The following is a 67,655-nucleotide window of genomic DNA, read 5'->3' as shown; positions in this document are numbered from 1 at the left end:
GAAAATGGAAAAGCTTAATGGGAAGAAGATTAAAAGCCATGTCGCTGGTGCTAATGCTAGATTGAGGGGAGTCGTCACTGGGGTCCCAATATTTAGTGTATGTCCACAGACACGTTTATGATCAGAGGACGGTTTGGAGGTCGCACTTGTAATGGCGCTAATAAGTATTCTTTTTATTTCTTTTTTCCGAAATTATGCTTGGAAATGGAAATCTAACATTGGAACAGGCAAGGATAGGAAAGAGGGTCAAAGAAGTGAAATCTTATCAGTGATGCTGAGTCTTGCCGGAAATAGTACAAACAGGCTTCCTTAGTTTCAATGTTAGAGAATTTGTCCCATATGCACTGCAGTGTTTTAAATGAATGGGACATGTAGCTGCTCAGTGCAAAGGAAAGAAAAGATGTGCCGAGTGTGGAGGGCCACATGTAGAAGCAATGTGAAGGTTAAGTGCTGTAATTGTGGGGGAGAACACAGTGCAGCATTTGGTGGATGCCAGGTACAGAGAGAGGCTAGAGAGGCTCAGAGATACAGGATCAGTCATGATGTATCATATGCAGAGGCCGTAAAACAGATTGGTAGAACTACAGTGCGGACTGATGGAGCTTACATGGGTGGACCTACTGTCGTGGCTGGTGATTCTGATGGTCCTGGCATGGTTTCGAGGCTTGTTCAGAAATCTTGTGCTCATGAAGGTGCGGTGTCGAAGGACACTTTGATAATGAATAAAGTTGACTTCATAGCTTTTATTGGTAAGGTTATCAATACGACTCGGGTTGTGGAAAGCAGAAATGCCAGGTTTAAGGTTATTGTGGAGACGGCAGAAGAGATATTGGGGGTAACAGATGTTACTGTTGAAATGGTTGTTGACAATCCTAAGGGTGGTGTGTTTCAGCATGATACATATAACGTTTAATGGAGTTGGGGAGGGGGAGGGTGTGGTAGAAGTTAGGGATTTATTTAGTTTAGAATTTTATTTTCGTAGTAGTACAGAATTGGGCAGATTGATTGATCGTACATTCCAGCACAGTAGATGGCGGCATGCACTTTAATGATTATTTGCGGACCGCCATGATATCATAGAAGAAGAGAGCACACCTCATTGACAGAAAAACTTGAATTGTTGCATCTCGTTGTGTTGTTGTCCTCTGGTGGCTAGTCAGTCAGTTAGCTAAAATTGTCCCTTTCCTAAATTAGCCATGGATGGAGATCGGGACTTGGATTTGTAGTTTTACTTAATTCTCCGTACTGGCCAATGTTTATAACGGCGATTCTGAACCAACCATTAATTCATACATTTTTGTACTCCTGACCTGGGAGGATGGAAGTTCAATGTATGTAGCTAGATGTAGAATGTTTACTAGCTAAAGTTTCCCATTGATGGAAGTTAGGCTAGCAAGCAAGCATTTTAGCCAGGTAGCTTAGGACAACGAAAAATAAAAGTGTGTACTGAATAACAGAGTGATAGACCGTTTCGTCAACATGAAAGAGAGGAGGATGGTATTGGCGTTTCTCTACAAGAAGGATGAGTCAACATGTTGTTAACTTGCACGAACGCGCACAGAAATCAGAACCATGGACAGCCACATCATATTTAGCTTATGATGATTGGAATGAATTGTTTTTGGTATCTTTTAGTTGTCACTGTATTAGACTAAGCAGAGGTGATTAATGTTGAAATGCACCTGTTTTCTTTGCGACTTGCGGTAACTCTATGTGGTTATAAATCAATAGTTGTTAAGTTGTCAGAAAGTGTCGGAAACATTAACTTGCTTGACCATGCTGTAGGTCATGTAACTCTCTGTTATTGTACAAGTAATATGCTTTATGGACTTCACTGGACAGAGGTTGCTATCTGGTTTTGTGATAAAACAAAGGTTTGGTTAAATGTGTTCTTATTGTCTCGGCCCTTAGGCCTATATCACTGTCGCGAAGCATAAGAATTTACAGGCTGTAAAGCAAGCAATGCAATTATCACAACACATAGTTTGTAATACGGCTTTGAGGGGATTTACCCATGCACTGCTACTGGAAACATATACAGTACCAGTCAAAAGTTTGGACACACCTACTAATTTGAACTATTTTCAATGTAGAATAATGGTGAAGGACAGATTTCCACCAGTCTAATGTCCATTGCTCGTGTTTCTTGGCCCAGGCAAGTCTCTTCTTCTTATTGGTGTCCTTTAGTAGTGGTTTCTTGACCATGAAGGCCTGATTCACCCAGTCTCCTCTGAACAGTTGACATTGAGGAAGACCCTGGCCTGTGGATCATTATCGGAGGAATCGGACTGTAGATCATTACCTCCTTCTCGTGGGCCCGTGAAAGGTTTCCACGAATTGTGTGAGGGGTAGGAATGGGCGGATTTCTCCATCCCCTTCTCTGGCCGTTGTATTTGGCAGTTCAATGGCGAAAAACTTTATGCTATCCAGGAGCACGAGTTCATGACATCAATAAGCTGCTCTAAAACATTTTAAACTTGCATCAGGAAATATAGTCTACCATTGTTCATGTGGGATTCAGGGACATTATGAAGGGCAGCTCAGAACAGCCGAAGATGGATTTTAAAGAACTGATTTGGTCTCTGCTTGACACCAACACACACCCCATAATATCTGGCCCTGTGCCCTCCCTAAATCGTAGCATTGAATGTTTCAGCAGACGTTTAGCCCTACATAACTGGCTACCTGGCTATTGCAGCTCTGTGGGTGTAACATTTATTGACAATTTTGATACCTTCTGGAAACGAAGCTTGTTTTATAATATGGATGGGATCCACTCAAATCATTTGGTTTTCTAGATCCTTTCACGGCATTAAAAGTCTACGCTGAGAGCCTAGCTCAATTAAATCTATACCATTGTGTCTGTGAGTTGTCATGATGCTTCAGCAAATGTATATTATCCCCTGGGCATTGGTAGACACAATGTAAGTAACCAAATGTATGTCCCTCTAACTGCCCTGAATGCCTCTGCTGATCCTACAGCTATTGTATGCAGTAATCATGTGCTCATTTGTGTAAGTGGCCTGCTTGTTGAATGTCCTTCCCTATACGTGTATGGAAAGTCTGTTAATTCACTTACAGTAAAATAGCATTGTATCTGGTCAAACACAATTTTTCCCCAAAGTTTACTAAGGGTTGGATGATGATGATGGAGATGAATGCGTGGTCATCATCTGCCTCACCTAAAGCCTGTTCTTGTGGGAAGCTACTATAGTTGGTCTGTGGTGTGTAATGAGGAGCAACCAAATGCTGCACTTGACACATTTCTGAAATTGCTTATTCCAGTTACTAATAACCCTTAAGAAAATGACTGTAAAAACTATTAAATCCCAGTGGATTGATGAGGAATTGAAAATGTTTGAGAGGGATGAGGCAAAAGTAATGGCAAATAAGTCTGGCTGCACAACCGAGTGTGGAAGAGGTGAAAACAACTTGGATGGAAATTTACTGAGGATAGTATTGGACGATATTGCCACTCCTATTTGCCATATCTTCAATTGGCTGAGTGATTGATAATAAAAAGATTGGGGGGGGGGGGCTGTCCTGTTAAACTTCAGTGCAGCTTTTGACATTATTGTTCATAGTCTGCTGCTGGAAAAAACATACAGTTGAAGTCGGAAGTTTACATACACCTTAGCCAAATACATTTAAACTCCGTTTTTCACAAATCCTAACATTTAATCCTAGTAAACATTCCCTGTCTTAGGTCAGATAGTATCACCACTTTATTTTAAGAATGTGAAATGTCAGAATAATAGTAGAGAGAATATTTTACATTTATTTTCATATTCCCAGTTAGTCAGAAGTTTACACACACTCAATTAGTATTTGGTAGCATTGCTTTTAAATTGTTTAACTTGGGTCAAATGTTTTGGGTAGCCTTCCACAAGCTTCCCACAATAAGTTGGGTGAATTATGGCCCATTCCTCCTGACAGAGCTGGTGTAACTGAGTCAGGTTTGTAGGCCTCCTTGCTCGCACATGCTTTTTAAGATCTACCCACACATTTTCTATGGGATTGAGGTCAGGGCTTTGTGACGACCACTCGAATACCTTGACTTTGTTGTCCTTAAGCCATTTTGCCACAACTTTGGAAGTATGCTTGGGGTCATTGTCCATTTGGAAGACCCATTTGCGACCAAGCTTTAACTTCCTGACTGATGTCTTGAGATGTTGCTTCAATATATCCACATCATTTTCTTTCCTCATGAAGCCATCTATTTTGTGAAGTGCACCAGTCCCTCCGGCTGCAAAGCACCCCCACAACATGATGCTGCCACCCCCGTGCTTCACGGTTGGGAGGGTGTTCTTCGGCTTGCAAGCGTCCCCTTTCCCCCCCAAACATAACAATGGTCATTATGGCCAACAGTTCTATTTTTGTTTCATCAGACCAGAGGACATTTCTCCAAAAAGTACAATCTTTGTCCCCATGTGCATTTGCAAACCATAGTCTGGCTTTTTTTGGGGCGGTTTTGTAGCAGTGGCTTCTTGGCTGATTTCTTTTGATTTTCCCATGATGTCAAGCAAAGAGGCACTGAGTTTGAAGGTAGGCCTTGAAATATATCCACAAGTACACCTCCAATTGACTCAAATTATGTCAATTAGCCTATCACCTTTTAGTTTTAGAAATGTTTAGGGCTAGCTTATTCCTTGCCACCCACTCTGAAACTAACTGCAGCTCTTGAGTGTTGCAGTCATTTAATTCGCTGTAGTAGCTGACGTTTATAGTGTTGAGTCATCCACATACATAGAAACTCTGGCTTTACTCAAAGTCAGTTGCATGTCGTTAGTAAAAAATGTATTGTAATGTTTTAAAATTGTATAAACTGCCTTGATTTTGCTGCTATGGCAGCAGCTAATGGGGATCCCTAATAAATACAAATTACATGGCCATGACACAGAACCACGCCCAGACTGTTGGCACACTCACCAAGAAGGGTGTAATTGCAGAGCACAATTCAGGGGCTTTTTCTGACATTTGCATTTCTTGATGTCAAGTTACACCCACGGATGCTCGCCATTGGTCCGTGGCTGTTTCTTTCACTTCGGGACAACAGTTGTTGACAACTTTAGTATTGTAAGCCTAACCCTAAAGGCCATCTTACATACTAAACTAATGTAACATTCATGGCCACATTTTGAAGTTACTGTAACTACAAATATCTTCTTAAATAAAATCAAAGTTTAGTAGTCGTGTACACAGTTTAGCAGATGTTATAGAAGTTGCAGCAAAATGCTTGTTAAGCTATTAGCTCCTAACAGTGCGGTAAAATGTCAAACAAGTACATTGTCATTGTCACAGGCATCGAAATGAGTATACCAAGGCGCAGCGTGTATAGTGCTCATTTTTAAACTTTTAATGAAGACACTTGAACCAAAACAACAGTGCCGTAAGGTACACTCTGACAAAACGGAAAACAACTACCCACAAAACCCAAAGGAAAAACAGGCTGCCTAAGTATGGCTTCCAATCAGAGACAACGAAAGACACCTGCCTCTGATTGGAAACCATACCTGGCCAAAACATAGAAATAGAAATCTAGAAAAAACCCACATATAAACAGAAAATCCAAAACCACCCAAAACAACCACCTGTCACACCCTGACCACTCTACTATGGCAAATGACCTCTTACAAGGGTCAGGACGTGACAGTCGTGACTTGACTTTAACAATAATCTGAAGATAGTTAGATAATTAGATAAATAACAATGTTTAATTGTTACCCGATTTTAAATGAATCATGTAACAATTAACTCATTAGGATCTGGGGCACCACGGGAGCGGTTCTTTAAAGAGTTACCATCTCACGAATTGAACTCTACAAGCGAATTGAACTCTATCCAAACGGTGACGCGCGAGTGCATTTCGTGACCAAAAAATTCTAAATATTCCATTACCGTACTTAGAAGCATGTCAAACACTGTTTAAAATAAATTGTTATGCTATTTTTCTCATAAAATAGCGATAATATTCCAACCGGGCAACGTTGTATTCATTCAAATGCTGAAAGAAAAAAATTGAGAATTCTCAGTGTCACTGTCCCCAGGCTGACCACTCACAAACAGAGCTGTTGTACTTTGCCCAGAGACAGCAGACACCCCATTCCACTTTCTGGCGGCTTTAGAGAGCCAATGGGAGCCTTAGAAAGTGTCACGTTACAGCACAGATGCTGTATTTTCAATAGAGATGCAACAGAAGGACAACAAATTGTCAGACAGGGTACTTCCTGTATGGAATCTTCTCAGGTTTTGGCCTGCCATATGAGTTCTCTTATACTCACAGACACCATTCAAACAGTTTTAGAAACTTTAGAGTGTTTTCTATCCAAATCTACTAATTATATGCATATTCTAGTTTCTGGGCAGGAGTAGTAACCAGATTAAATCAGGTACGTTTTTTTATCCAGCCGTGAAAATACTGCCCCCTATCCCAAAGAAGTTAAAGAAGAGATGGAGAGGGACAGAGACACTTAATTAACATTGCCACATTCAGAAACTACTCTCACCTACAATACACGAAATGCCACCCGCTTTGAGCAAGAAATCATAAATGTATTTATGTGAAATGCCTGGGTTTGCCAGGGATCTCTCAGGGAACGGGGCAGCCTTGAAAAGGGGTTGGGCCTTTCTGATTGTCCAAAATGGTTCCAACAACTCTTTTACTGTTGTCCTTCTTCATAGTTGTCCGGTATCCGGTGACTTGTGTAATCCTGAACAGAACTACAGAGTTGATTTTCCTTCCATTCGCTCTTAAAGATGCTTCTTTGAAGACCGGCTAGCCAGCCGTATCGATGGTTCTCCAGTGGGGTAATGAAAGTAGCGTAATACGATGGTTTGAGCAGGGCAACAGGATGATCCTACTTAAATTCGCTTTCGAAGATACCAATAGGACAGCTAATCAGCCGTACCAGTGATGGTCCGGGAGGTGATTTTATTGCCTCCACCTCGTGTTGAGATTCAAAGTTCAAACAATTTTAAACGTGTAGCTGCCGCTTCACGCTTTTTTTGGTTCATTGTCTTTTTTTTCTTAACCCATCATTTATACCTTTTGCTTGAAAGGGGCGGTTCCGGCAGGCTGGCACGGTCCCTGACCTCACTCCGGGGCGGTGATTACTCACTGTGCAAAGTTATGGAAAACAATATCTCTTATAACTTCTCAAATCACATCCCTCTCTTAACAAAAACACTTGGATAAGTTTCCATATTACATGCACAAGCCATAGTATGCACACTTCATCCATGTAGTGGGTATACTTACAGTATTTCCTTTATAACATTTTTAATGACATCACAAAATAACAAACACAATGACATTAGTGTTCTATAGATCGCCTCTGATCATTCCCCACGTTCTACAATATAAATATTGTTAAAGCATTCGCTTTTGAACGTGTTAGAGTTTCAGTGGGAAAAGGTCTGTTGAGACAAAGCACATTCCTTTGGTGATTTTCGAGAGCACAGGCCTGGATCTTCTCCCTTGATTTACAACAGGATGTGAGTTGTTAATCCTTACATGTACTTCTCCCTCAACCAGGACAGAGAAACCAGACACATGCTCATTTCTCACAAGACAATGAAAAAATGTACACAACTGGTTATGAAAATAAACCAGAACTTGTTTCTCACTAGTGTAGCTGGTTGTAAATTCTGCAAACAACGTTTGCACTGCCAGAATGAGAATGGTAAATTACTGTAATTAATGCATGCATTAACAGAAATGTCTGTACCCTAATGAGGGGGATTGACGGTACATTTACTAGGCCTACTGGTGACATACAGTACCAGTCAAAAGTTTGGACACACCTACTCATTCAAGGGTTTTCTTTATTTTTACTATTTTCTACATTGTAGAATAATAGTGAAAACATCAGCACTATGAAATGACACATATGGAATCATGTAGTAACCAAAAAAGTGTTAAATAAATCAAAATATTTTTGAGATTCTTCAAAGTAGCCTCCTTTTGCCTAGATGACAGCTTTGCACACTCTTGGCATTCTCTCATTTATAAAAAAATGTATATGCTTGGGTAAAGTCACTATGGAAGCCAAGCCAAGACAGTAAAAAAGCTGTTGTGATAATTGCGTTGTTTGCGCTATAATACAGTAGTTCATACGCCACGTGATATACAATAAGACCGTGACAAAAAAAAGACAACTGTCACACAATGGCGGAATAAATTCCTCTACCCATTCGTTAATTTCATCACAAAACCGGAAAGCAACATATGTCCAGTGAAGTCCACAAAACAAGTATTGCAAACAAACACCTGCAGCTTGGTGAAGCAAGTTAGTTTTTGACAGTTTACTAAACAACTACTGATTTTGAACCATCAGAGTTACCGTCAGCACGAAGACAAGAGGAGCACTGTCTCCGCTATTCCTGCACCATTTTAAATTTAAACATCAAATCAACAAGGCTATATATGCTTAGTTTAATACTAGGAAAATAAACTTAAAGATACCAAAACAATTTAGTCCAATGAATGTTTCTAAATTTCATGTGGCCGTCCATGGTACTGGTGTGTGTGTGTGTGAGTGTGCGTGTACGCGTGTACGTGCGCAAGTAAAACAAATAATGTTGACTCACCCTACTTGTGGACTAGTTGAACACCTATGCCACCCTCTTTCATGTTGCCAGAACAGTTTATGGCTCTGTCATACAGTACACTTTGATTTTTTGTTGTCATAGGCTACCTAGCCAAAATGATTGGCTACTTCTTTTATATTTTCTTTTTATCAAGGGAGGCCAAATGCTTGCTGGTATCAATCAATATCGAGGCAACATGTTATACTCTTTTGGTCCAGACAGCATAGCTACATGGGCTACAAATACTGAGACCGAGGGGCGCTGTTTCCCTCGCTCGGATGATTTCTCCTTGCGAATTGATTATGAAAACACAGAGAAACGAAAAACAAATTATTTTATAATTGGGTATGCTTGTAATCATTAAGGACTTGGGGAGTCAAACTCTAAATAATGCTAATATAACCATTCTCCTATTTGTTTAAAATGCAGTGGTAAATATGTTTTACAGTGGCAAATATTCAAATAAAACCATCCAAATGAAACAAACACCCCCAGCTCTCTGTCATGGTTTAAACCATTTATTCTACGTGGCTGCACAAACAGTCTCCCTGTCTATGGCGATGTCCACTCAGTAGTGCTGGATTTCGGGCTTCAGTTGCGCTCCTTTAAATGCATAGATTTTCCTTTGTACTTGCTCATTTTCATCATTCGTTTGCCATGCGCCCTTCAATAAAAATAGCCTTCATTCCAATCCATTGATTTATCCTTTGATTTGTCATTGTTTTCTTTTGTCAGTCAGCTGTTTAGAGCGCTCATTGCTTTGTTTTTTTAGGTGGGTGCAGGTATTGGTGTTCTCTGTCCTGTCAGTGGCCAGAACAAGTAGGCCATTTATTTAGCTTTATTATTTTCTATCGATATTTGTTTTCTTTCTTGGATCAGCTGATGATGGTCACCAATATCACTAGACAACTAGCCTACAGCTAGACACCAATGTGCATCCAAACCATCCAACATTAATGACAGTAGAACTATAGTTGACTCTTTCGGTTAGAAGCATTCGATTTTGCAATGGCGTAGGCCTACATTATTTTGGATTTGTGTGCCCATTTTCACGGTGAAACATAATAAAATGTTACGTACATCCATGATCCAGGAATCGTACAGGGTTTAAGTTCAATGTTCTAATTCAATTGTTAAATACTTAATAATTACAAATAACACTGTCATTAATGTAAGGAAAGAAAGATCGTTTTTTCTGTCACATGATCTGTGAAGACTCCAATCATTCAACTCATGAATTATGGACAACTCATGAACTAGGGTGTAAAACATGTTTTGATTCAACTCGTGTATTATATTGAATGTAAGCTACCTGTTCTGCATGTGTTCATGTGTGTAAAATTGACTTGGCTGAGAGGGTCGGCTACCGTCAGTGACCTTTAAAATTATATAGATATATGCATTGAAAGTATAGGGAGCGTTACTTCTTTCACTACGATCGGCAGTCAGTTTACCCAGCAATTTTTTTACCACTACATCACTGGCTACCGGTAAGCCTATTTGAACTTCATGGTAATAGGCATACACATTGTAGCCTAGTCTAGTAAATTGACCATGTGTGTTTGACCATTTTTCCCGGGACAGTTTCAGACCAATTTAAGGTGTCCCAACTCAATTTGTCAGCAAGACTCATCAATTAATGTAGGCCTAATCAATGGCAATTGCAGAATGTCATCCGGCACACTTTTTGGTGTTTTGTAACAGATGTCTATTTCCATTCATGGCACAAGTGTACATGCATTGCACTGTTTGGATTATTTCTGAGTGGACAAACATGCACAGGTAGCCTACTTTTTGAACTGATTTGTTTGACAATCTGATGAGAGCATCATGACTGGTTGTGTTCATGCCTCATTAAAAGGTAATTCACCATTGAATTATGTTTTTATTATTAGGCCCACAAAATATTTGTAATTCGCACTCGGGCTACAAGGCCCTCCCCCACCTTCCCTTTGGCAAATCAGATCACGCCTCCATTTTGCTCCTCCCCTGCTATGGTACCCCTGGTAAGGACTGTTTAACGTTGGTCTGAACAATCGGAATCTATGTCTCAAGATTGTTTTGATGACGCGGACTGAGAATTGTTCCAGGCTGCCTCTGAGAATGGTATTGACGTATACACTGACTCGGTGACTGAGTTCATCAGGATGTGGGTAGAGGATGTTGTTCCCACTGTGAAGATTAGAACTTATCCAAACCAAAAACCATGGATAAATGGCAGCATTCGCGCAAAACTAAAAGCACAAACCATTGCATTTAACCACGGCAAGGCAACTGGGAACATGGGTGAATACAAACAGACCGGCAATAACGTCCGTAAGGCAATCAGCAGTAAAACAACAGTACAGGGACAAAGTGGAGATAATCAACGATTTATAAAGGGAAAGCCAGCCACATTGCGGACACCGACGCCTCACTCCTGGACAAGGTAAGCACCTTCATTTTCATATCTGAAAATTCTCCCGACCCTAAACGTGCATTTGTTAAAAATGGAATTAACAGCCCATGTGTACTTTTTTAAGTGGATAAGGCAGTCAATTGCAAATGAGTCTGACATACTTTTTCTTATCTCAGCACCACTAATGAGATGGGTGTGCTTGATGCATGTCGCATCGGAGATTCTCAAAATCAGGGGGCGTGGTCCACAGTACACACCTCATCACTCTTGTCACATCCAGCCTGTGTGACCGAATCAGCAAAATCTCTCAATTCTAAAAATATTTCCAAAACTCCACCTCAATAACCCCCAAGCCTTGGTGTGAAATAGAACATTGTCATGCTCTGATCCCATATCTCCACATAGTTTTGCGAACAGGCGTGTGTGATGTAGTTTGCAATCAAAGTTACCTGCTGCATATCTCGGAGTACTGCTCTCAGCTCTTTTGCCGCCAGTTGCTCTCGGTGTATCCATTATAGCTCAGTGAGTGTATCATACAATGTGTCTATATGGCAGAGGGAGACACATTCATAACTAGAGTGCAGAGGCCTGTCCGCCGTCCAGTGATATATGGAGCCCAATCTGTGCAAAAGCCAGCCATTCAATCCCATGGTATCTGTTTTTCGTCAAATAGCCACGCGGCACACTGAACATCCCCTGTGCTGTTTCATGCTTAGGAATCGTGAGACAGAACAATATGTCCTCGTGAATAGCATCCCCCAGCATGTTGCGAACAAAAGTCAGTTTCCTCTTGATTGCTACACTACAGTGCATTCAGAAAGTATTCAGACCCCCTTCTCCACATTTTGTTACGTTACAGTCTTACTCTAAAATGTATGATATTGTTTTTTCCCCTCATCAATCTACACACAATACCCCGTGATGACAAAGCAAAAACAGGTTTTTAGACATAATAAATAACTTAATCATTTTTTTAAAGTATTCAGACTCAGTACTTGTTGAAGCACCTTTGGCAGCGATTACAGCCTCGAGGCTTCTTGGGTATGACGGTACAAGCTTGGCACACCTGTTTTTCACATTCTTCTCTGGAGATCCTCTCAGGCTCTGTCAGGTTGTATGGGGAGCGTCCCTGCACAGCTATTTTCACGTCTCCAGAGATATTCGATCGGGTTCAAGTCGGGGCTCTGACTGGGCCACTCAAGGACATTCAGAGACTTCTCCCGAAGCCATTCTTGCATTGTCTTGGCTATGTGCTTAGGGCCGTTTTCCTATTGAAGGTGAACCTTCACCCCAGTCTGAGGTCCTGAGCGGTCGGGAGTAGGTTTTCATCAAGGGTCTTTCTGTACTTTGCTCCGTTCATCTTGCCCTCAATCCTGACTAGTTTCCCAGTCCCTGCTGCTGAAACACATCCCCACAGCATTATGCTGCCTACACCATGCTTCACCGTAGGGATGGGGACAGATTTCCTTCAGACGTGACTCTTGGCATTCAGGCCGAAGAGTTCAGTCTTGGATTCATCAGACCAGAGAATCTTGTTTCTCATGGTCTGAGAGTCCTTTAGGTGCCTTTTGGCAAACTCCAAGCGGGCTGTCATGTGCCTTTTACTGACGAGTGGCTTGTGTCTGTGCTGCAGAGATGGTTGTCCTTTTGGAATGTTCTCCCATCTCCACAGAGGAACTCTGGAGCTCTGTCAGAGTGACCATCGGGTACTTGGTCACCTCCCTGATCAAGGCCCTCCTCCCCCTATTGCTCAGTTTGGCCGGGCGGTCAGGTCTAGGAAGAGTCTTGGTGGTTCCAAACTTCTTCCATTTAAGAATGATGGAGGCAACTGTGTTCTTGGGGACCTTCAATGCTGCAGAATTGTTTTGGTACCCTTCCCCAGGCTCGACACAATCCTGTCTCGGAGCGCTACAGACAATTTTTTCGACCTCATGGCTTGGTTTTTGATCTGACATGCACCGTCAACTGTGGGACCTTATATAGACAGGTGTGTGCCTTTCCAAATCATGTCCAATCAATTGGATTTACCACAGGTGGACTCCAATCAAGTTGTAGAAACATCTAAAGGATGATCAAAGGAAACAGGATGCACTTCAGCTCAATTTCGAGTCTCATAGCAAAGGGTCTGAATACTTATGTAAATATAGTATGCCGTGGAAATTACAACCAGGGACACCTGAAGTCAATCTTAAATTAATCATAATTTTTTATTAACAGCAAGCTGGAGAGGTCACAGTCAAACTTAGATGCATAATGTACCGGGCTGAAGTGAGCTCTACCGGGGCAGTCCCGTTAGTTCTCTTATATACTGCTTACACAGACAAGTTATATTTGCATGATTTAGCTTATTCATCATTCATAATGAATTCCTCATTAACGTTTGGTTCATGCATGTGACCGACCAATACCTCATGAGGCTTCTTCTCTCCAAGCTGAGACCTTGAAACTGAGATATACCTTTTGTTCTCAAAAAAAGGTTCTGGGCATACTGTCAAATTGCAGATTCTGATAGTGAGGATTCCTCCCAGGCACGTCTCTTGCATGGACAGAGAAATTGGTAATTAGAAAAGCACAAACATAACATTTTCCATCAAAGGTATTTCTGTTTTTTATTTGTAATACATTTGCAAAAAAAATGTTTACTTGTTTTCATATTGTCATTATGGGGTATTGTATATACATTGATGAGGATTTTTTTAATCCATTGAAAATAAGGCTATAACACAACAAAATGTGGAAAAAGGGAAGGGGTCTTAATACTTTCCGAATGCACTATGTATATATAGTTGAAGTCGGAGGTTTACATACACTTACGTTGGAGTCATTAAAACTTGTTTTTCAACCGCTCCACAAATTTCTTGCTAACAAACTATAGTTTTGGCAAGTCGGTTAGGACATCTACTTTGTGCATGATACAAGTAATTTTTACAACATTTGTTTACAGACAGATTATTTCACTTATAATTCACGGTATCACAATTCCAGTGGGTCAGAAGTTTACATACACTAAGTTGACTGCCTTTAAACAGCTTGGAAAATTCCATTTGTCAATTGGAGGTGTACCTGTGGATGCATTTCAAGGCCTACCTTCAAACTCAGTGTCTCTTTGCTTGACATCATGGGAGAATCCAAAGAAATCAGCCAAGACCTCAGAAACAAATTGTAGACCTCCACAAGTCTGGTTCATCCTTGGGAGCAATTTCCAAACGCCTGAAGGTACCACGTTCATCTGTACAAACAATAGTACGCATGTATAAACACCATGAGACCACGCAGCATCATACCGCTCAGGAAGGAGACGCCTCTGTCTCCTAGAAATGAATGTACTTTGGTGCGAAAAGTGCAAATCAATCCCAGAACAACAGCAAAGGACCTTGTGAAGATGCTGGAGGAAACAGGTACAAAAGTATTTATATCCACAGTAAAACGAGTCCTATATCGAACTAACCTGAAAGGCCGCTCAGCAAGGAAGAAGCCACTGCTCCAAAACTGCCATAGAAAAGCCAGACTACGGTTTGCAACTGCACATGGGGACAAAGATCATACTTTTTGGAGAAATGTCCTCTGGTCTGATGAAACAAAAATAGAACTGTTTGGCCATAATGACCATCGTTATGTATGGTGGATAAAGGGGTAGGCTTGCAAGCCGAAGAACTCCATCCTAACCGTGAAGCACGGGGGTGGCAGCATCATGTTGTGGGGGTGCATTGCTGCAGGAGGGACTGGTGCATTTCACAAAATAGATGGCATCATGAAACATTAAAATTATGCGGATATATTGAAGCAACATCTCAACACATCAGTCAGGAAGTTAAAGCTTGGTTGCAAATGAGTCTTCCAAATGGACAATGACCCCAAGCATACTTCCAATGTTGTGGTAAAATGGCTTAAGGACAACAAAGTCAAGGTATTGGAGTGGCCATAAACCCTGACCTCAATCCTATAGAAAATTTGTGGGCAAAACTGAAAAAGCGTGTGAGAGCAAGGAGGCATACAAACCTGACTCAGTTACACCAGCTCTGTCAGGAGGAATGGGACAAAATTTACCCAACTTCTTGTGGAAGGCTACCCAAAATATTTGACCCAAGTTAAACAATTTAAAGGCAATGCTACCAAATGCTAATTGACTGTATTTAAACTTCTGACCCATTGGGAATGTGATGAAAGAAATAAAAGCTGAAATAAATCATTGTCTCTACTATTATTCTGACATTTCACATTCTTAAAATAAAGTGGTGATCCAAACTGACCAAAAACAGGGAATCTTTACTAGGACTAAATGTTAGGAATTGTGAAAAACTGAGTTTAAATGTATTTGGCTAAGGTGTATGTAAACTTCCGACTTCAACTGTATACAAAAGTATGTTGACACCCCTTCAAATTAGTGGATTCAGCTATTTCAACCACACACATTGCTGACAGGTGTATTCAATTGAGCACACCTCCATGCAATCTCCATAGACAAACATTGGCAGTAGAATGGCCTTACTGAAAAACTCAGTGACTTTCAACGTGGCACTGTCATAGGATGCCACCTTTCCAACAATGATTGCTAGTTATAGCATCAATTCTTAGTTTCACAGTGTTATCTGACGACTGTATTAATGTGAGTTTCTGTGCCTCTGCCTCCACAACACAGACACCAGAAAAGAAGTAGATACTTCTCAAATAATGACATGCCTCCTTTGTGTAATACAGTCTATTTGGTAAGCCAGCAGCAGTGCCATTTGTTGATGTATAAGTGCTGTTAGTATTTCATGAGACATTGTCGAGATGATCAACTAATGATGTTATATCTACAGCGAGATATAACAGTGAGAACATGCTGCCGACAAACAAGGCCCAGCAGATGATTATTTTGATGTTCCTCTTCATCCAGATGTAGGGTGCTCGCTGGGCAGGGACAGTCCAGGTGAAGTAGTTAAAATTCAGACAAGTAGAGATTGACATGTTCATTTGAGGAAGAATCAGCACAAGTATTCCTTTGCAATAAGAGAGACCAGACAAACTGTGTTGTAGGAAACCAAGGCTCCTTGGAGTGTATTCAAAGGCCGTTTGAGAGGTTTTCAAATGTCTCCTTACAGCACTATTGAGAATGGCTCAACTAAAACAAGAATTCTGAAAGGATCTTGTATAACTCTGAGATTTTGTTTTGTATGTCTAGGTGGGACAGTATATAGGCCTTAATATTGGTATGTAAACCTCATCACACTCTTATGAACATACAATATATAACTCTACAGTACGTTCTGCACATGTTATTTTTGTGCTCTTGAATACAAATGAATGTGAACAAATGAAAACGTATCAATACAGAATCACCTGGAATGAGTTATCCCTCTTGTTCATCTTTTTCTCTGCATAACTGACAGGTGCTCAACTGAAGAAGTTTGTCTGTCCGTATTTATTTGGACAGTGAAGCTACATTTTTGACATTTCGCTCTATACTACATAATTCTGGATTTAAGATACATTGTTTCATATGAGGTTACAGTACAGAATGTCACCTTTTATTTGAGGGTATTTTTTATACATATCTGTTTTACCGTTTGGTCCCATATTCCTAGCATGCAATGACTACTTCAAGCTTGTGGCTCTAGAAACTTGTTGGCTGCATTTGCAGTTTGTTTTGGTTGTTTGATTATGTTTTGCCCCAATATGAACTGAATGATGAATATTGTATTGTGTCATTTTGGAGTCACTTTTATTGTAAATAAGAAGAGATGTTTCTGAACACTTCTACATTGTGTATGCTACCATGATTATGGATAATCATTAATTAATTGTGAATAATGATGAGTGAGAACATTAGAGTAACTAAGATCATAACCCCCCCCCAAAACATGCTAACCTCCCCTTTTATTGGTAATTGTGAGAGGTAAGCGTGTTTTGGGGTTATGATCTTTGAGTATCTGTAACTTTCTCACTCATCGTTATTCACGATTCATTCATTATTATCTGTAATCATGGTAACAACCACATTAATGTAGAAGTGTTCAGAAACAGGGCTATTTCTAGCTTTTTTGGGCCCCTAAGCATTTCCTGGTTGCTAAAATTCTAATAGTTCACCTAATTTCAGTTTATGGGGCAAAAGAAGCAGTCATTGTGTAGAGAATCATTGTACCATCTAAACCGCTGTGAAATATATTTTCCATAACCAAAAATATTGTATATTCAGCTGTTTGAAGCTTGTGTACAAAACCAAAAGGAAAAGAAGCAAAAGCAAAACTTAAGGGGAAGCATAGAAGTAGCGCACATAGAACAGATGTACTGCTTCGTAGACTTGCTTTCAATGCGAAAGACAGATCTATAAATCACATTTCTATGTGAATTTGGTAGGCTCGCCCAAATTTTAGATAGCTGGGTAGACTACCTTACCTAAGTGGGGCCCCTAACCGGCCGCTTGTCTCTTATTCCTAGAAACGGTACTGTTCAGAAACTATTCTATTCTTATTTACAATAAAAGTGACTCCAAAATGACACAGAACATTATTTACCATTAGTTTCTATTGGGCAATACATTTAAATTTTTACCCATTAAATTACTGGGAATGTATACATATTGAGTTTGCGACTCTCTTTGTTTTACAGTTGATCGTTTATTCACCGTTAATCAGCACCTCTACACGAAATCATTTTCTCTGGGTGTGCGCCTGCTCATGCTTTTTATTACACACCATTATCTGAAACACAACCAAAACAAACTGCATAAGCATCAGACAAGATTGTAGAGCCACAAGCTTGATGCAGTCATTGTGTGTTAGGAATATGGAACCAAATACTACACTTTCGACAAAATGTAATACACTATAAGTGAATTTGTCCTAATACTTATGACACCTTCAAATTCAGGGGACCACAGATGTAGGACCTTTTGCTACAGCAGTTTGCTACAGCAGGAAAAAGTATCCTGCAGCAACAGGAATTGTGGATTATAATGAATGGACACTTTTGTAGGGGCTGATATTTTATTTGCCATAACAAAAAATCTAAGTGGAAATAAAAAACTTTAGAAGCCTTTTTTAAACTCAAATACACTACAATTTTGCATTTCCTTCTATGCAGGAAAATTCTCAGCAAAAAGTGTGATCAAATTAAGAGCATACTCTGTAGATACATGAAGGGCATTCATTTCTAAACAGTAAAACAGATATGCATAAAAATACCCTAAAATAAAAGGTGACAGTCTGTACTGTCACTTCATATGAAATATTTGATCTGAAATGCTGGAGTATAGAGCAAAATTCAACTGGATTGTACTTGTTTTTTAAACCTACACACCTGTGTCTGATATTGTTTAATAAAGGACTGAGAGCAAGGCACATATGTGTCTCACTTCTTTGTAAGTATTGGATTTGGACATATTTATTCTGAAAACAGTTGTATTATTGAAGAGTCAGGTTGAAATATTTTACCAGAAATGATCATTCTAAACGCCCTCCTGAACCAACTGTAAAAGAATGCATACACCATAGGATTAATTGTTGAATTCAAATAGCCAATCCATACAAATGTTACAAACAAAACTGGTGGGGTAGAGTAACTAATAAAAGGATCAATGCAGTTGACGACAAAAAAGGGTGTCCAGAATGATAGAAATACCCCCATAATGACAGCAAGTGTTTTGGTGGCCTTCCTCTGTGATTTGCCTACAGAGTTCTGATTGGTTGTACCCTGAATTGAGCGTGCCTGTCTCTGTGCTATTAGGAAAATCTTTAGGTAGATGCTAAGCATCCCTACTCCTGGGATGTAGAATGAGATCACCGAAGACACAGTACTCGACACTTTGTTTTGAAACAAAATACATTCTCCCTCACAGGCAACATTTTTGTAGTAAAAATCCTCAATGCCCCAAATATTGAGCTCCAGAAATATCATACAAAACCCTACTACTGCAGAAACAGTCCAGGTGACCAGCATCATAATCAAAACAACGTGAACAGTTATTTTAGTTCTATATAGGAGAGGGCGACACACTGCATAATACCGGTCAATAGAAATAAAACACAAGTTAAGAATTGATGCAGTGCACAACATGACATCAGTGCTGGTGTATATTTTACAGAATAAGTCCCCAAAATACCAGCAGCTTTCCGCTGAATATACCATGCTGGGAGGCATCACTAAAACCCCCAAGAGGAGGTCTGACACAGCCAGAGAGAGGATGAGGTAGTTGGTTGGGGTGTGGAGCTGTTTGAAGTGAATGATGGGGATGATTACAAGAAGGTTGCCACACACTGTGAGAACTGACATTGAGCCAAGTAAGAGATAAAGTAATACTCGTATTGTTGGAGGGAAGATTGATCTTTTGCAAGACCCATTCACTGATTCAAAACATAGAAGTATATTCTCAACAATATCAGCCTTGCTGAGACTGGTTCCTGGTTCCATGGTCGTGGTTGAAAGAATCTTATCTGAAATATAAAAGATACATTATTGTCACATTATTACTATAGATGAAAACATCAATTACAGAATATTAGTTGGAAATAATTACATTATGCATGGTTTAATAAAAGAAATGTAAATGCTGTATTTTTCGCCACAGTATACTGTCACTTAGTAAAATGTATTAAATTACTGTTGCTTATTCATTGGAAATATTTCACAAATACCCAAAGAGACATGCTTTTTCCATTTCAAAAGGTGTGACATTCAATGTAAATGTTTCCAATTCAGCAAGTATGATTTGTTTTCGTGGTGCTTCATCATAGCTTACCTCTCAGCCATGCAGACGATGCATCACATGTGAATCCCTTTTCTCTGGTCACAATGTGATACAAAAATCTGAACTTGAATCTCATGCTTTTGTACCTATAGTCTATTAGCATAATGACGATTACAATATCCTTTTGACCAATCAGACATTTCTACATTCAACTCTACAGGGCACTCAAACTGATGATGTCATATGGTTGTAATCACTCTCCTCAGCACCATTGTGGATAATTGTAAAATCTTGACAAGTATCATGCCATTTTATAATGGACTCAAATTCAGATTTTTAAGTCAAACATTGTTACACAAAAAGAAACAGTCAAATATAGAGAGCAGTAGAATGTGCAAAATATATTTCTTAAATGCTTCTATTCAGTTTACTGGGGGAGGTCGGGTAATGTAATTATGTGCACAAGCACAAATCACCACATCTGTCATTTTAGTCCCGTCCGAATCTGCCATGCTAGACATTTTTACATGGCAGGAGAGTAACAATACCAGACAGAATAACCTACTGTTTTTTGGGGGGCAATCCTCTGATAATACTAGTCCCGTGCAAATCGACATCCCCGTGTTTTGAGAGAAATGTCTGCAGTTTTAGCAAGAAAACATTAACTGATTCGATAAATTGAACGAAGTACTGCTCATAAGATATATGAATGGCCTACATGTATCAACTTGCACAGTGAATGCTTCTGTTTATGTTTTGTGCGTATGAATTGAATATTGACAAATGCATCAGTAAAACATATTTCCCTTATTTAATGCGACCCTTGCTGTTAATAGATTGCAAAGCAGCATACAACTGACCTAAATGTTTGAAAATGACAAGTTACATTTCTCATCCATCGTCTTAAAACGCATCTCAAGTGCACTGTTTAGCTCACATCTGAAGGCTCAGGGTGCATTTAAGACGTAGAATATGCTAACAATTATGATCACACTTCCTCAATTCAAATATTATGGCGACACTATACCAAAGCTGGTACCAAACTATCATTGTTGCCATGTTGTCGCCTAGTCCTAGACTTGTTGAAATACAGTATCTTCACGCTTAACCTGTCTGGGCTAGGGGGCAGTATTTTCACAGCCGCATGAAAAATGTACCCAATTTAAACAGGTTACTAGAATATGAATATTATTAGTAGATTTTGGATAGAAAACACTCTGAAGTTTCTAAAACTGTTTGAATGGTGTCTGTGAGTATAACAGAACTCATATGGCAGGCAAAAACCTGAGAAAAAGTCAACCAGAAAGTGTAGGATCTGAGAAATGTAGTTCTTCTTTCTAGTCCCTTTCGAAACTACAGTATCTGTGGGGTTACGTTGCACTTCCTAAGGCTTCCATTGGCTGTCAAAAGCCTTCAGAAAGTGGTTTGATCATTCTCCTGTCACTGGGCAGAGTATAGGAGCTCAGTTACTGAGTGGTCTGCCTGGCAACAAAAGGATTGGATATGCGCAGTCACACGAGAGCGCCGTTCCTTCTTTTTCTTCTTGAATGAATATGCTATTGTCCAGTTGGAATATTATCACAATTTTACGTAAAAAATACCATAAAGATTGATTTAAACAGAGTTTGACATGCTTCTAAGTACGGTAATGGAACATTTCGACTTTTCATCTTTGGTTCCGCACTCGCGCCTTATGCCTTTGGATAAGTGATCTGTACGCACGAACAAAACTGAGGTATTTGTACATAAATATGGATTATTTCAAACAAAAACAACATTTCTTGTGGAAGTAGCAGTCCTGGGAGTGCATTCTGACGAAGATCAGCAAAGGTAAGAGAATATTTCTAATACTAATTCTGAGTTTAGGTTGCGCCGAACTTGGCGGGTGTCTGTATAACTCTGTGATGGCTGAGCTATGTACTCAGAATATTGAAAAATGTGCTTTCTCCGTAAAGCTATTTTAAAATCTGACAAAGCGGTTGCACCCAGGAGTATTCTATCTATAATTCTTTAAATAATTGTTGTATATTTTGTCAACGTTTATGATGAGTTTTTTTGTAAATTGATGTGCACATTCACCGAAAGTTTTGGTGGGAATACATTTTCTGAACATCACGTGCTAATGTAAAATGCTGTTTTTGGATATAAATATGAACTTTATCGAACAAAACATACATGTATTGTGTAACATAATGTCCTAGGAGTGTCATCTGATGAAGATCGTCAAAGGTTAGTGCTTCATTTAGCTGTGTTTTGGGTTTTATTGACACATGTCCTTGCTTGGAAAATGGCTGTAAATGGCTTATTTTTGTCTATGTACTCTCCTAACATAATCTAATGTTTTGCTTTCACTGTAAAGCCTTTTTGAAATCGGACAATGTGGTTACATCATGGAGAAGTGTATCTTTAAAATGGTGTAAAATAGTTGTATGTTTGAGAAAGTTGAATTATGACATTTTGTTGTTTTTCAATTTTCCGCACCGATATTTCACTGGCTGTGTCCCGCAGGTGGGACTACTAGCGTCCCACGTAGCCCATAGAAGTTAATCTCTACACGCTCAACCCAACACCCCACGGTTTACCACACAACCTTATAGCGTCATACTGTCACAGATTATGTCGTGGTGTTGCAGGGAAGACAAAAATGCAGCGGAGTTGTGGATACTCATATTTTAATTACCAAAAAAAGAGTAAAGCATCCACTTGACAAAACAATAAATGATACCCACGGCACGAAACAGTTTTGCAGGCTCACCAACGCAGTGCAAAAACAACTACCCACAAAACCAAGTGACAAACATACTCCTACATATATGACTCCCAATCAGGAACAACGATCCCCAGCTGTTCCTGATCAGGAGTCACAAGACCAACACAGGACATTCACACACACACACACAAGACTGCCACGTCCTGACCCCAAAACTACTACAACAGCTCTATCTGCTGGTCAGGACGTGACAGTAACCCCCCTCAAGGTGCAGACCCCGGAATGCACCTAACAACAAAAAACATCAACAATTAAAATCTCCAACAATAACCCCTAAACAATAAGGGAGGGAAGGGAGGGTGGCTGCCGTCAACGACGGCACTGTGCTACACCCTCCCTCCCCAACCCACCTATCCTGGAGGTGGCTCAGCTGCAGGACGTGGACCTTGCTCCACCCTCGGCGTCGCCCACTTCGGTGGCGCCGATAGCTGCGCCAGGCAGACGGGCCACTCGGGCTGGGCCGGAGGACAGGAGGGCCCCTCGGGCTGGGCCGGAGGGCCACTCTGGCAGCTCGGGGCAGTCGGGCCACTCTGGCAGCTCGGGGCAGTCGGGCCACTCTGGCAGCTCGGGGCAGTCGGGCCACTCTGGCAGCTCTGGGCAGTCGGGCCACTCTGGCAGCTCCGGGCAGTCGGGCCACTCTGGCAGTTCCGGGCAGTCGGGCCACTCTGGCAGCTTCTGACTAGCGGGCGTCTCTGGCGGCTCCTGACTATCTGGCGGCTCCTGACTAGCGGGCGGCTCTGGCGGCTCCTGACTAGCGGGCGGCTCTGGCGGCTCCTGACTGGCGGGCGGCTCTGGCGGCTCCTGACTGGCGGGCGGCTCTGGCGGCTCCTGACTGGCGGGCGGCTCTGGCGGCTCCTGACTGGCGGGTGGCTCTGGTGATGTACGACTGGCTGGCGGCTCTGGTGACGTACGACTGGCTGGCGGGCAGCTCTGGCGACTGTTGACTGGCTGGCGGGCAGCTCTGGCGACTGTTGACTGGCTGGCGGGCAGCTCTGGCGACTGTTGACTGGCGGGCAGCTCTGGCGACTGTTGACTGGCGGGCAGCTCTGGCGACTGTTGACTGGCGGGCAGCTCTGGCGACTGTTGACTGGCGGGCAGCTCTGGCGACTGTTGACTGGCGGGCAGCTCTGGCGACTGTTGACTGGCAGGCAGCTCTGGCGACTTACGACTGGCGGGCAGCTCTGGCGACTTACGACTGGCGGGCAGCTCTGGCGACTTACGACTGGCGGGCAGCTCTGGCGACTTACGACTGGCGGGCAGCTCTGGCGACTTACGACTGGCGGGCAGCTCTGGCGACTGGCGGGCAGCTCTGGCGACTTACGACTGGCGGGCAGCTCTGGCGACTTACGACTGGCGGGCAGCTCTGGTGACTGTTGACTGGCGAGGCTGGGCTGACGCACTAGACTGCTGATGCGTGGGGCTGGTACTGGACGTGCCAGCCTGGAGACACTCACCTCCATGCTAGTGCGTCTAGCGGGAAACACCGGACCGAAAGGGCGCACTGGCGGTCTTAAGCGCAGTGGTGGCATTACCCCTTCCGGCTCTATGCCTACTTCGCCCTGGCACATGCGGGGCGCTGGTACTGTGCCTACCATCCTGAAAATCCCAGGCCTCACCACAGCCCCAACCCCAAAGCACGGGACCTGTCCAGTCTGCCCTACAAGGGTACGGGGAGCTGGCCTGGGGCTCCAATCTCGCCCCGCCAAATAGCCCTTGTGCCCCCCCCTAAAAAGTTATTGGGGCTGCCTCTCGGGTTCCGTCAATACTTCCAGCGACCAGGAATCCATCACCTCCCGAGCACGCTGCTTCCAACATTCCTCCCTCACTTGCCTCTGTCCTCTTCTCCGCTGCTTGGTCCTTTGGTGGTGGGTAGTTCTGTCACAGATTATGTCGTGGTGTTGCAGGGAAGACCAAAATGCAGCGGAGTTGTGCATACTCATATTTTAATTACCAAAAAAAGAGTAAAACATCCACTTGACAAAACAATAAATGATACCCACAAAACAGTTTTGCAGGCTCACCAACGCAATGCAAAAACAACTACCCACAAAACCAAGTGACAAACATACTCCTACATATATGACTCCCAATCAGGAACAACGATCCCCAGCTGTTCCTGATCAGGAGTCACAAGACCAACACAGAACATTCACACACACACAAGACTGCCACGTCCTGACCCCAAAACTACTACAACAGCTCCATCTGCTGGTCAGGACGTGACACATACCCAAGAAGACTCAAGACTGTAATCACTGCAAAAGGTTCTTCAACAAAGTACTGAGTAAAGGGACTGAATACTTAGGTAAATGTGATATTTCGGTTTTTTATTTGTAATAAATTTACAAAAATGTACTGCGCTGATCAAAGTTGTGAAACATAGCCCAGATGCCTATGATTCGTTCAGATTTTGTCTGGTCCGGGCCGACCAAATTAGTACTTGTTTGGGGGCGGAACTTATTAGAATAATACCCAGCATGCTTAGCATGTGTTTGTTTTTACATTTAGATTTTGGCCATTCAGCAGCCCCTGTTATCCAGAGTGACTTACTCTCACTGCATTCAACAAAGGTAGATAAACAACAACATATCACATTCATAGCAAGAAAAAAATATTTCTGTAACTGTTACTGAGAATGTTATTGTACACTAAACAAAAATATAAAAGCAACAATTTCAAAGATTACAATTTTAAAGAGTTACAGCTCATATAAAGAAACGAGTCAATTTAAATGAATTCAATAGGCCTAATCTATGAATTTCACATGTCTGGGAATACAGATATGCATCTGTCACAGGTACCTTAAAAAAAGGTATGGAAAACCAGTCAGTATCTGGTGTGACCCCCATTTGCCTCATGCAGCGTGACACATCTCCTTCGCATAGAGTTGATCGGGCTGTTGTTTGTGGCCTGTGGAATGTTGTCCCACTCCTCTTCAATGGCTATGTGAAGTTGCTGGATATTGACGGGAACTGGAACATGTTGTCATACACGTCGATTCAGAGTATCCCAAACATGCTCATTGGGTGACATGTCTGGTCAGTATGCAGGACATGGAAGAACTGGGACATTTTCAGCTTCCAGGAATTATGTACAGATCCTTGCGACATGGGACTGTGAATTATCATGCTGAAACATGAGGTGAATGGCACGACAATGGGCCTCAGGATTTTGTCACGGTATGTCTGTGCATTCAAATTTCCATCAATAAAATGCAATTGTGTTCGTTGTACCATAACCCCATCCCAATCTGTTCACAACGTTGACATCAGCAAACCGCTCACCCACACGACGCCATACACTGCCATCAGCTCGGTACAGTTGAAACTGGGATTCATCCGTGAAGAGCACACTTCTCCAGCGTGCCATTGGCCATCGAAGGTGAGCATTTTCCCACTGAAGTCGGTTAAGACACTGAACTGCAGTCAGGTCAAAACCCCTGGTGAGGACGACAAGCATGCAGATGAGCTTCCCTGAGGCGGTTTCTGACAGTTTGGCAGAAGTTCTTTGGTCGTGCAAACCCAGAGTTTCACCAGCTGTCCGGGTGGCTGGTCTCAGACAATCCTGCAGGTGAAGAAGCCAGACGTGGAGGTCCTGGGCTGGCATGGTTACACTTGGTCTGAGGTTGTGAGGCTGGTTGGATGTACTGCCAAATTCTCTAAAACAAAAAATGTACATTCATTTCTCTGGCAACAGCTCTGGTGGACATTCCTGCAGCTAGCATGCCAATTGCACATTCGCTCAAATCTTGAGACATCTGTGGCACTTTGTTGTGTGATAAAACTTCACATTTTTTTGAGTGGCCTTTTATTGCCCCCAGCACAAGGTGCACCTGTGTAATGATCATGCTGTTTAATCAGCTTCTTCATATGCTACACCTTTCTGCCAAGATAGTCCATCTACCTAAGGAGAAATGCTCACTGACAGGGATGTACACAAGTTTGTTTGCAAAAATTTTCCTGAAACATGGGACCAGAAATGTACATGTCGCTTTAATATTTTTGTTCAGTGATGTTGAAGTGGTCTGTTGGTTTATTCTGTAGGTTGGAATAGTTTTGAAGCTTTTGAAAATCCTACCTTAAGTGCACCTGACAGATGGGAGCAATAATAAATATTATATGTTGAAATCTTTCAGTTTAGCTCCTCTTTCCTATTTTAAATGGATTTAAAAGTAATTGTGATATAATGCTTACTTCATTGAGAATGTTTGAGCAGTTGCAATTTTGCCATAAAATCAATTACCAAGAAATACATTTTCCATACCTGTAAATGTATTTTCAACTTTCATTCAGAATCGAAATTCAGAAAGGATGTTTGTGAATCAATAAATTATGACACATTTTGGTTTTTTTCAATTACATTCAATTCAGCATTGAAAAAGGCACACGTTTAAGTTTGTTCCACCTGAGTGAGGGACCACAAGTCAGACCACTATGATAACACACCAAATGCATTACTTTCTCTTGAGGGGAAAGTAATTACTAAATGCATTACTTTCTCTTGAGGGGAAAGTAATCTAAAAGTAACTGAAAGTAATCAGATTACGTTACTGAGTTTGAGTAATACAAAAGTTACGTTACTGATTACAATTTTGTACAGGTAACTAGTAACTATCGGATTAGATTTAGAAAGTAACCTAGCTAACCCTGTTAAGCCATTATGTTTGCACCCCGGTAACATCGTCCCAAGGCTATTGCGCACAGTTCATGTAAACCCGGTACATCAACAATTCAAAGTTGGTCTTAGCGTGACCATAGAATTTTATGGGAGTGACCTTACTGAGTAAAGTTTTTGTCATCATTCAATTTTAGCGAATCACATGACTGCGAGGCGTGGCTCTGTGCTTGTGGTGTGCTAGCATACAGAAGGAGGGTTAGGGAGAAAGTGTTGTGGGAGATGATTGGCTGGTAGATTAAGATGATTAAGCCGATGTCTATGTGCCTGGAGTTTCTCCCGGTATTTCTGTATTGGCTAAATAAGGACAAGTTTCAGGTGTTGATCCACCATACTGTATTTGGCATAAGTGTCTGTGAATGAGATTAGCACCCCGGTGTAGCTTGAAAACATACCTCAATCTAGGGATGGAAGGTGTTGCTGTACTCTTAATTATCCCATTATCCGATGTGGAAAATTCAGAATTTTGAAATACTGCTAGTTTTTAATTAAAATGCGTTTTTCGTCAGCATGTTAGGTTAGCTAATGCTAAAGCAATTCATTGGATTCCACTACACTTCCAGTAGCTACTCACCCCAAAGCTAGTTGTTGTATTTTCATGGAATCCACTGGGCTGCTTTAGCATTAGCTAGCCTAGTATAAACAGATATGGGATACCATTAACCTGTCTGGGAACCTGGGACGCTTGCGTCCCACCCTAGTCAACAGACAGTGGAATCGCGTCGCGTGAAATACAAATACCTCATAAATGCTATAACTTCAATTTCTCAAACATATGACTATTTTACACCATTTTATAGATACACCTCTCCTGAATCGAACCACGTTGTCCGATTTCAAAAAGGCTTTACAGCAAAAGCAAAACATTAGATTATGTCAGGAGAGTACCCTGACAAAAAAAATCACACTGCCATTTTCAAAGCAACTAGCATGCATCACAAATACCCAAAACACAGCTAAATGCAGCACTAACCTTTGACAATCTTCATCAGATGACACTCCTAGAACATCATGATACACAAAACATGCATTTTTTGTTCGATAAAGTTCATATTTATATATAAAAACAGCATTTTACATCGGCACGTGACGTTCAGAAAATATTTTCCCTCAAATGCTTCTGGTGAATCAGCGCTATAATTTACAAAATTACTATTCGAAAACATTGTTAAAATGTAATATTGTCATTCAAAGATTTATAGATTAACATCTCGTGAATGCAACCGCATTGCCAGATTTAAAAATAACTTTGCTGGGAAATCACAATTTGCAATAAACGAGGTCCTATGCTCAGAAAAATAGGCTAGGCGATACAAGTTAGCGCCATCTTGGAACCATCTAAAATCAAATATACTATTGTAAATATTCCCTTACCTTTGATTATCTTCATCAGAAGGCACTTCCAGGAATCCCAGGTCCACAACAAATGTAGTTTTGTTCCAAAAAGTTAATAATTTATGTCCCAATAGCTCCTTCTTGTTAGCGCGTTCCGAAGGCTACTCATAATGTACGAGGCACACGGGACTTGTCGTCACGAATGTGCAAAAAATATATATTTACGTTCGTTCAAACATGTCAAACGTTGTATAACATAAATCTTTAGGGCCTTTTTCAATCAGAGCTTCAATAATATTCAAGGCGGACGATTGCATTGTCTTACTAAATGTTTTGGAATGAAAGGGTACCCATGGGCGCCCGCGTCATAGTAGTAATGGCCCTCCCTCTATGACCAACTTTCCAAGCCTCTCTTTCGGTCAGTTTTTACCAGAGAAGACTCAAACCACTTTGTAAAGACTGTTGACATCTAGTGGAAGCCTTAGGAAGTGCTAAATGAATCCTAACTCAGGGTGTGTTTCATAGGCAAAGTGTTGAAGGTTATTCCACAAATCAGATTTCCACTTCCTGCATGGAATCTTCTCAGGTTTTGGCCTGCCATATGAGTTCTGTTATACTCACAGACACCATTCAAACAGTTTTAGAAACTTTAGAGTCTTTTCTATCCAAATCTACTAATTATATGCATATTCTAGTTACTGGGCAGGAGTAGTAAGCAGATTAAATCGGGTACGTTTTTTATCCAGCCGTGCAAATACTGCCCCCTAGCCCCAACAAGGACATCCCCTGGTCAAAATGGTCACAACATAATTTTTGACCTGTTTAATATTCTGGCTGCTCCACAGTCAATGAAATCAGATGATTAGTCAGTGGAGACTCCTACTGTATGTTGTTCACTGTTCAGCACTACGGACTGAATCTAGCCCTTAATTCTTCAACAATCAATGGGTATACTGTCTCCTTAATAGAAATAACAATTGAGCAATAGGACATCTACAGACTGTGCATTGACATTGATTGACATACTGACTTCTGGATTAGTGACTTCTGGAAGTAATAAAATGAACCATGACAAACGTCTTTCAATGTTCAGACACAAACAATCTAAAACTGTAATACTTCCCTGTGTATTTTGTGAATGTAACTGTTAACTGTATTGATGACCAAGCATGTACTATAAATATTGGTTAAATGACTGCAGTATGTCCTAATTAGAAGATTTTACGTTATTTTACAGAGAGCTGATTTTAAAAACCACACTAGTACAGAAGAGGTAGGCCACTTTGTGTAGTGAGTCTGTGACCTCAATGGCCTGTGATTTGAGGTGCCCATGGCAACCAGTTCATGGCATCAGATGAGCATGTTGAGAGGTCTCCATAGTAAGGATTCTGTTAAAGGTGGACAAATGGAGGATCCACAGGGCTCTGTTAACACCTTTTAATGATGGTCCCATTCCCATAGGTGTCTCGCCACTCAGAAGGTGTTGATAAACAATAGGGGTGATGTCATGTTTGAGAATTTGTACTCATTTTGATTAGGCTCTCTGATCATCAGGTAATCTGGGATTCGAAAAACAGAGGTGACCTCGCCATTTGTTTTGGTTAACAGCTGAGGAATGTGGCTAGAGAAATGTAACTATTCTTCAATTCATAGACGAGCTATAAATGCAAGGACTGACCATAAATAAATAGCTGAATAAATAGATAAAAATAATATGCCTCATCTGTAAAACAGAATGTATAATTACCACATTATAGCCTACATTCTGGACAGTTTCACAGGGACAGATTAAATAAATCCAGGAGTAGATATAGTTCTGGTTCATAAAACAAGAACTAAAATGGGATATCGTGAACATGCAAAATCCCAGATGTCCCCTCTAACCTTGGATTACACACATATGGTCTATGATTACATTTTTAGATGAAGATTATTAATCCCATTTCTGGAATAATTAAACTAATAATAACTACTAATAGTTAAACTTCAATGACCTTACACAGCCTGTTGTCTTTGAGCCAAATATCAACTGCCCTTTGTCTAACAACAGACTGACTAATACCCATAACTATCACGTCCTGACCAGTAAAAGGGGTTATTTGTTATAGTAGTTTGGTCAGGGCGTGGCAGGGTGTGTTTTGTTCCATGTGTAGCTGTGTGCCTTACAGGACTGTTTCTCGTCGTTGTGTTTTGTATTAAGTGTTTATTTTGGTTTTCTTCGAAATAAGAAGATGAGTATACACATTCCCGCTGCGTTTTGGTCTACTCCATACGACGAACGTGACAATAACACAGAGTTAACAAACATGTACAGAGAACTGCACTAGAATTCCTAGATCCACAGCACATAGCGGGATTCAGCGGGTGGGCAGAGCAGGATGCAAATGTCTCCTTACAGCACCACTAAGGACACCTCAACTAAAAAAACAATTCTGAAATGATCTTGTATTACTCACAGATGATTTTTGGTGGTATACAGTATCTGGGTGGGACTGTCCCTTACAGAAAAACACATGATTTCACATGGAAAATCACATGATTTCACATGACATTTCACATGTTGCTTTACATGTTGTCACATGTTATCACATTAAATAAGATCACTTTAAAACATCCCACTGCAAGCTTGACTCTGAAGCTAAGCAGGTTTGGTCTCTGGATGGGAAACCAGATACTGCTGGAAATGAGTTGGAGTCCAGTAGGAGGTAGTCTTTCCTCTGGTCTAAAAAAAATATCCCAATGTCCCGGGGCAGTGATTGGGGACTTTGCACTGTGTAGGGGCAGACTTGTTTACGCTGTTGTGCGTTTTTGTTGCCGTTTTCACTTTGCTACCTGACGGTTTTTACTTTTTCATTACCGTATATTTTTACTTTTTCCCTCACTCAACTTTTTTTTTCATTCAACTTTCCTACCCCGGAGGTTTTATCTGGACATGGTTCGTCAGGACTTCAAACAGCCGAAGCTAAGTAACATTAACATGATGCCTTCTAATTGCAGTCGTTGTACTCATAATATACAGGAGAACGATCGCCTTACGGCAAGGATAGCTGTGCTGCAAGCCCAGCTTCAGACGCAATCGTTAGGCAAGGGTCATTTCAGTGTAGGAAAGGATGAAACAGCGTCTGTGCCACCAGCAAGTACAGATAGTAACGTTAGTATAAACCCCCTCGCACGGTCCCCGCAGCCGGACATCTTTCTCATGGCTTCTGGAGGGAAACGCTGTAGGAATGCTCAACCGGTGTCGCTTATTCAGCCGACAGAAACTTTCAACCGGTTCTCCCCGTTAAGCGAGTCGGAGTCGGAGGCCGAGACTTCTCTGGTCTCTGCTCCTCCCGCTGTGGGGTCTGAGACGCCGACGGCTCCCACCATTAGCTCTGACAAATTGAAAACCCTAGTCATTGGCGACTCCATTACCCGCAGTATTAGACTTAAAACTAATCATCCAGCGATCATACACTGTTTACCAGGGGGCAGGGCTACCGACGTTAAGGCTAATCTAAAGACGGTGCTGGCTAAAGCTAAAACTGGCGAGTGTAGAGAGTATAGAGATATTGTTATCCACGTCGGCACCAACGATGTTAGGATGAAACAGTCAGAGGTCACCAAGCGCAATATAGCTTCAGCGTGTAAATCAGCTAGAAAGATGTGTCGGCATCGAGTAATTGTCTCTGGCCCCCTCCCAGTTAGGGGGAGTGATGAGCTCTACAGCAGAGTCTCACAACTCAATCGCTGGATGAAAACTGTTTTCTGCCCCTCCCAAAAGATAGAATTTGTAGATAACTGGCCCTCTTTCTGGGATTCACCCACAAACAGGACCAAGCCTGGCCTGCTGAGGAGTGACGGACTCCATCCTAGCTGGAGGGGTGCTCTCATCTTATCTACGAACATAGACAGGGCTCTAACTCCTCTAGCTCCACAATGAAATAGGGTGCAGGCCAGGCAACAGGCTGTTAGCCAGCCTGCCAGCTTAGTGGAGTCTGCCACTAGCACAGTTAGCGTAGTCAGCTCAGCTTTCCCCATTGAGACCGTGTCTGTGCCTCGATCTTGGTTGGGCAAAGTTAAAAATGGCGGTGTTCGCTTCAGTAATCTTACTAGTATAAAGACCTCCTCCATTCCTGCCATTATTGAAAGAGATTGTGATACTTCACATCTCAAAATTGGGTTACTTAATGTTAGATCCCTCACTTCCAAGGCAGTTATAGTCAATGAACTAATCACTGATCATAATCTTGATGTGATTGGCCTGACTGAAACATGGCTTAAGCCTGATGAATTTACTGTGTTAAATGAGGCCTCACCCCCTGGTTACACTAGTGACCAAACCCCCCGTGCATCCGGCAAAGGCGGAGGTGTTGCTAACATTTACGATAGCAAATTTCAATTTACAAAAAAAAAAACAATGACGTTTTCGTCTTTTGAGCTTCTAGTCATGAAATCTATGCAGCCTACTCAATCACTTTTTATAGCTACTGTTTACAGGCCTCCTGGGCCATATGCAGTGTTCCTTACTGAGTTCCCTGAATTCCTATCGGATCTTGTAGTCATAGCAGATAATATTCTAATTTTTGGTGACTTTAATATTCACATGGAAAAGTCCACAGACCCACTCCAAAAGGCTTTCGGAGCCATCATCGACTCAGTGGGTTTTGTCCAACATGTTTCTGGACCTACTCACTGCCACAGTCATACTCTGGACCTAGTTTTGTCCCATGGAATAAATGTTGTGGATCTTAATGTTTTTCCTCATAATCCTGGATTATCGGACCACCATTTTATTGCGTTTACAATTGCAACAAATAATCTGCTCAGACCCCAACCAAGGAAGATTAAAAGTCGTGCTATAAATTCTCAGACAACCCAAAGATTCCTTGATGCCCTTCCAGACTCCCTCTGCCTACCCAAGGACGTCAGAGGACAAGAATCAGTTAACCACCTAACCGAGGAACTCAATTCAACCTTGCGCAATACCCTAGATGCAGTTGCACCCCTAAAAATTAAAAACATCTGTCATAAGAAACTAGCTCCCTGGTATACAGAAAATACACGAGCTCTGAAGCAAGCTTCTAGAAAATTGGAACGGAAATGGCGCCACACTAAACTGGAAGTCTTCCGACTAGCTTGGAAAGACAGTACCGTGCAGTATCGAAGAGCCCTCACTGCTGCACGATCATCCTATTTTTCCAACTTAATTGAGGAAAATAAGAACAATCCGAAATTTCTTTTTGACACTGTCGCAAAGCTAACTAAAAAGCAGCATTCGCAAATGGAGGATGGCTTTCACTTCAGCAGTAATACATTTATGAACTTTTTTGAGGAAAAGATCATGATCATTAGAAAGCAAATTACGGACTCCTCTTTAAATCTGGGTATTCCTCCAGGGCTTCATTGTCCAGAGTCTGCACAACTCTGCCAGGACCTTGGCTCAAGGGAGATACTAAAGTGTTTTAGTACTATATCTCTTGACACAATGATGAAAATAATCATGGCCTCCAAACCCTCAAGCTGCATACTGGACCCTATTCCAACTAAACTACTGAAAGAGCTGCTTCCTGTGCTTGGCCCTCCTATGTTGAACATAATAAACGGCTCTCTATCCACCGGATGTGTACCAAGCTCACTAAAAGTGGCAGTAATAAAGCCTCTCTTGAAAAAGCCGAATCTTGACCCAGAAATTATAAAAAACTATCGGCCTATATCGAATCTTCCATTCCTCTCAAAAATTTTAGAAAAAGTTGTTGCGCAGCAACTCACTGCCTTCCTGAAGACAAACAATGTATACGAAACGCTTCAGTCTGGTTTTAGACCCCATCATAGCACTGAGACTGCACTTGTGAAGGTGGTAAATGACCTTTTAATGACGTCAGACCGAGGCTCTGCATCTGTCCTCATGCTCCTAGATCTTAGTGCCGCTTTTGATACCATCGATCACCACATTCTTTTGGAGAGATTGGAAACCCAAATTGGTCTACATGGACAAGTTCTGGCCTGGTTTAGATCTTATCTGTCGGAAAGATATCAGTTTGTCTCTGTGAATGGTTCGTCCTCTGACAAATCAATTGTAAATTTCGGTGTTCCTCAAGGTTCCGTTCTAGGACCACTATTGTTTTCACTATATATTTTACCTCTTGGGGATGTCATTCGAAAACATAATGTTAAATTTCACTGCTATGCGGACGACACACAGCTGTACATTTCAATGAAACATGGTGAAGCCCCAAAATTGCTCTCGCTAGAAGCCTGTGTTTCAGACATAAGGAAGTGGATGGCTGCAAATTTTCTACTTTTAAACTCGGACAAAACAGAGATGCTTGTCCTAGGTCCCAAGAAACAAAGAGATCTTCTGTTGAATCTGACAATTAATCTGGATGGTTGTACAGTCGTCTCAAATAAAACTGTGAAGGACCTCGGCGTTACTCTGGACCCTGATCTCTCTTTTGAAGAACATATCAAGACTGCTTCAAGGACAGCTTTTTTCCATCTACGTAACATTGCAAAAATCAGAAAATTTCTGTCCAAAAATGACGCAGAAAAATTAATCCATGCTTTTGTTACTTCTAGGCTCGACTACTGCAATGCTCTACTTTCCGGCTACCCGGATAAAGCACTAAACAAACTTCAGTTAGTGCTAAATACGGCTGCTAGAATCCTGACTAGAACCAAAAAATTTGATCATATTACTCCAGTGCTAGCTTCCCTACACTGGCTTCCTGTTAAGGCAAGGGCTGATTTCAAGGTTTTACTGCTAACCTACAAAGCATTACATGGGCTTGCTCCTACCTATCTTTCCGATTTGGTCCTGCCGTACATACCTACACGTACGCTACGGTCACAAGACGCAGGCCTCCTAATTGTCCCTAGAATTTCTAAGCAAACGGCTGGAGGTAGGGCTTTCTCCTATAGAGCTCCATTTTTATGGAATGGTCTGCCTACCCATGTGAGAGACGCAGACTCAGTCTCAACCTTTAAGTCTTTACTGAAGACTTATCTCTTCAGTAGGTCCTATGATTAAGTATAGTCTGGCCCAGGAGTGTGAAGGTGAACGGAAAGGCTGGAGCAACGAACCGCCCTTGCTGTCTCTGCCTTGTCGGTTCCCCTCTTCCCACTGGGATTCTCTGCCTCTAACCCTTTTACAGGGGCTGAGTCACTGACTTACTGGTGTTCTTCCATGCCGTCCATGGGAGGGGTGCGTCACTTGAGTAGGTTGAGCCACTGACGTGGTCTTCCTGTCTGGGTTGGCGCCCCCCCCTTGGGTTGTGCCGTGGCGGACATCTTTGTGGGCTATACTCGGCCTTGTCTTCGGACGGTAAGTTGGTGGTTGTAGATATCCCTCTAGTGGTGTGGGGGCTGTGCTTTGGCAAAGTGGGTGGGGTTATATCCGGCCTGTTTGGCCCTGTCCGGGGGTATCATCGGATGGGGCCACAGTGTCTTCTGATCCCTCCTGTCTCAGCCTCCAGTATTTATGCTGCAGTAGTTTATGTGTCGGGGGGCTAGGGTCAGTCTGTTACATCTGGAGTATTCTCTTGTCTTATCCGGTGTCCTGTGTGAATGTAAATATGCTCTCTCTAATTCTCTTTCTTTCTTTCTTTCTCTCGGAGGACCTGAGCCCTAGGACTACCTGGCATGATGACTCCTTGCTGTCCCCAGTCCACCTGGCCATGCTGCTGCTCCAGTTTCAACTGTTCTGCCTGCGGCTACGGAACCCTGACCTGTTCACCGGACGTGCTTGTTGCACCCTCGACAATTACTATGATTATTATTATTTGACCATGCTGGTCATTTACGAACATTTTAACATCTTGACTATGTTCTGTTATAATATCCACCCGGCACAGCCAGAAGAGGACTGGCCACCCCTCATAGCCTGGTTCCTCTCTAGGTTTCTTCCTAGGTTTTTGGCCTTTCTCAGGAGTTTTTCCTAGGGAGTTTTTCCCAGCCACCGTGCTTCTTTCACATGCATTGCTTGCTGTTTGGGGTTTTAGGCTGGGTTTCTGTACAGCACTTTGAGATTTCAGCTGATGTACGAAGGGCTATATAAATAAATTTGATTTGATTTGATTTGATTTTGAACTTAAACGGGTGTCCTAACTATATGTGGTCCCTAAAGATCCCGTGGCACATATTGTAATAGTACTGGTGTTAACCCCAGTGCCCTGGCTAAATTCCCAATCTGGCCCTCATACCATCATGGCCACCTAATCATCCCCAGCTTCCAATTGGCTCATTCATCCCCTCACTCCCCTGTAACTATTCCCCAGGTCATTGCTGTAAATGAGAATGTGATTTCAGTCAACTTACATGGTAAAATAAGGGTAAAATATATCAAAATAAAAAATGACTTGCAGCGTATAAAGGCTTCATAAAGCCTTCATAAACACTACATAAATGTGTCACAAATCATCTATAACCGTATGTCATGTCTATAAAGGGTTCATAAATGTGGTGTAACTGTGTGACATAACCACCAATGTCAAATGTGATATAATCCACTATGTCAAATATGACAAACATGTGTTTTATAAAGGGTGGCATAAGCACCACTTTATAAATCATATTAAATTGTGTTCACAGCAATGCTTATTTATTGTCATTTAAATAAGTTTGTAGCAGTTAAGTGTTGAGTTAAATTACATAGCTGCTGTACCTCAATTGTTATTTCAAATAATTTCAGTGACTTCACAGCAGTTGCTTGCTATGTTAGCTAGCTAACAAAATGTATTTAGCTAGTAGGTTCAGCTAAATAAAAATCCCCCAAGATACACCGACAGAGGAATAAAATAGTACGATTGAAATAGAGTTTCTAATCTCCCCTTTACAGAAATGCCCTTATCCAGATGGTGTGACAAAGGCATTTCCTAACAGACCTGCTAACTTTCTTTGTTGTTACTTTAAGGTTGGAATCAACATGTAGTACCTCCAGCAGGCAAAGAGACAAGAACCATTCGTCCGCCAGCTCAGAAACAAGCTACACTGTTCACATCTCTGTGTAATGTTCAATGTAATTGCATTGCTGGACTTTTTTAAACTGAATGTATTTGTATTGTTTTAAAAATGTAAAAATAAAAGGACATATGTTAGTTATTAGTTATAATTCCCTGAGTGTTAATACATTTGTGTTTACATCATTAAGCCTTTATGTGTAATGAATGACCAAAGGTGTCTGACTTTATAGTAAGTACAGAGTCATATGATATAAGGCATTTATGTATGTGTTATAAAATACCAAAGGGGTCTGACTTAAAGTAAGTACAGCGTTGTCGTGTCTTTGGGGTACCATTAAACTGAAGACATGTTTATCAATTAACTCCCTGTAATTATTATCACGCGATTAAACTGATTAATCGTTTAATTGTAATTAACTAGGAGATCGGGGCACCAAGGAGAATATTCAGATTACAAAGTTATAATTTTCCTAATATAACTTTCCTATATTATAATATAGGCCGATTATCTTCTGGTTTAAATGGTGTATTTTACCTCGAGTCCAGTCTCATTCCAAACGTCGTAAATTGTTGTATCTGCACGAACCCAGTCTTTACTAAAATCATCCATACATCAATTGTCTTAAAATCATTTATTTACTACACTAAGTAATTAACAGAAAACATACAAACAGAAATTATCGTCACAGAGGATTGGTAGCGTAATGTGCCCTAATGGGCTAACAGGCAGGTCGGCCTGTTGAACAATGGATCATAAAAGTCAGCTGAGGATGCACACCTACAGAGTTCATTAATATTACAATTGACAATTGAACGCTCACTCATTCGGGAACAATTGCAATCAATATATATTTACGCTCAGTGTCGTCGGGATTCTTGTTCGAGCGTCGTTCTGATGGAGAGTTCTCTCTCTCTCTCTCTCTCTCTCTCTCGGTTAGAATGTATCTTTCAAAGCGACATTCATTAATGTCGTCATAGAATGGATGTTTCGTTGGTCTTCGCGTTCGATGATATAATTTACTTAGCTGCAGACTAATAATTAATATCAAAGACTTGTTCTTATTCTGTCGGTCTCGATAGTAAAAGTTAACCACGTGGTATAGTTCACTTTCAGTAGAGGAATTGGATGGTAAAACCTACTGGCCCACTCAAAACGGAGTGGAGGCCTGGTCTGGAGAAATGTAAATCAGGGTATAGTTTTATAGTGACCCTTGAACAGGCTTGTCAAATGACGCCTGGTCCTGTCTGTGTCCCTTGGGGGGCGTGCCGATGGCTGAGTGAAGCTTGGTACAGAAATCCAATTCTATCACATTAACATCAGTACATAGCATCTCAATGTATTACAAATAGCTTTATCCTTATTAATACATTTTATACAACCATTATGATGCAAGTCTCATCGCTGAGGCTATTATATAAACAGTTTTATGGTAATATGGCTATATTGTCTCTTCTGAGTATCACAAAATTGTACCAAGCGGACCAGTTCGTAGCTGGATTCTTCACCAATCTTCCATACCTTCTCCAGAACACACGTCGCTCGGTTCTCCAATTCTATGAGTTGGAAGAATTTCCTTTGTCTCTCTATGAAACATGTAGTAGGAGATTCTCCTCTTAGAGTTTTTACAACCCTTTCACACAGGGCCTGGGTTGGGGGGAAGGTATGTTGGGGGATGGTACAAAGGGGAGGGGGCCAACTGTCCTCCCTGTACCCAAAGAGGCCAACGTCATGACAGCGTCATGTGATGTAGAGTGTTTATGGATGTGTTATGAATTATCAAAGGTGTCTCACTGTCACGTCCTGACCAGTAAAAGGGGTTGTTTGTTATTATAGTTTGGTCAGGGCGTGGCAGTGGGTGTTTGTTTAGGGTGTTTCGTTTTTTTTTGTTAATGTTCTATGTTAGTGTATTTCTATGTTTGTTCTAGGTTTTCTATTTCTATGTCTAGTTTATTGGTTTGACCTTCAATTGGAGGCAGCTGTTTCTCGTTGCCTCTAATTGAAGGTCCTATTTAATAGGGGTGTTTTGTCCATGGGATTTGTGGGTAGTTGTTTCTCTGTATAGTCATTGTACCTTACGAGACTGGATTTTTCATCGCTGTTTTGTTTAAGTGTTTTGTTTAGTTTCTTTATCAATAAAGACGATGAGCATACACATTCCCGCTGCATTTTGGTCCAATGTTTACGATGAACGTGACACTCACTTCAAATGAAGTGTTACAGGACACTACATGAAGTGTCAACGAATAGGTTATTGACGTTCTACCGATTTATGAAGTTTCTCTCATCATACACAGGTTACAGTAGGGTGGTAACGAGATTAGGTGTAACATCATGACTTACTTTAGAGCGCGTGCCATCCTTCAGCCCAACATGTCACCCTTTATAAAGCACATGTTTATATCATATTCGACATAGTGGGTTATGTCACATTTGACAATGGTGTTTATGTCACACAGTTATGAACCCTTTATAAAGCATGACATATGGTTATAGATGCTTTGTAGCTCATTTATATAGTGCTTATGAAGGCTTTATAACCTGAACGTAATTTAAAGCGGGACCAAACATTTGATTTTGAAACACTTCAGGTGTTCACGTGAAATTAATGCGGTTTTCTGTAAGGGGTATATCGGCCTTCATATTGGTATGTGATCCTCATTACGATCTTACGAACAGACTGCAGAGTTCTGTACTTGTTCGTTATGTGCTCTTGAATAAAAATTTATGTTGATTTATTAAAATAAAAATACAATAAAACTCATACTGTATGAAATCAGACTGGAATGAGTTATCCATCTTGATAATATTTTTCTCTACAAAACTGACAGGTGCTCTACTGAAGAAGTAAAAAAAATGGAAAGTGGGAAAACAAATAGATACAGTAAAGGCCTAGTACATGCCTGGAGTATTTAAAATGCATTTGAATGTACCATTTCACGTTGCCATCCTTCCTGAGAAGCCTGGGCTTCAGAGGCTAAATGTACCATATCTTGTTTGCATCTCAGATACAGATGGAAAACACAGGGACAAGTAAACATAAAAGGAAAAAATCAATGTATATAGCATATGACTTATTTGTTATCACATTACAACCTACATTATGTGCCAGTTTCACAGTTCCAGATTAATATGTATAGTACCAGTCAAAAGTTTGGACACACCTACACATTCCAGGGTTTTTCTTTAATTTTACTATTTTCTACATTGTAGAATAATAGTAAAGATATCAAAACTATGAAATAACACATCAGCAATAATTTAGTAACCAAAAATGTGTTCCAAATCAAAATATAGGCACATCAGGCAAAGGGTGGCTACTTTGAAGAATTTCAAGTATAAAATATATTTTGATTTGTTTAACACTTTTTTGGTTACTATATGATTCCATATGTGTTATTTCTTAGTTTTGATGTCTTCCCTTTTCTACAATGTAGAAAATAGCAAAAATAAAGAAAAACCCTTGAATGAATAGGTGTGTCCAAACTTTTGACTGGTACTGTATATTGTGTGCATACTGTTGGTCAGTTGTTATGAGATGGAGGAAAATTAAGGGATATACAGTATCATGTGAAGTATAAAGTAGGATCTTCAAAAAATACAGACAAAAAATCTTTATTTCAATAATATCACCTAAGTGCAAACATGTTTTCACCATGTCATTTAGACAACATAATTTATTCAGCTGGAGTTACAAAACAATTAATACCAAACTGAAAGGATACTACATCCATAGAGATCCTATAAAAATATACTTTGTGTGTGTGTGTGTGTGTGTGTGTATGTACTGTTTGTGTGTGTATGTATGTATAATATAAGTGAGAGGAGAGGCTAACTCCTACTATTGGTTGATTTCATGTTTTGGGGCCAACTGGATTGTACTTGTTTTTTAAACCTACACACCTGTGTCTGATATGGTTTAATAAAGGACAGAACAAAGGCACATGTCACACTTCTTTGTCAGTACTGACTTTAGACATACGGTGAGCTCCAAAAGTATTGGGACAAATTCACTTATGTGTATTAAAGTAATAAAAAGTGCATTTGTTTGTCTCATATTCATAGCACGCCATGACTACATCCAGCCTGTGACTACACATTTGTTGGATGTATTTGCTGTTTGTTTTCGGTTGTGTTTCAGATTATTTTGTGCCCAATAGATATGAATGGTACTTAATGTATTGTGTCATTTTGAATTCATGTTTTATTTTAAATAATAATAGAATATGTTTCTAAACACTTATTTTGTTGTTATATTTTACCCCTTTTTCACAGCCTGGGATCGAACCCGGGTCTGCAGTGACGCCTCAAGCACTGTGATGCAGTGCCTTAGACCGCTGTTCCACTCAGGAGGCCCATTTCTTAACACTTCTACATTAATGTGGATGTGTTATGAGAATTATGTTCTCAATGTTAACTTCAATTAAAATACTCCTTCTGCAACTCAGAGTTCGTAAAGTTCTGGTTTAAAAAAAACAGACAGAATTCCCAGCTTACAATAGTCACGACTGTTTATTCACCAGAGCGCTCTTCCGTTCATTGTACAGAGACATCATTATATACCAGGCTCCTCATTTACGCACACACATTACACACTAACATCAAGAGTTAATTGTCTTCTTCCCCAGAACTCTCAAAACCGTAAATCCTTATCCTGCCGACATTTTTAGTACTCTGAGATTAGGGAAACCTTGAGAGTTCAAGCTAGGTCAGGTCAACCACAGTTTAACAGTTCTTGGTGTTTACTTAAACACACAGACCCCCATTCCTCTCCCATCCTAGTCAATCTCCTGAGACTTATGCTTAACCCTTTAGTTACTCATTCTACAGGCTATATAGACCATATCCCTAAATTCAGGGTAGAATTATTTAATCATTACCTTCAAGCAAGAATTCCTTTATCTGGATGCTATCATGATTACGGATGAACCTGAATGAATTGTGAATAATGATGAGTGAGAAAGTTAGACGCACAAATATCATACACACAAGGCATGCTAACTTTGCACCATTACAATAACGGGAGGTTAGCATGTGTTGGATGTATGATATTTGTGCGTCTGTAAATTTCTTACTCATAATATCAAGTAAAAGTGACACCAAAATTACACAATACATTATTTACCATTAATTTCGATTTATATAATTTGTAGAGTCACAAGCTGGATGTAGTCATTGTTGCGTGCAATGAATATGGGACCAAAAACCTAACTTGTTACTACTTTAAAACACACATAAGTGAATTCGGTCCAAAACTTTTTGTTTACTAAAATGGGGGGGACTATGTAAAAAAAGGACTGCAATTTCTAAACAATTCACCCGATATAGATCAAAATATCCTCAAATTAAATCACATTTCAAATCCAAGGTGCTGGAGTACAGAGCCAAAACAACAAAACATATTGATTAAGAAAACAATTGTATTTCTGAAGAGTCAGGTTGAAATATTTGACCAGAAATGATAATTCTAAATGCTCTCCTGAACCAACTGTAAAAGAAAGCATACACTATGGGATTAATATTTGAATTGAAATAGCCAATCCATATAAATGTTTCAAACAAAATGGGTGGGGTAGAGTAACTAATAAAAGGATCAATGCTGTTGATGACAAAAAAGGGTGTCCAGAATGATAAAAATACCCCTATAATGACAGCAAGTGTTTTGGTGGCCTTCATCTGTGATTTGCCTACAGAGTTCTGATTGGTTGTACGCTGAATTGAGCGTGCCTGTCTCTGTGCTATTAGGAAAATCTTTAGGTAGATGCTAAGCATCCCTACTCCTGGGATGTAGAATGAGAGCACCAAAGACACAGTACTCGATGCTTTGTTTTGAAACAAAATACATTGTCCCTCACAGGCAACATTTTTATAGTAAAAATCCTCCACGCCCCAAGTACTGAGCTCCAGAAATACTATACCAAACACTACTATAGCAGAAACAGTCCAGGTGACCAGAATCATAATCAGAACAACCTGAACAGTTATTTTAATTCTATAAAGGAGAGGGCGACACACTGCATAATACCGGTCAATAGAAATAAAACACAAGTTAAGAATGGATATATTGCTCAACGTGACATCAGTGCTGGTGTATATTTTACAGAGAAAATCTCCAAAATACCAGCAGCTTTCCAGTGAATATACCATTCTGGGAGGCATCACTAAAACCCCCAAGAGGAGGTCTGACACAGCCAGAGAGAGGATGAGGTAGTTGGTTGGGGTGTGGAGCTGTTTGAAGTGAATGATGGGGATGATTACAAGAAGGTTGCCACACACTGTGAGAACAGACATTGAGCCAAGTAAGAGATAAAGTAATACTCGTATTGTTGGAGGAAAGATTGACATTTTGCAAGACCCATTCACTGATTCAAAACATAGAAGTATATTCTCAACAATATCAGCCTTGCTGAGACTGGTTCCTGGTTCCATGGTCGTGGTTGAAAGAATCTTATCTGAAATATAAAAGATACATTATTGTCACATTATTACTATAGATGAAAACATCAATTATAGAATATTAGTTGGAAATTATGGTGGATGATTTAATTAAACAAATTCAAATGTTGTATTTTTGTCACTTAATAAAATGTATTAAAATGTACTTTACTGTTGCTTATTCATTGGAAATATTTTCACAAATACCACAAGTGTTTTGCCATTTCAAAAGATGGTTAAGTACATTTTTCTGTTCAGTTCAGCATAGCTTACCTCTCCTCAGCCATGCAGATGGTGATGTATCACATGTGAATCATTTTTCTCTGGTCACAATGTGATACAAATGTGATCTTGACTCTGTGGTGCTTTTGTACCTATAGTCTATTACCATAATGATGATCACAATCTAATGTTGACCAATCAGACATTACTACATAGAACTCTACATAAACAAATCTGTGGCAGAGCTCAAAATTTGATGATGTCATAGTTGTAACCACTCCCTTCAAGAGGATTTGATAGTCTCTTTCATCGACCACAAGACCATCCAATCAGTTAGTTCATCACATATTTTACTATTTTTGCTTAAATTGATACAATAATTTGATTTAAGGGCTGGATTCAATCCGTATTGCCGAAGTTCCGCATTGTAGCCCAATTGACATTTAAAAGCAATGTTCCATTTTAGGGCATTATCAGGAATTACCTTTACATTTTAAGTGTGTGTGTGTGTGTGTGTGTGTGTGTGTGTGTGTGTGTGTGTGTGTGTGTGTGTGTGTGTGTGTGTGCAGTTGAAGTCGGAAGTTTACATACACCTTAGTCAAATACATTTAAACTCAGTTTTTCACAATTCCTGATATTTAATCCGGTAGTAAAAATTGTCTGTCTTTGGTCAGTTAGGATCACCACTTTGTTTTAAGAATGTGAAATGTCAGAATAATAGTAGGGAGAATGATTTATTTCAGCTTTTATTTCTTTCATCACATTCTCAGTGGGTCAGAAGTTTACATACACTCAATTAGTATTTGGTAGCATTGCCTTTAAATTGTTTAACTTGGGTCACACATTTCGGGTAGCCTTCCAAAAGCTTCCCACAATAAGTTGGGTGAATTGTGTCCCATTCCTGCTGATAGAGCTGAGTCAGGTTTGTAGGCCTCCTTGCTCACACATGCTTTTTCAGTTCTGCCCACACATTTTCTATGGGATTGAGGTCAGGTCTTTGTGATGGCCACTCCAATACATTGACTTTGTTGTCCTTAAGCCATTTTGCCACAACTTTGGAAATATGCTTGGGGTCATTGTCCATTTGGAAGACCCATTTGCGACCAAGCTTTGACTTCCTGACTGATGTCTTGAGATGTTGGTTCAATTTATCCACATCATTTTAATACCTCATGATGCCATCTATTGTGTGAAGTGCATCAGTCCGTCTTGCAGTAAAGCACCCCACAACATGATGCTGCCACCCCCGTGCTTCACGGTTGAGATGGTGTTCTTCGGCTTATAAGCCTCCCTCTTTTTCCTTCAAACATAACGATGGTCATTATGGCCGAACAGTTCTATTTTTGTTTCATCAGATCAGAGGACATTTCTCCAAAAAGTACGATCTTTGTCCCCATGTGCAGTTGCAAACCGTAGTCTGGCTTTCTTATAGCGGTTTTGGAGCTGTGGCTTCTTTCTTGCTGAGTGACCTTTCAGGTTATGTCGATAAAGGTCTCGTTTTACTGTGGATATAGATACTTTTGTACCTGTTTCCTCCAGCATCTTCACAAGGTCCTTTGCTGTTGTTCTGGGATTGATTTGCACTATTCACACTAAAGTACGTTCATCTCTAGGAGACAGAACGCGTCTCCTTCCTGAGCAGTATGATGGCTGATCCCATGGTGTTTATACTTGCGTACTATTGTTTGTACAGATGAACGTGGTACCTTCAGGTGTTTGGAAATTGTTCCCAAGGATGAACCAGACTTGTGGAGGTCTACAATTTGTTTTCTGAGGTCTTGGCTTCTTTTGATTTTCCCATGATGTCAAGCATAGAGGCACTGAGTTTGAAGGTAGGCCTTGAAATACATCCACAGGTACACCTCCAATTGACTCAAATGATGTCAATTAGCCTATCAGAAGCTTCTAATGTCATGACATCATTTTCTGGAATTTTCCAAGCTGTTTAAAGGCACGGTCAACTTATGTAAACTTCTGACCCACTGGAGTTGTGATACAGTAAATTATACTTGAAATAATCTGTCTGTAAACAATTGTTGGAAAAATGACTTGTGTCATGCACAAAGTCGATGTCCTAACTGACTTGCCAAAACTATAGTTTGTTAACAAGAAATTTGTGGAGTGGTTGAAAAACGACTTTTAATGACTCCAACTTAAGTGTATGTAACTTCTGACTTCCACTGTATGTATTGTGGCAGACCAGGGGGTTTGGTCAAGACGTTTACACAGATCAGACACGGACAGAGTATGATTAGCTCGGTTTCAAGGGTGTTTATTAAATAATAAATCAAAAAGAAAAGGTCTCCCCTATGAGAGAAGTCACCTCACTTCCCCCAGTCCTCCCCTGTGTGCATGCCCTTCTTGCAGCTTTATGGGGCTTGTACAGCTGGTGAGCAATCAGTCCTTGATTACTCACCAACTCCCCAATCAGCCCCAATTAGTCCTGGGTGGAGAGCCCGTCGAGACCTGGCATGTCCAGCCGATGGAGCCATCGCCTAGTGATGTATACTCCGTCTGTCACCAGGCCTCGACGAGTCTCCCCCTGTTGGCTGACCTGCTGTATGCCCCCCCCCTCCGCCTTTCCATGCTTCGCCCCTGACCTGTGCACAACAGAAAAAGAGAAGTGTTGAAGGGACAAGAACCACCTGGTAACCCGATCGTTTGTGTCCTTACCCCTGGCCATCCAGACCAGGGGAGCATGGTCCGTGACCAGGGTGAAGTGGGTACCCAACAGGTAATACTTGAGAGTGTTTAGCGCCCACTTCACCGCTAGACACTCTTTCTCCACAATGGAGTACTTTTTCTCCCTAGGAACCAGCTGTCTGCTGATGTACATGATGGGTGCTCCTCCCCATCGTGTAACTGGTACAGAACGGCGCCTAGTCCTGTATCACATGCATCCGCCTGGACCACCATCGGCACCTGGAAATCAGGCGTTACGAGGATCGGATGGGAGCACAGCGCTTCCTTCAGACGGCTGAACGCCGCTTATGTCTCGTTCGCCCATTTCACTGTTTTCGGGAGGTGGGCCCTGGTTAGATCGGTGAGGGGGGAAGCTATAGCCACAAAGTTGGGGATAAATTGGCTATAGTATCCTGCCAGTCCCAGGAAGGACTTGACCTGTGTCTTGGTGCGTGGAACGAGCCAGTCACGCACCGCGTGAACCTTCCTCTCCTGGGGCTTGATGTTCCCCCGTCCGATCAAATACCCCAGGTACTCCACCTCCTCGAAACCTAGTTTGCACTTCTTAGGGTTCGCAGTCAACCCGGCTTGTCTGAGCGCGTCCAGCACCACCTGGAGGCGCGTCAAGTGCTCTTCCCAACCTTGGCTGTGGATGATGATGTCATTCAAATAGGCCGCTGCGTACTTCTGGTGGGGTCGATGTACTTTGTTCATTAGCCGTTGGAATGTGGGCGGGGCTCCGTGGAGACCAAACGGGAGCACCCGGTACTGATACAACCCATCTGGTGTTGAGAATGCAGTCTTCTCTCGGGAGGAGGCTGCCAACGGTACCTGCCAATAACCTTTGGTCAGTCAAGGGTGCTGATGTACCGAACCTTTCCCAATCAGTCGATGAGGTCATCCACCTTCGGCATGCGGTATGCGTCGAACAAGCTGATGTCATTCACCCCCTGGAAATCGTTTCAGAAGCGGAGGCTACCGTACGGTTTGGGCACCAACACGATGGGGCTACACCATGCACTGTGGGACTCTTCAACGACCCCCATCCTCAGCATAGCCTCCACTTCCTGCTTCACGGCCTTTCTTCGGGCCTCCAGAATCCGATATGGCCTCTTTCTTACCTTTCGCCGGGCCGGGTACGGAGGTGGTGTTCAATGAGGGTCGTGCGGCCCGGCTTCTCGGAGACACCGCCGTGTTCCGATCGACAAGCTCCCTGAGCTCTTGCTTCTGGGCCGGGTCGAGGTCCTCTTTGCTCGGGACCACCACTGGTCCTGTTTGTGTCCTGGGTCCCGACCATAACACGGCCAAGGCTGTTCTCTCGTGCCACTTCTTTAACAGGTTTTAAGTGGTAAATCTGTTGAGGTTTCCGTCTCCCCAGTTGCCGTACGTGGTAATTGACAGGTCCCATCTTCTCGACCAGCTCGTATGGTCCGTGCCATGTTTCCAGGAACTTACTTTCGGCCATGGGGATTAAGACCAGCACCCTGTCTCCCACCTGGAATTCTCGGGGCTGGGCTCTCTGATTGTAGACCTGGGCTTGGGTGCGTTGGGCCTTCTCCATATGTTCCCTCACGACGGGCCATATGGCTGTCATCCGCTCCCTCATCGTCTCCACGTGCTCTACCACGCTGCGTAATGGGGTCAGTTGGGCTTCCCACACCTTTGCGAGGTCCAGTAGTTCTCGTAGCCTCCTGCCGTAGAGGAGTTCGAACGGGGAAAACCCAGTGGAAGATTTGGGTACTTCTCGGATTGAGAACATTAGGTGGGGTAGTAACTGGTCCCAGTTCTTCCCGTCCTGCTCGATGACCTTCCGCAGTATCTGTTTGAGCGTTTTATTAAAGCGCTCGACGAGCCCATACGTCTGCGGGTGAAACATGGAGGTCCGGATCTGCTTGATCTGCAGGAGGGCACACAACTCTTTCAAGAGGCGGGACATAAACTCCGTACCTTGGTCTGTTAAGATCTCGTTTGGGATGCCCACCCGGCTAAAGAGGTAGAACAGCTCCCGGGCGATACCCTTGGATACCGCCGCTCGTAGTGGAATGGCCTCGGGATACCGGGTGGCATAATCTACTATCACCAGGATGTACCGGTGTCCTCGTGCTGTTTTTACCAGGGGTCTCACTATGTCCATGGCGATGCGTTCAAAGAGCACCCCGATGATTGGTAGGGGGACCAATGGGCTTCGGAAGTGGGGTTTTGGGGCCGTGAGTTGACACTCCGGGCATCTGCGAGAGTAGTCTTCCACGGCCCTCCTCATCCCGGGCCAGTGGAACCAGGCGGCGATCTGTTCCCGGGTCTTCTCCATTCCCAGGTGCGACACCAACAGGTGGGTGTGGGCCAGCTGTAGAACGGTTCCCACATACAGGCAACAACAATACCTCTCGAAGTTTCCCCTGCTGGCGTGACACCTGATACAAAAGGTTATTCTTTATTTTAGAAATGGGGATATCGCCAGTCACTCACCCCCGGAAGTACCTGTCCATCCACCGCTATCACTTGTGCTGCGGCGGCTTTCAAGTTCGGGTCCTCCCACTGGGCGGTCCCGAATTGTCCCCTCAGTTGGACCCCAGCGGGGGTCTCGAAATCAAGGAGGGGAAGGATGGGCCCTACCCCAGCCGTTTCTCCACGGGTTTGCGGTCCTTTGGCCTTGCCGACTGTCGGATCGGGGTACACCACGGTAGGGCTGTCCTTCCGTCCCCTCGGACGGGTCACCGATTCGTCCCGGCTCCCACTCAGCAGGGCCTGTGTGTTATGATGCATCTCCACTGCTTCCAGGAGGCCCTCCAAGGTCTGGGGCGCACATAGACTCGTTGCCCTCTTCATGTCGTAGGGTTGCGCCCGTAAGAAGCGATCCAGGACCACTTTGTCGAGGGTGGAGAGGGTGGATACGTTGGTTAGGAGCCATGCCCTGGTGACGCACAGTAGGTCGCTCATCTGTTATCGGGGGGATGCTTCGGCTACGAACCTCCAGTCGTGGAACCGTTGAGCCTGATGGGCCAGGCTGTACCCGTAGCGACTGAGTATCTCTCATTTGAGTCCGTCGTAATTAGCAGCCTGTTCGTCGTTCAGGTCCCAATACGCCTTTTGGGCATTCCCCGAGAGGAACGGGGCCAACAGACTGGCCCACTTCGGCCTTGGCCATCCTTCCCGTAGAGCTGTCCGTTCAAACGTACAGAGGTATGTTTCGACGTCATCGTCTTCCGTTAGTTTGAGGAAAAACTGGTTGAGATGTGATTCAGGAGACACTCCTCCTTGCAGCTTCCTGATTTCCTCAATGAGGCGGATGTTTTGTAATCTCTGTTCCTCCAGCGTTCATTCCTGAACCGCCTGTTGTGCTTGTTGGGCCCGGACGAACTGAGCTATCAACTCGTCCATGCTGATGCTGCGTAAACGCCAACCCTGATCATACCACGTTTCAGATTGCCCGCATTCTCCACCACTTGTGGCAGACCAGGGGGTTTGGTCAAGACGTTTAACACAGATCAGACACGGACAGAGTATGATTAGCTCGGTTTCAAGGGTGTTAATTAAATAATAAATCAAAAAGAAAAGGATAGGTCTCCCCCATGAGACCCTCTCCGGGATACCCTCTTCTGGGCTCTGGGTCATTGCACACTGCCCTAACCCATCTGGACAAGAGGAATGCCTATGTAAGAATGCTGTTCATCGATTACAGCTCAGCATTTAACACCATAGTACCCTCCAAACTCATCATTAAGCTTGAGACACTGGGTCTCGACCCCGCCCTGTGCAACTGGGTCCTGGACTTTCTGACAGGCCGCCCCCAGGTGGTGAGGGTAGGAAACAACATCTCCACCACACTGATCCTCAACACTGGGGCCTCACAAGGGTGCGTTCTCAGCCCTCTCCTGTACTCCCTGTTCACCCATGACTGCGTGGCCATGCACGCCTCCAACTCAATCATCAAGTTTGCAGACGACACTACAGTGGTAGGCTTGATTACCAACAACGACGAGACGGCCTATAAAGAGGAGATGAGGGCCCTCGAAGTGTGGTGTCAGGAAAACAACCTCACACTCAACATCAACAAAGCAAGGAGAGGAGATGATCGTGGACTTCAGGAAACAGCAGAGGGAGCACCCCCCTATCCACATCGACGGGACTGTAGTGGAGAAGGTGGAAAGTTTTAAGTTCCTTGGTGTACACATCACAGACAAACTGAAATGGTCCACCCACACAGACAACGTGGTGAAGAAGGCGCAACTAAGCCTCTTCAACCACAGAAGGCTGAAGAGATTTGGTTTGTCACCAAAAATACTCACAAACTTTTACAGATCCACAATCGAGAGCATCCTGTCGGGCTGTATCACCGCCTGGTACGGAAACTGCTCCGGCCACAACCGTGAGGCTCTCCAGAGGGTAGTGAGGTCTGCACAACGCATCACCGGGGGCAAACTACCTGCCCTCCAGGACACCTACACCACCCGATGTCACAGGAAGGCCAAAAAGATCATCAAGGACAACAACCACCCGAGCCACTGCCTGTTCACCCCGCTATCATCCAGAAGGCGAGGCCAGTACAGGTACATCAAAGCTGGGACAGAGACTGTAAAACAGCTTCTAACTCAAAGCCATCAGACTGTTAAACAGCTATCACCAACACTGAGTGGCTACTGCCAACATACTGACTCAAATCTCTAGCCACTTGAATAATTAAAAATTGGATGTAATAAATGTATCACTAGTCACTTTAAACAATGCCTCTTTATATAATGTTTACATACCCTACATTACTCATCTCATATGTATATACTGCACTCTATACCTGCCACTGCATCTTGCCTATGCCACACGGCCATCGCTCATCCATATATTTATATGTACATTTTCTTATTAATTCCTTTACACTTGTATGTCTAAGGTAGTTGTTATGAAATTGTTAGATATTACTGCACGGTCAGAACTAGAAGCACTAAATTCTTTGGCCACTATACCCACCATACGGAGCCCTGCTGGTCCGTCGTCTGAACCATCGCCTGAACCGTCGCCTGAACCGGAACCCCAACAGATGCTAGCTAGCTAACTAGCTACTAGCTAGTAGTCAGCTAGCGGTCATCAGCCACCTCTAGCACAGACAACTCTCGCCAGTCTGCACAGCGCGACTCATACCAGAGTAATTCAACTTATTTTTCTCCATATCTCTGGATTCCTACCGCAAGCTCTGAACCTTTTTTTATTTGTAATTTTTTTTCTCACCTAGATCACCGCACCTAGCTAGCTGCTATTCGAGTGGCCACTCCTGGCTAACGTCACTGTCCCGAAGCAAAAACCAATTAGCCTGGAGCTAGCCTTGCTAGGCCAATCTCCAGGCTAGCCAAAGAGGTCCATCAGCCACTACTTGGGCTACAATACCTCTTTTTGCCAACTGGCTTGGACCCCCGCCGACTCATCACAATGGGGTTTTCTCTGCCAGATGGGGTTTTCTCAACTGGCTCCGCCGTCGCTTCGTCCCTTGAAATCCCATCCACTAGCATGCTAGCCGTGGCCTGCTAGCTGTCCAGAGCACATTGGACTGTTAGCTTAAGAGGCCCACCAGACAAATTATTTGGGCACTATACCTATTCTGACAAATGGCCTGGTTTACCATACGGAGCCCTGCTGATCCGTCTGCCGATGTAATAGCACGAGGGGGCCACAACAGACTTTCTTCCGTCGCAACGTCCCTCCAAGGCCCTTCTGTTAGCTTGCCAGCCCCGGCTCGCAAGCTGCCTGAAGCCACTCACCGTACTCCTATGATCACTCGGCTACGCATGCCTCTCGCTAACGTCAATATGCCTTGTCCATTGCTGTTTTGGTTAATATTTATTGCCTTATTTCACTGTACAGCCTCTAGCCCTGCTCAATACGCCTTATTTAACACTTTAGTTCCACCTACCACACATACGGTGACATCAGCTGGTTTAAATGATATTTCTAGGGACAATATCTCTTTCATTGTCACTCTAGGCACAGGTTTACCTTAACTGTATCGACATCCTGCCATACCTTTGTCTGTACATTATGCCTTGAATCTATTTTACCGTGCCCAGAAATCTGCTTCTTTTACTCTCTGTTCTGAACATACTAGACAACCAGTTATTTTAGCCTTTAGCCGAACCCTTATCCTACTCCTCCTCTGTTCCTCTGGTGATGTGGAGGTTAACCTGTCTGGGATCCTGGGACGTTTGCATCCCACCCTTGTCAACAGCCAGTGGAATCGTGTTGCGCGAAATACAAATACAGTGGGGCAGTATTTAGTCAGTATTAAAAAGATGAGAGAGGCCTGTAATTTTCATCATAGGTAGACGTCAACTATGACAGACAAAATGAGAAAAGAAAATCCAGAAAATCACATTGTAGGATTTTTTATGAATTAATTTGCAAATTATGGTGGAAAATAAGTATTTGGTCACCTACAAACAAGCAAAATTTCTGGCTCTCACAGACCATTAAGAGGCTCCTCTGTCCTCCACTCGTTACCTGTATTAACCTGTTATGGATAGGGGGCAGTATTTTCACGGCCGGATAAAAAACACACCCGATTTAATCTGATTATTACTCCTGCCCAGAAACTAGAATATGCATATAATTATTAGCTTTGGATAGAAAACACTCCAACGTTTCTAAAACTGTTTGAATGGTGTCTGTGAGTATAACAGAACTCATTTGGCAGGCCAAAACCTGACAAGATTCCAAACAGGAAGCGCCCTCTCTGACCATTTTTTGCCCTTCTTGATTATCTCTATCCATTACAGGGGATCTCTGCTGTTACGTGACACTTCCTACGGCTCCCATGGGCTCTCAGAGCCCGGGAAAAAGCTGAATGACGTAATTCAAAGCCCTGGCTGAAACACACGAGCGCTTTTGCTAAGTGGTCTATCAGCGGACAAAGGGACTCACACTCGTGCACGAGACGACGCCATGTTTTTATTCTATCGTCTTTGAACGGATTCAACGACTCCCGGTCGGAATATTATCGCTTTTTTACGAAAAAATTAGCATACAAATTGATTTTAAACAGCGGTTGACATGCTTCGAAGTACGGTAATGGAATATTTAGAATTTTTTTGTCACGAAATGCGTCGTGCGCGTGACCCTTATTTACACTTCGGATAGTGTCTTGAACGCACGAACAAAACGCCGCTGTTTGGATATAACTATGGATTATTTTGGACCAAACCAACATTTGTTATTGAAGTAGAAGTCCTGGGAGTGCATTCTGACGAAGAACACCAAAGGTAATCAAACTTTTCTAATAGTAAATCGGAGTTTGGTGAAGGCTAAAAATGGTGGGTGTCTAAATAGCTAGCCCTGTGATGCCGGGCTATTTACTGAGAATATTGTAAAATGTGCTTTCATCGAAAAGCTATTTTAAAATCGGACATATCGAGTGCATAGAGGAGTTCTGTATCTATAATTCTTAAAATAATTGTTATGTTTTTTGTGAACGTTTATCGTGAGTAATTTAGTAAATTCACCGGAGGTTTGCGGGGGGTATGCTAGTTCTGAACGTCACATGCTAATGTTAAAAAGCTGTTTTTTGATATAAATATGAACTTGATTGAACAAAACATGCATGCATTGTATAACATAATGTCCTAGGGTTGTCATCTGATGAAGATCATCAAAGGTTAGTGCTGCATTTAGCTGTGGTTTTGTTTTTTGTGACATTATATGCTAGCTTGAAAAATGGGTGTCTGATTATTTCTGGCTGGGTACTCTGCTGACATAATCTAATGTTTTGCTTTCGCTGTAAAGCCTTTTTGAAATCGGACAGTGTGGTTAGATTAACGAGAGTCTTGTCTTTAAAATGCTGTAAAATAGTCATATGTTTGAAAAATTGAAGTTTTCGGATTTTAGAGGAGTTTGTATTTCACGCCACGCCCATCATTGGATATTGGAGCAGGCGTTCCGCTAGCGAAACATCTAGATGTAAGAGGTTAATGGCACCTGTTTGAACTTGTTATCAGTATAAAATACACCTGTCCACAACCTCAAACAGTCACACTCCAAACTCCATATGGCCAAGACCAAAGAGCTGTCAAAGGACACCAGAAACAAAATTGTAGACCTGCACCAGGCTAGGAAGACTGAATCTGCAATAGGTAAGCAGCTTGGTTTGAAGAAATCAACTGTGGGAGCAATTATTAGGAAATGGAAGACATACAAGACCACTGATAATCTCCCTCGATCTGGGGCACCACGCAAGATCTCACCCTGTGGGGTCAAAATTATCACAAGAACGGTGAGCAAAAATCCCAGAACCACACAGAGGGACCTAGTGAATGACCTGCAGAGAGCTGGGACCAAAGTAACAAAGCCTACCATCAGCAACACACTACGCCGCCAGGGACTCAAATCCTGCAGTGCCAGACGTGTCCCCCTGCTTAAGCCAATACATGTCCAGGCCCATCTGAAGTTTGCTAGAGAGCATTTGGATGATCCAGAAGAGGATTGGGAGAATGTCATATGGTCAGATGAAAGCAAAATATAACTTTTTGGTAAAAACTCAACTCGTCGTGTTTGGAGGACAAAGAATGCTGAGTTGCATCCAAAGAACACCATGCCTACTGTAATGCATGGGGGTGGAAACATCATGCTTTGGGGCTGTTTTTCTGCAAAGGGACCAGGACGACTGATCCGTGTAAAGGAAAGAATGAATGGGGCCATGTATCGTGAAAACCTCCTTCCATCAGCAAGGGCATTGAAGATGAAACGTGGCTGGGTCTTTCAGCATGACAATGATCCCAAACACACCATCCGGGCAACGAAGGAGTGGCTTCGTAAGAAGCATTTCAAGGTCCTGGAGTGGCCTAGCCAGTCTCCAGATCTCAAACCCATAGAAAATCTTTGGAGGGAGTTGAAAGTCCGTGTTGCCCAGGGACAGCCCCAAAACATCACTGCTCTAGAGGAGATCTGCATGGAGGAATGGGCCAAAATACCAGCAACAGTGTGTGAAAACCTTGTGAAGACTTACAGAAAACGTTTGACCTGTGTCATTGCCAACAAAGGGTATTTAACAAAGTATTGAGATAAACTTTTGTTATTGACCAAATACTTATTTTCCACCATAATTTGCAAATAAATTCATAAAAAATCCTACAATGTGATTTTCTGGATTTTTTTTCTTCTCATTTTGTCTGTCATAGTTGAATTGTACCTATGATGAAAATTACAGACCTCTCTCATCTTTTTAAGTGGGAGAACTTGCACAATTGGTGGCTGACTAAATACTTTTTTGCCCCACTGTACCTCATAAATGCTATAACTTCAATTTCTCAAACATATGACTATTTTACACCATTTTATAGATACACCTCTCCTGAATTGAACCACATTGTCCGATTTCAAAAAGGCTTTATAGCAAAACCTAAACATTAGATTATGCTAGGAGAGTACCCTGCCAAAAATAATCACACTGCCATTTTCAAAGCAACTAGCATGCATCTCAAATACCCAAAACACAGCTAATTGCAGCACTAACCTTTGACAATCTTCATCAGATGACACTCCTAGTTCATCATGTTACACAATACATGCATTTTTTGTTCGATAAAGTTCATATTTATATATAAAAACAGCATTTTACATCAGCGCGTGACGTTCAGATAATATTTTCCCTCAAATGCTTCCGGTGAATCAGCACTACAATTTACAAAATTACTATTCGAAAACATTGTTAAAATGTAATATTGTCATTCAAAGAATTATAGATTAACATCTCGTGAATGCAACCGCATTGCCAGATTTAAAAAAAAACTTTACTGGGAAATCACACTTTGCAATAAACGAGGTGCTATGCTCAGAAAAATAGGCTAGGCGATACAGGTTAGCGCCATCTTGGAACCATCTAAAATTAAATATACTATTGTAAATATTCCCTTACCTTTGATTATCTTCATCAGAAGGCACTTCCAGGAATCCCAGGTCCACAACAAATGTAGTTTTGTTTGAAAAAGTTAATAATTTATGTCCCAATAGCTCCTTCTTGTTAGCGCGTTCCGAAGGCTACTCATAATGTACGAGGCGCGCGGAACTTGTCGTCACGAATGTGCAAAAAATATATATTTAAGTTCCTTCAAACATGTCAAACGTTGTATAACATAAATCTTTAGGGCCTTTTCAATCAGAGCTTCAATAATATTCAAGGCGGACGATTACATTGTCTTACTAAACGTTTCGGAACAAGAGGGTACCCACGGGCACCCGCGTCATAGTAGTAATGGCCCTCCCCGTATTACCCTCCCCCTACGAATCCTAACTCACGGTGTGTTTCATAGGCAAATTGTTGAAGGTGATTCCACAAATCAGATTTCCACTTCCTGTAAGGAATCTTCTCAGGTTTTGGCCTGCCAAATGAGTTCTGTTATACTCACAGACACCATTCAAACAGTTTTAGAAACTTTAGGGTGTTTTCTATCCAAAGCCAATATTTATATGCATATTCTAGTTAATGGGCAGGAGTAGTAACCAGATTAAATCGGGTACGTTTTTTATCCGGCCGTGCAAATACTGCCCCCTAGCCCCAACAGGTTAATCCAGGCCCTGCAGTGCCTAGCTCCACTCCCATTCCCAAGGCGCTATCATTTGCTGACTTCGGTAACCTTAAAAGCCTTGGTTTCATGCATGTTAACATTAGAAGCCTCCTCCCTAAATTTGTTTTATTCACTGCCCTAGCACACTCTGCCAACCCGGATGTCCTAGCCGTGTCTGAATCCTGGCTCAGGAAGACCACCGAAAACCCTGAAATTTCCATCCCTAACTATAAAATTTTCCGACAAGATAGAACTGCCAAAGGGGGCAGTGTTGCAATCTACTGCAGAGATAGCCTGCATTGTTCTATCTTACTATCCAGGTCTGTACCCAAACAATTCGAGCTTCTACTCTTAAAAATCCACCTTTCCAGAAACAGGTCTCTCACCATTGCCGCTTGCTATAGACCACCCTCTGCACCCAGCTGTGGCCTGGAAACCAAATGTGAACTGATTGCAAGTGCTAGTGCTGCTAGGTGACCTAAACTGGGACATGCTTAACACCCCGGCCATCCTACAATCTAAGCTTGATGCCCTCAATCTCTCACAAATTGTCAATGAACCCACCAGGCACAACCCCAAAACCGGAAATACGGGCACCCTCATAGATATCATCCTAACCAACTTGCCCTCCAAATACACCTCTGCTGTTTTCAACCAAGATCTCAGCGATCACTGCCTCATTGCCTGCATCCGTCACGGGTCTGTGGTCAAACGACCACCCCTCATCACTATCAAACGCTCTCTAAAACACTTCAGCGAACAGGCCTTCCTAATCATCCTGGCCCGTGTATCCTGGAAGGATATTGACCTCATCCCGTCAGTAGAGGATGCCTACTGACGGGAAAGTGCCTTCCTCACCATCTTAAAAAAAGCATGCCCCTTTCAAAAAATGTTGAACCAGGAACAGCTATAGCCCTTGGTTCTCTCCAGACCTGACTGCCCTTGACCAGCACAAAAACATCCTGTAGCGTTCTGCATTAGCATCGAATAGCCCCCCTGTTATATGCAACTTTTCAGGGAAGTCAGGAACAAATATACACAGGCAGTTGGGAAAGCTAAGACTAGCTTTTTCAAGCAGAAATTTGCATCCTGTAGCACAAACTCAAAAAAGTTCTGGGACACTGTAAAGTCCATGGAGAATAAGAGCACCTCCTCCCAGCTGCCCACTGCACTGAGGCTAGGAAACACTGTCACCACTGATAAATCCACTATAATTCAGAATTTGAATAAGCATTTTTCTACGGCTGGCCATGCTTTCCACCTGGCTACCCCTACCCCGGTCAACAGCCCTGCACTCCCCACAGCAACTCGCCCAAGCCTCCCCTATTTCTCCTTCACCCAAATCCGGATACTTGATGTTCTTAAAAAAACGGCAAAACCTGGACCACTACAAATCAGCCGGGCTAGACAATCTGGACCCTCTCTTTTTAAAATTGTCTGCTGAAATTGTTGCAACCCCTATGACTAGCCTGTTCAACCTCTCTTTTGTATCGTCTGAGATCCCCAAAGATAGCAGCATCCACCCGTAGCACGCGCTCCAGCAGGTATATCTCACTGGTCACCCCCAAAGCCAGTTCCTCCTTCGGCCGCCTCTCCTTCCAGTTCTCTGCTGCCAATGACTGGAACAAACTGCAAAAATCTCTGAAGCTGGAGACTCATATCTCCCTCACTAGCTTTAAGCACCAGCTGTCAGAGCAGCTCACAGATCACTACACCTGTACATAGCTCATCTGTAATTAGCCCATCCAATCTACCTCATCCCCATACTGTATTTATTTATTTATCTTGCTCTTTTGCACCCCGGTATCTCTACTTGCACTTCATCTTCTGTGCATCCTACCATTCCAGTGTTTAATTGCTATATTGTAATTACTTCACCACCATGGCCTATTTATTGCCTTACCTCTCTTATCCTACCTCATTTGCACATGCTGTATATTGATTTCTCTACTGTATTTTCGATTGTATGTTTGTTTATTCCATGTGTAACTCTGTGTTGTTGTATGTATTGAACTGCTTTGCTTTATCTTGGCCAGGTCGCAGCCAAGTCATTTTTACAACAATTGTTTACTGGCAGATTATTTCACTTATAATTCACTGTATCATAATTCCAGTGGGTCAGAAGTTTACATACACTAAGTTGACTGTGCCTGGAAAATTCCGGAAATTATGTCATGGCGTTAGAAGCTTCTGATAGGCTAATTGACATCATTTGAGTCAAATGGAGGTGTACCTGTGGATGTATTTCAAGGCCTACCTTCAAACTCAGTGCCTCTTTGCTTGACATCATGGGAAAATCAAAAGAAATCAGCCAAGACCACAGAAAAAAAATTGTAGACCTCCACAAGTCTGGTTCATCCTTGGGAGCAATTTCCAAATGCCTGAAGGTACCACGTTCATCTGTACAAACAATAGTACGCAAGTATAAACACCATGGGACCATGCAGCATCATACCGCTCAGGAAGGAGATGCGTTTTGTCTCCTGGAGATGAATGTACTTTGGTGCGAAAAGTGCAAATCAATCCCAGAACAACAACAAAGGACCTTGTGAAGATGCTGGAGGAAACAGGTACAAAAGTATCTATATCCACAGTAAAACTAATCCTATGTCGATATAACCTGAAATGCCGCTCAGCAAGGAAGAAGCCACTGCTCCAAAACCGCCATAAAAAAAGCCAGACTACAGTTTGCATCTGTACATGGGGACAAAGATCATAGTTTTTGGAGAAATGTCCTCTGGTCTGATGAAACAAAAATAGAACTGTTCGGCCATAATGACCATCGTTATGTTTGGAGGAGAAAGGGGGAGGCTTGCAAGCCGAAGAACACCATCCAACCGTGAAGCATGGTGGTGGCAGCATCATGTTGTGTGGGTGCATTGCTGCAGGAGGGACTGGTGCACTTCACAAAATAGATGGCATTATGAGGTAGGAAAATGATGTGGATATATTGAAGCAACATCTCAAGACATCAGTCAGGATGTTAAAGCTTGGTCGCAAATGGGTCTTCCAAATGGACAATGACCCCGAGCACACTTCCAAAGTTGTGGCAAAATGGCTTAAAGACAACAAAGTCAAGGTATAAGAGTGGCCATCACAAAGCCCTGACCTTAATCCTATGGAAAATGTGTGGGCATAACTGAAAAAGTGTGTGCGAGCAAGGAGGCCTACAAACCTGACTCAGTTACACCAGCTCTGTCAGAAGGAATGGGCCACAAATTCACTGAACTTATTGTGGGAAGCTTTTGGAAAGCTACCCGAAACGTTTGACCCAAGTTAAACAATTTAAAGGCAATGCAACCAAATGCTAATTGAGTGTATGTAACTTCTGACCCACTGGGAATGTGATGAAATAAATAGAAGCTGAAATAAATCATTCTCTTTACATTCTTAAAATAAAGTGGTGATCCTAACTGACCCAAGACAGGGAATTTTTACTAGTATTAAATATCAGGAATTGTGAAAAACTGAGTTTAAATTTATTTGGCTAAGGTGTATGTAAACTTCCGACTTCAACTGTAGGTGTTCCTTTTGTCCTGGTGGGAAATGGCAGTGTGGAGTGCAGTGGAGATCGCATCTTCTGTGGATCTGTTGGGGTGTTATGCAAATTGGAGTGGGTCTAGGGTTTCTGGGATGATGGTGTTGATGTGATTCATGTGACCAGCCTTTCAAAGCACTTCATGGCTATAGATGTGAGTGCTAAGGGTCGGTAGTCATTTAGGCAGGTTACCTTAGTGTTCTTGGGCACAGGCACCATGGTGGTCTGCTTAAAACATGTTGGTTTTACAGACTCGGAGAAGGAGAGGTTGAAAATGTCAGTGAAGACACTTGCCAGTTGGTCAGCGCATGCTCGCAGGACACGTCCTGGTAATCTGTCAGGCCCTGCGGCCTTGTGAATGTTGACCTGTTTAAAGGTCATACTCACATCGACTGCGGAGAGCGTGATCACACAGCCTTCTGGAACAGCTGCTCTCATGTTTCGGTGTTATTTGCCTCGAAGTGAGCATAAAAGTGGGTTAGCTTGTCTGGTAGGCTTGTGTCACTGGGCAGCTCTCAGCTGTGCTTCCCTTTGTAGTCTGTAATGGTTTGGAAGCCGTGCCACATCCGACAAGAGTCAGAGCCGGTGTGGTACGATTCGAGATTACGTTACTGAGTTTGCGTAATCCAAAAGTTACGTTATTGATTACAATTTTGGACATGTAACTAGTATCTATCGGATTACATTTAGAAAGTAACCCAGCTAACCCTGTTAAGCCATTATGTTTTCACCCCGGTAACCTGGCCCCAAGGCTATTGCACACAGTTTATGTAAACCTGGCACATCAATGATTCAAAATTGGTCTTAGTGGAAGTGACCATATAATTTTATGGGAGTGACCTTACTGAGTAAAGTTTTTGTCATAATTTAATTTTAGCGAATCACACGATCGTGGGGCGTGGCTCTGTGCTTGTGGTGTGCTAGCATACGGGGAGGGTTAGGGATAAGGTGTTGTGGGAGAAGTTTGGTTAGATTAAGATGATTAAGCCAATGCCTATGCGTCTGGAGTTTCTCCCGGTATTTCTGTATTGGCTAAAAAAGGCCAAATTTGAGGTGTTGATCCACCATACTATTCGTGCATTTGGCAGAAGTTTCTGGGAACAAGATTAGCACCCCGGTGAAAAATGTGGGATGTGGCTTGAAAACATACCTCAATCCAGGGATTGAAGATGTCGCTGTACTCCTAATTATCCCATTTTCCGATGTGGAAAATTCCGAAGATTGAAATTGCTAGTTTTTAATTAAAATGCCTTTTCGTCAGCATGTTAGGCTAGCTAATGCTAAAGCAATTCATTGGATTCCACTACACTTCCAGTCATTGGCGAAAATCTGTTATCAACTTTGGAGGGGACAATTACATTAAATTTTCTCAAGAGCAATTCCTGAGGGGGACACCAAAAGTAGTGCTGTAGCACATAGCATACATTGTAATATGGTAAATGTATATTGAGGAACCAAAGAAATAAGGTGTTTGCCGTACTCCTAACTACCGGTACCCAAAACTACACAACTAATCACAATCACAACAGCAATACCATTGCCTTTAACAAATCTTAGTTCAGTCACCAGTTTAATTTGAGAGTGGGGGTATCCATGGCATTTTCCAATTATGTTCCTATTTTACAAGTCAAAAAAATTGAGAACCTTTCATAATGTTGCCAAACAAAGACTCAACAAACTTACCTGAGACTCCCTGTCTCTGCCAGTCTGTCCCTGCATATCTGTCCCCAACTCTGCTGTCTGTGTGCCATCTGTTGCCTGCTCTGCCTAATGACATCATTGTGAAACATTTCCATTAGAATTTCATTTCTTTCTTAAGAACATTTTATCAACTAGTCTTTGAGATATTAGGCTACTAGGGTTCTTACTATGCGTTTTGGTGTATTGAAAAATACTCTGATGTCCGTCTTTTATTTTTCTGCCATTTTTCTACCTGGCTGGCTGGCTACACACACAGTGTGTAGGTTATTTACAGTAGGAGATGGGCTTCTATCATCTTCAATCATTCTATTTGGGCTTTGATCTAAAAGGTAGCTAGCAAATGTGAAACGGATTAAAATGACAAGAGTTGACAGGTGTATGAGTTCACCATTTACACAACATATGCTGCAACCTTTTGTAATTTTAATAGTTTGTTTCATATTGGCTGGCTTCCAACAATAGCTGAATTTGCAAAGCTAGCAAGCACCAATTCAGTTTCAGTGGTGTTTGCTATAATCTTTGCTACCCGGGTTAAATAAAGGTGAAATAAAATAAATAAATAAAAGTTCACTTGCGACAATTTAGCTTTTGCAACGAGACCATTAAATATATTTAAGACAATGGTAGAAGAGAGTGTAGTTCTGTTCAGTTTGGATTTCAGTTTATTGCTAACCTTATCACAGGGACTTTGAAGCACTAACTTACATCATCTGCATGCTGATTCTATCTTTGACGACGCCACATAAATGGAATAGGTACTAGCTAGCTTAATAGTTAATATTTGCGCGCTGGCTCTGCATATTCAGCTAGTGTGTGTGCGCGATTGACTGGATTAACCTCACGTCAGTTACGTAGCAAGCTAAGGAACTGGCAGTGGATCAAACCATTGTGAGGCAAAGGGTGGGGGGGTTGCAATCTTTTGAAACTTAAAAACGCTCCACAGCCAATGAAATCAGATGATTAGTCAGTGGAGACTCCTACTGTATGTTGTTCACTGTGTCTGATGAGTCCACATTATTCCGTTGACAAAAGTTATTCATCAGTCTTGGGCCCAGTTGTAATAAACAATGAGCATTGTAACAATGCAGGATTATCTTTAAATCTGAAATAGCAATCAAGCATTAAGCAAAGATCACATATTCCGGGCTCAATTCAATCCATAACACTGAAGATCTGCTCTATAGAGCAATTTAAATGTGATGGTAATTTCTGATTGAGCCGACATATGCAGCATTGAACGTGTATGCAGTCTCCACTACCGCGGGAACATTGCTTTAACATTTTGATCGCGCCGTACTGCCCTTTATTCTTCAACAGTCAACGGGTATACTGCATCCTTAACAGAAATTACAAATGAGCAATTGGAAATTTACCCATTACGCCTTTAATGAATGGTTTGGAATGCAATTTTTGTATTTTTTTATTTCACCTCTATTTAACCAGGTAGGCTAGTTGAGAACAAGTTCTCATTTACAACTGCGACCTGACCAGGATAAAGCAAAGCAGTGCGACACAAACAACAACACAGAGTTACACATGGAATAAACAAACATACAGTCAATAATACAATAGAAAAAGTCTATATACAGTGTGTGCAAATGAGGTAGGATAAGGAAGGTAAGACAATAAATAGGCCATAGTGGCAAAATAATTTGAATATAGCAGTTAAACACTGGAATGATAGATGTGCAGATAATGAGTGTGCAAGTAGAGATACTGGGGTGCAAAGGAGCAAAATAAAAAATAAAAATAACAGTATGGGATGAGGTAGTTGGATGGGCTATTTACAGATGAGCTATGTACAGGTGCAGTGATCTGTGAGCTGCTCTGACAGCTGGTGCTTAAAGCTAGTGAGGGAGATATGAGTCTCCAGCTTCAGAGATTTTTGCAGTTCGTTCCAGTCATTGGCAGCAGAGAACTGGAAGGAAAGGCGGCCGAAGGAGGAATTGGCTTTGGGGGTGACCAGTGAAATATACTTGCTGGATCGCGTGCTACGAGTGGGTGCTGCTATGGTGACCAGTGAGCTGAGATAAGGCGGGGCTTTACCTAGCAAAGACTTATAGATGACCTTGACCCAGTGGACGAATATGAAGCGAGGGCCAGCCAACGACAGCATACAGGTCGCAGTGGTGGGTAGTATATGGGGCTTTGGTGACAAAACGGATGGCACTGTGATAGACTGCATCCAATTTGCTGAGTAGAGTGTTGGAGGCTATTTTGTAAATGACATCGGCAAAGTTAAGGATCGGTAGGATAGTCAGTTTTACGAGGGTATGTTTGGCGGAATGAGTGAAGGATGCTTTGTTGAGAAATAGGAAGCCGATTCTAGATTTAATTTTGGATTGGAGATGCTTAATGTGAGTCTGGAAGGAGAGTTTACAGTCTAACCAGACACTTAGGTATTTGTAGTTGTCCACATATTCTAAGTCAGAACCGTCCAGAGTAGTGATGCTGGACGGGCGCGCAGGTGTGGGCAGCGATCGGTTGAAGAGCATGCATGCATGCTTGCATTTAAGAGGAGTTGGAGGCCACGGAAGGAGAGTTGTATGGCATTGAAGCTCGTCTGGAGATGAGTTAACCCAGTATCCAAGGAAGGGCCAGAAGTATACAGAATGGTGTCGTCTGCGTAGAGGTGGATCAGAGAATCACCAGCAGCAAGAGCGACATCATTGATGTATACAGAGAAGAGAGTCGGCCCGAGGTTTGAACCCTGTGGCACCCCCATAGAGACTGCCAGAGGTCCGGACAACAGGCCCTCCGATTTGAAACACTGAACTCTATCTGAGAAGTAGTTGGTGAACCAGGCGAGGCAGTCATTTGAGAAACCAAGGCTGTTGAGTATGCCGATAAGAATGTGGTGATTGACAGAGTCGAAAGCCTTGGCCAGGTCAATGAATACAGCTGCACAGTATTGTATCTTATCGATGGCGGTTATGATATCATTTAGGACCTTGAGCTTGGCCGAGGTGCACCCATGACCAGCTCGGAAACCAGATTGCATAGCGGAGAAGGTACGGTGGGATTTGAAATGGTCAGTGATCTGTTTGTTAACTTGGCTTTCAAAGACCTTAGAAAGGCAGGGTAGGATAGATATAGGTCTGTAGCAGTTTGGGTCTAGAGTGTCTCCCTCTTTGAAGAGGGGGATGACCGCGGCAGCTTTCCAATCTTTGGGGATCTCAGACGATACGAAAGAGAGGTTAAACAGGCTAGTAATAAGGGTTTCAACAATTTCGGCAGATAATTTTAGAAAGAGAGGGTCCAGATTGTCTAGCCCGGCTGATTTGTAGGGGTCCAGATTTTGCAGTTCTTTCAGAACATCAGCTATTCGGATTTGGGTGAAGGAGAAATGGGAGGCTTGGGCAAGTTGCTGTGGGGGGGCTGTTGACCGGGGTAGGGGTAGCCAGGTGGAAAGCATGGCCAGCCATAGAAAAATGCTTTTTGAAATGTGAGTTGTACATCGGTGAGTCTGCAGCACCTTGCTCAGGCCCTCCTACAAACCCCTGCTTTCCAGGTCCTGTGATGTAATGGTCTGTAACTCTATCTGTATGTACACTAACTATAATAATGTCTTGCTACAGTAGCTTTTTGACAAATGTGTTGATATTGATTGACATACCAACTTCTGGATTAGTGACTTCTGGAAGCAATAACATGAACCATGACAAATGTCTTTCAATGTTCAGACACAAACAATCTAAAATTGTAATACTTCTCTGTGTATTTTGAGAATGTAACTGTTAACTGTAATGATGATCAAGCATGTACTATAAACTGGTAAAATGACTGCAGTATGTCCTAATTAGAAGATATTACATTATCTTGCAGAGAACTGATTAAAAACCACACTAGTACAGAAGAGGTAGGTCACTTTGTGTAGTGAGTCTGTGACCTCAATGACCTGTGCTTTGAGGTGCCTATGGCAACCAATGCATGGCATCAGATGAGCATGTTGAGAGGTCTCCATAGTAAGGATTCGGTTAAAGGTGGACAAATGGAGGATCCACAGGGCTCTGTTAACACCTTTTAATGACGGTCCCATTCCCACAGGTGTCTCGCCACTCAGAAGGTCTTGATTAACAATAGGGGTGATGTCATGTTTGGCAGTTGGTACTCATTTTGATCCCATTCCCACAGGTGTCTAGCCACTCAGAAGGTGTTGATTAACAATAGGGGTGATGTCATGTTTGACAGTTTGTAGTCATTTTGATTAGGCTCTCTGATCATTCAACTTTAAAGAGGCTATCTGGGATTCGAAAAACAACAGAGGTGACCCCGCCATTTGTTTTGGTAAACAGCTAAGGAATGGGCTAGAGAAATGTAATCACACTTCAATTCATAGACAAGCTTTAAATGTAAGGACTGTCCATAAATAAATAGATTAATAAATAAATAAATAAATAAAAATAATATGCCTCGTTTGTAAAGCAGAAAGGATAATTATCACATTATAGCTTACATTCTGGACAGTTTCACAGACCCAGATTAAATATATCCAGGAGTAGGTATAGGTCTGGTTTATAAAACAAGAACTAAAAATGGGATAATCCCAGATTTCCCCTTTAACCTTGGATTACACAATTATGGTCTGTGATTACATTTTTAGTTGAAGATTATTAATCACAGTTCAGGAATAATTAATCATAATTAGTTTCCCAACTTCAATGACCTTACACAGCCTGTTGGGCTCTGAGCCAAATATCAACTGCTCTTTGTTAGAAAACAGACTGATGACAGTTATATTTTCACCTCAGTTGTCTCTGTACATGTTTGTTAACTCTGTGTTCCTGGGTATTAGTCAAAGTCTGTACTAGGTGAAAGATTCCAGGTGTAGAAATCATAGATCCACAGCACATAGCAGGATTCAGCGGGTGGGCAGAGCAGGATTCAAATGTTTCCTTACAGCACCACTGAGGACACCTCAACTAAAAAAATGATTCTGAAAGGATCTTGTATGACTCTGAAGCTAAGCAGGGTTGGTCCTGGTTGGTCTCTGCATGGGAAACCAGATACTACTGGAAATGTGTTGGAGGGCCAGTAGGAGGTACTCTTTGCTCTGGTCTAAAAAAACATCCCAATGTCCTGGGCAGTGATTGGGGACTTAGCACTGGATGGGTTGTTAAACGCGTGTCCTGACTCTCTGTGGTCACTAAAGATCCCATGACACATAT

The 67,655-nt window shown here is 42.2% G+C and overlaps 2 protein-coding genes across 2 annotated transcripts; both read right to left on the bottom strand.

Annotated features, from left to right (window-relative positions):
- Positions 1 to 18,352: 18,352 nt before the first annotated feature.
- LOC115191788 (trace amine-associated receptor 1-like) lies at positions 18,353 to 19,458 on the bottom strand. The gene has a single exon (XM_029749751.1). The coding sequence runs from the start codon at positions 19,376 to 19,378 to the stop codon at positions 18,353 to 18,355; it is 1,026 nt and encodes a 341-aa protein (XP_029605611.1). The 5' UTR covers positions 19,379 to 19,458.
- Positions 19,459 to 42,307: 22,849 nt separating this feature from the next.
- LOC115193917 (trace amine-associated receptor 1-like) lies at positions 42,308 to 62,482 on the bottom strand. Its single transcript, XM_029753069.1, has 2 exons — positions 62,470 to 62,482; positions 42,308 to 43,823 (listed from the first exon to the last, which is right to left on the bottom strand). The coding sequence occupies exon 2, from the start codon at positions 43,798 to 43,800 to the stop codon at positions 42,778 to 42,780; it is 1,023 nt and encodes a 340-aa protein (XP_029608929.1). The 5' UTR covers positions 43,801 to 43,823; positions 62,470 to 62,482; the 3' UTR covers positions 42,308 to 42,777.
- Positions 62,483 to 67,655: the final 5,173 nt, after the last annotated feature.

Source organism: Salmo trutta, chromosome 1 (assembly GCF_901001165.1).
Source record: "Salmo trutta chromosome 1, fSalTru1.1, whole genome shotgun sequence".
Lineage (NCBI taxonomy): Eukaryota > Metazoa > Chordata > Actinopteri > Salmoniformes > Salmonidae > Salmo > Salmo trutta.
This window is presented reverse-complemented; position numbering and strand designations above follow the sequence as displayed.

Bases quoted from the DNA above. Each gene is read 5' to 3' on its own strand.
- LOC115191788 (XM_029749751.1), bottom strand. From the start codon at position 19,378: ATGGAACCAGGAACCAGTCTCAGCAAGGCTGATATTGTTGAGAATATA.
- LOC115193917 (XM_029753069.1), bottom strand. From the start codon at position 43,800: ATGGAACCAGGAACCAGTCTCAGCAAGGCTGATATTGTTGAGAATATA.